This window comes from Coregonus clupeaformis, chromosome 16 (assembly GCF_020615455.1).
Source record: "Coregonus clupeaformis isolate EN_2021a chromosome 16, ASM2061545v1, whole genome shotgun sequence".
In the NCBI taxonomy this organism is placed as follows: domain Eukaryota; kingdom Metazoa; phylum Chordata; class Actinopteri; order Salmoniformes; family Salmonidae; genus Coregonus; species Coregonus clupeaformis.
In genome coordinates, this window is record NC_059207.1 from 719,948 (window position 1) to 792,036 (window position 72,089).

Genomic DNA, 72,089 nt, shown 5'->3' on the forward strand with positions numbered 1-72,089 from the left:
GATGTCTTCACTATTATTATACAATGTAAAGAATAGTAAAAAATAAAGAAAAACCCTTGAATGAGTAGGTGTGTCCAAACCTTTTACTGGTACTGTATATATACATACTTTTTTTATTGCCTGTTTTGCATGTTATTTTGGCAATAATACGTGTCACATATCAGTTTGCAAACAATGTAAAAAATAAAAAATAAATCATTGAGTTAATAAAGCCGCATACAATGTTGGTCTCTTTTTTGCTATTTTGAGTAAGGTAGCTCCAAAATGCAGGTGTTTCAGCCAAGCTCAGTGCTTTTTGTGGTGGTGGGGCAGCCAGCGGAAAATACGGAGCTTAGAGGTTGGTAATGTTCTCTACTTGCGCCGTGATTGGCTCAGTGTTCTGTCACACATGGACACACTACGTCACCGCAAAATCTAAGTGTTGGGCAAAAAAATTGCCCATCCAAGAAGGCTCAAGGTGTCACGTCTCCTCCCGTTGCTCCGCTCCGGCGCTCTGATTCGCCGGTCTACTGAGCCACCGGTCTGAGCGCACCACCTCGGCAACACCGGAATGGAAACCCAACGCACCCTAATCACCTCCAGCGCACCTGCACCTGATCATCTCATCACCACCCCTATATACGGTGGGGAGAACAAGTATTTGATACACTGCCGATTTTTCAGGTTTTCCTACTTACAAAAAATCCAGAAAATCACATTGTATGATTTTTAAGTAATTAATTTGCATTTTATTGCATGACATAAGTATTTGATACATCAGAAAAGCAGAACTTCATATTTGGTACAGAAACCTTTGTTTGCAATTACAGAGATCATACGTTTCCCGTAGGTCTTGACCAGGTTTGCACACACTGCAGCAGGGATTTTGGCCCACTCCTCCATACCTTCTCCAGATCCTTCAGGTTCCGGGGCTGTCGCTGGGCAATACAGACTTTCAGCTCCCTCCAAAGATTTTCTATTGGGTTCAGGTCTGGAGACTGGCTAGGCCACTCCAGGACCTTGAGATGCTTCTTACGGAGCCACTCCTTAGTTGCCCTGGCTGTGTGTTTCGGGTCGTTGTCATGCTGGAAGACCCAGCCACGACCCATCTTCAATGCTCTTACTGAGGGAAGGAGGTTGTTGGCCAAGATCTCGCGATACATGGCCCCATTCATCCTCCCCTCAAAACGGTGCAGTCGTCCTGTCCCCTTTGCAGAAAAGCATCCCCAAAGAATGATGTTTCCACCTCCATGCTTCACGGTTGGGATGGTGTTCTTGGGGTTGTACTCATCCTTCTTCTTCCTCCAAACACAGCGAGTGGAGTTTAGACCAAAAAGCTACATTTTTGTCTCATCAGACCACATGACCTTCTCCCATTCCTCCTCTGGATCATCCAGATGGTCATTGGCAAACTTCAGACGGGCCTGGACATGCGCTGGCTTGAGCAGGGGGACCTTGCGTGCGCTGCAGGATTTTAATCCATGATGGCGTAGTGTGTTACTAATGGTTTACTTTGAGACTGTGGTCCCAGCTCTCTTCAGGTCATTGACCAGGTCCTGCCGTGTAGTTCTGGGCTGATCCCTCACTTTCCTCATGATCATTGATGCCCCACGAGGTGAGATCTTGCATGGAGCCCCAGACCGAGGGTGATTGACCGTCATCTTGAACTTCTTCAATTTTCTAATAATTGCGCCAACAGTTGTTGCCTTCTCACCAAGCTGCTTGCCTATTGTCCTGTAGCCCATCCCAGCCTTGTGCAGGTCTACAATTTTATCCCTGATGTCCTTACACAGCTCTCTGGTCTTGGCCATTGTGGAGAGGTTGGAGTCTGTTTGATTGAGTGTGTGGACAGGTGTCTTTTATACAGGTAACGAGTTCAAACAGGTGCAGTTAATACAGGTAATGAGTGGAGAACAGGAGGGCTTCTTAAAGAAAAACTAACAGGTCTGTGAGAGCCGGAATTCTTAATGGTTGGTAGGTGATCAAATACTTATGTCATGCAATAAAATGCAAATTAATTACTTAAAAATCATACAATGTGATTTTCTGGATTTTTGTTTTAGATTCCGTCTCTCACAGTTGAAGTGTACCTATGATAAAAATTACAGACCTCTACATGCTTTGTAAGTAGGAAAACCTGCAAAATCGGCAGTGTATCAAATACTTGTTCTCCCCACTGTAGCCCTGGACTGTTCAGTGTTGTGTTGTGTGTGATTGTTAGTGTCATGTCCTCGCTCTTTGTTGTTCTCTTGCTCAGTGTCAAGTAACATTGTTGATGTCTGCGTCCTGCCTCTTTGTATCCTCAGTACTCGTCACACAAGGTCGTTGGCCACAGATAAAATTATGTCAAATCACGTTATACAGTGCCTTGGCTTTTTTCCTATTTTGTTGCCTTACAACCTGGAATTAAAATAGATTTTTGGGGGTTTGTATCATTTGATTTACACAACATGCCTACCACTTTGAAGATGCAAAATATGTTTTATTGTGAAACAAACAAGAAATAAGACAAAAACTTGAGCGTGCATAACTATTCAGCGCCATCCATCATTCCTTCAATTCTGACCAGTTTCCCAGTCCCTGCCAATGAAGAACATCCCCACAGCATGATGCTGCCACCACCATGCTTCACTGTGGGGATGGTGTTCTCGGGGTGATGAGAGGTGTTGGGTTTGCGCCAGACATAGCATTTTCCTTGATGGCCAAAAAGCTCAATTGTAGTCTCATCTGACCAGTACCTTCTTCCATATGTTTGGGGAGTCTCCCACATGTCTTTTGGCGAACACCAAACATGTTTGCTTATTTCTTTCTTAAAGAAATTGCTTTTTTTCTGGCCACTCTTCCGTAAAGCCCAGCTCTGTGGAGTGTAAGCTAGTAGTCATCATTGTGAATCAAGTCAACAATCTACTGGCAAATCCTTTTCAATCCTTGTCATATGAAGAGAAATAATGGAGGGAAATTATAGATAAAACGTATCGGTGCTCATCGGCCACTGGACATAAACATTACACAACAAGTTGGAAATCGCAAATTCAACAATGATTGGTTTGGAAGGAATCAATGGCTAACTGCAATCACTAGCCTGCTATTCAGTGGAGTGGGTGTGTGGTCCCAAGTCTGGGTTTAAGGGTCTCTTTTCCAAGCTTAAAAGGATAAACATTCAACATTGGCCATGCTGTCAATCCAGCATGACTTTTGCCGTGCTCAAAACAACTGGAAACTCTGAACTGGGAAATCTGACTTCAGTGAGTTTAAGACAACTGGGAACTCTGAATAAAACGAGCTCCAACTGGGAAAATACGTTTTGAACGGTCATCCAACTTCGCCTACTGTTCTGACTTGGTGGTGCACATGTAGCCTATAGCCTGTTTTAGAGAAATGCAATCATCGAATATTGTAAGAGCTTTCATTGTCTGCTCATATGCCCCCTTTATTTATCCTATGGTTCTGACTTGGTGTACAGGGAAAATACTGGAAGAACGGCCCATGTTCGGAATTCTGTCGCTGTACATTTCAAAACTGCTAAACAAATAGTTATTTGGACTATTCCGTCCTAGCTCGCTCATTAATGTCTTAATCGAAATTACGGATTGCCTCTTATCCGCTCGTCGTCCCCTTATGCCATAGTTTGTACATCTCAATTGTCAGTAGAAACCACATTTGTTTAAACAAATCAGCCATATCAGCTATGTTTTTTTAAAAGGCAGTAAATGAGGCTGAATGAACTGTTTCGCTGCCAGACAAGGCTCCGCTAATAGCCAGGTGTAGCAGTGGTAAGGTGTTGGGACTGCTGTTGGGACTCTGCTGTTTGGACAGCTTTATGTAGGTCCTAACAGTTTGTGGGCACCGTTTGTCACTGTTATAGTGCAATTAATGTATTGTTTAGTGTTGTGTTATGTTGTGTAGTGGCTTTGCTGGCATGCATCAAAGTTATTTTTTTGAGTTTGCCCCACCAAGATTTACATGCAAAAATCGTCACTGCATAACTTGATGTTTCAGAGATTTACTTGTTTGGGTGAGCAGCAATCAAAGCATTTTGTATTTCATCAACAGCAGGAGATCAGAATGAAAAAAGTGTAAGTGCTAGTACCAGTTTGAATTTTGGATCAGAATTTCCTTTCTATCTTCGTTTTCAGAAATGATTTCTTAATTCTAAGTTCCCTTTATTATAGGGTCAGCAACAAAATGTTCTTCTGAAGTTCAATTTTGGGATGTTTGCTCAATAACTTTCTTCTCGCTTCCTCCTTCACTTATGGTAAATCATCTGTTCCCAAAAAAAGTCAGAGAATGACACATTTCCTCTCTCTTTCTCTCTCTCTCTCTTTCTCTTTCTCCTTCTCTCTCTCTCTCTCTCTCTCTCTCTCTCTCTCTCTCTCTCTCTCTCTCTCTCTCTCTCTCTCTCTCTCTCTCTCTCTCTCTCTCTCTCTCTCTCACACTTCTCCTCCCTTTAACTTAATCAGCTGTGAGTCTACCCTGTCACTTTGTGATGTATCTGTGCGTACAAGTCAAAAATCTATCCTAGACTAAGACAAAACATTTTTTTTTAACAAAGGGTTAATATAGTGAAGTAAAATGCCAGGGAAGTGCTCTTTGGAGCAGGGTGGTCGAACCGGGACTCAGGTGATCACAGTCCTATGCTGCACTAGCGCTCACAGTGACTGTCTTCCTCTGACAATTGTGAGTAAAAATTATTACTATATATTCTGGCTTTTTTTAATTGTCTTTTGCTAGTCTATCTCTTAAAAACTATTATACAAATGTGTGTTTTTTCTTATTCAGAGAGTTGTTTTTACACTTATCTACTCATTTCTAATTTGATAGCGCTCTTCTCCTTTTTTCCTCTCTGATGTAGTTTGTCTTTATCATTAAAACAAACTATTTGTGAGTTATGTTGAGAATTTGGATTACCTATGATTAATAATCTGTTAGTTATTTTGAGGACCACAATACCAACAGCTATCAGTGTTATTGCAATTTCAATAGATGTCTATTTATGTTACATTTCCAGCCCCCAAATCATGTAACAGTTAGTCACTGTATTTGTCTTTGTTATTCTCTCTAGATCTGAAGTAGATGTCAAGCCCCTCACAATGACACTCACGGTAACCTTGCCAGGAAAACGAAGTGGGTCTACATTCTCTCAGCTGAGAGTCTTTCTTTGTTTCTTGATGTATTGCTGGGTTCTTGCTGATCCAGTATGTGGGTACTTCCTGAAAAACTGCACAATCCGGGGTAATCTCAGTGACCCCTCTAACATGAAAGTACTCTGTGAAAAGAGGAACCTAGAAGTCATACCTATAAACATTCCGCTGAAAGTAAGCGTTTTAGATGTGGCCATGAACAACATTTCCAAAATCAGAAAGTTTGATTTTAAAGGCCTATCAACCCTCAAAATTCTAAACATGTCCAGAAACCAGATCTTTCAAGTGGACGATGGCGCTCTTGGACACCTAGAGGCTCTTCAAGAGCTGAATTTGGCTCATAACAGACTCACAACCCTGTCAGACCATTTGTTTCAGTGCCTGGCCAACCTCTCCCTGCTACGTCTGGACAACAACCTCATCACAACCATCGGGTCTTCATCGTTTCAAGTTCTCTCCAGTTTGAAGACAGTGAATTTAACCAAGAACAACCTTTATAATATGAAGGAAATTCAGCCCATCATACAATTACCAAACTTACAGGAATTGTACATTGGGAGCAACAGATTCACGTCTTTCCAGTCACAAGACATATCAAACACGTCAATAGGGCTGAGGCTTTTGGATTTATCCCGGAATCCATTGGGAATCTTCAGAGTCACGTCAGATGTTCTTCCTTATCTTGAGGTGTTAGACATCGCCTACTGTGGCCAACTTGGACACATGGAATGGGATGTGCTGGACAGGTCTTTTCTGAGAAATATCAAACGTCTCAACTTGAGCGGCATTGAGATGTCTTTCGAGAGGATTGGTATGGTGCTGCAGACTGTCAACTCCTCATTAGTCCATCTGAGACTGTATGACATTAGTGAAGAGAGGGTCAAGGCTCTCACTGATATTGCCTGCCATATACCTACACTCATCGTTCTCCGACTGGAATATAACAACATAGGTAATCTCTCTGAGGAATTTCTGCAGTCATGTAAACACATGACAGAAGTGGACATATCAAATACTAATCTTATTCAGCTGTCTGAGGTTTCATTCAGACCAATAGAACAGATAAGTACTTTGAGACTGGGCCACAACAGGCTTTCTTCCGTGCCAAAGGCCACAAGAAATCTACCTACACTGAAGAGCTTGGACCTCAGCTTCAATATCATCTATAAACTAGGCTGCTCAGATTTCTCCAATCTTACAGGACTCACACAGCTCTTTCTTTTCCATAATCAAATCTCCAACCTTCCAGGATGTGTTTTCCAGGATTTGAGAGAATTAAGGATCCTTAAACTGGGATCAAACAAAATTCTGACCTTGAATGATGCCTTCATGACTGGTTTGCACAAACTTGAGACTTTGAATTTGGCAGGCAATAAACTAAGCTTTATCAGAAAAGGAGAGTTTAAAGGCTTAGCATCACTCAAGACTTTGCTTTTATTTGACAATCAGATTGCAAGTATGGAAGATGGAGCCTTTGAGGGATTGGTCAACCTTACAGAACTTAAACTGGGCTCAAATAAGATCCCTCAAATAGACATTCGAAAGACTGTGCTCTCAGGACTTCCACGCTTAAGAACTCTTGCTATATCCTGTAATTACATCACATATGTAAATGATGATAAATTAAACCCTCCACCATTCTCTCATCTGACATCTCTGGAGAACCTGCATATCCATAGTCAGCGTCACAAGGGACTGTCTCATCTTCCAATCAACTTTCTTGAAGGTCTGAAATCTTTATTGGCATTCAAGGCAGGGAGTCTTAATATTAAGGACCTGCACCCAGACACATTTATTCACACACCCCGGCTGTGGTACCTTGATATCAGTAAGAATGAGTTCACAGCCCTCACACCAAAGCTGTTTCACCCAACCCCAAGGCTCAACAGACTGTACCTGTCCAAAGCCCGACTTCAGTCCTTAGATTTCCTCATAGGAGCAAACCTCAGTAGAGTCACTTTCTTGCAGATGAGCAAGAACGACATAACAGTAGTCAATGAGACAGTGTTGCGGTATCTACCTGCCTTGACATACCTGGACATGCAAGATAATGCTTTCACCTGTGGCTGCAGCGATGCTTGGTTTGTCCAGTGGATGGAGAGCGACAACCAAACACAAGTTGTTGGCGCAGGAGAATTTACCTGCAACTATCCTGCCGAGCTAAAGGGTACCAAGCTGTTGGACATTGAGCTTCAGTTCTGTACAGTACACTTAGGACTTTACTACTACATCTCTACCACTTGTCTGGTCCTCCTAACCCTGATAGCATCCTTTGCCTACCACTTCCTGAAATGGCAGGTCATTTACGGCTATTACCTCTTCCTTGCTTTCCTCTATGACACCAAGCAAAGGAATAAGTGCATGCCTCATGGCTGTCAGTACGATGCCTTCATCTCCTACAACGCCCACGATGAACCCTGGGTCCTGAGGGAGCTGCTGCCAGAGCTGGAGGGAGAGCAGGACTGGAAGCTGTGTCTCCACCACCGGGACTTTCAGCCAGGCAAACCAATCATAGACAACATTATGGACGGCATCTACGGAAGCCGCAAGACCATCTGTGTGATCAGCCGCCGCTACCTGGAGAGTGAGTGGTGCTCCCGGGAGATCCAGGTGGCCAGCTTCCGGCTCTTTGATGAGCAGAAGGACGTCCTGATTCTGGTGTTCCTGGAGGAGATCCCTCCCCACCAGCTGTCACCCTACCACCGGATGAGGAAGCTGGTGAAGAGACGCACCTACCTGAGCTGGCCCAGAGCTGGGGAGCACACTGGGGTCTTCTGGCAGCAACTACGGCTGGCTTTAGAGACCAAGGACAGCCCTGCTGAGGAAAATCCCATCCTCTCTGGGGTGGAGGCTCTGTGATTGTGACACCCTGATTTGAAACAACCATCACACTCTGAACCTTTTCTTTACAGCTACATGAGAATATTAAATATGCACACTCAAACTTTTGTATCATTTCAGCCAGTAGTTTTGAAAGTGGTGCTCACGAGCCAAAAGTGGTCCCTGTTTTTTGTGTATTACGCCATGAAAAGTTTTTTTAACCTATTCGTATCATATGTTACGATTCTAATTCGTACTATACAGTATGTTACAATTTTGCTGTGCTTAGCATCCTGGAGTCCATCTTTAAGAAATCCTTACAGATTTGACACACCCATGCGTCTATCTACCTAACATTTAAAAAACAACATCAAAGTCAGTTTAAGCTTGAGATATCCGTTTTTTTGCATGGGCTGCTTCTCAATCCAATGCATCCGACAACCTGGTCACAGAGCCTTTCGTATTATTCTTTATGTATATCTGAGACACTAAATTTAGTATGATATGTTAAGTTTTGTATGGTATGTATTATTGTATTAATGCAAAACGTACAATATGTCACAGATTTGCAAAACATAATATATGTTATGAAATTTAGCTAGGTGGCGAGGTGGTTAATGTTAGCTAGCTTGCTAATGTTATCTAGCTCGCTAATGTTAGCTAGGCTTGGGGATAGAATTAGAGGTAAGGGTTAATGTTAGGGTTAAGTTTAGGAGTTAGGTTAAAGGGTTAAGGTAAGGGTTTGGGTTAGGGGAAGGGTTAGCTAACAAGGTAAGTAGTTACAAAGTAGCTAAAAGGTAGTAAGTAGTTGAAAAGTTGCTAAAAGGCTAAAGTTGTCCGTGATGAGATTCGATCTCGCAACCTTTGGGTTGCTAGACGTTTGCGTTATATGTCCACCCATCTGTCTTATGTAACCATGCCAAACGTAATATACCATACTAAATGGAGTGTCTCAGATTTACGTACAGAATAATACGAAATGCTCTGAGACCATGTTTGAAACCGCCTAAGTCTGCCTTCCGCATCTGTGGTGGAAGGTGGCCAAGCTACAGCTGTGTTTGTCAGACCATGAGACATCCCGAAAATCGGTGTTCTCATGAAAATGTCCGTAGCGTCCAAACAGTTTGGCCTAAAAACTATTATGACCCCTCTATGGAAAGACACAGGACTCTCTCCTAGATATTGGACAGACACTTCAAAATCTTATTCCGTATGATTTAATTTTGGACTGTCTTTTTTGCCATTTCTGAGTGTGTTATTCAATGCGTTTCTATGGGCTATGATAGTAGAGGGCAAATTCAATATTTTATTTTACCCAACCCCCCCAACAGCTTAGACTTTTAGAGGTTAGGAAATGCTTATATTTGTAATATATGCTTAAATGTGTAATAGGAAATTGAATAAGCCAATTCATGATCACATTTACTTGTAATACTTACTCTTTCCTTGTCATAGATTTTCTTGATTTTGTTACTTGATCTCATTTATCTAATAAATGAATGCATTATAATCACACTATTTCAGTTGATTTGTATATTTTTAATTAATATCTGTCATACAAAATGTTCAGCATAAAATGTGATAATAAAGTATTATTTGAACCTTTAACCTCTTAAGGATCAGACCCTTTTACATTTTCGCCTAAAATGACATACCCAAATCTAACTGCCTGTAGCTCAGGACCTGAAGCAAGGAAATGTATATTCTTGATACCATTTGAAAGGAAACACTTTGAAGTTTGTGGAAATGTGAAATTGATATAGGAGAATATAACACATTAGATCTGGTAAAAGATAATGCAAACAAAAAAACATTTGTTTTCTAGAATTTTTTTTTGTTCCATCATCTTTGAAATGCATGAGAAAGGCCACATTATATTATTGGAGTTTAGGCGCAATTTAGATTTTGGCCACTAGATGGCAGCAGTATGTGTGCAACATTTTAGATTGATCCAGTGAAGCATTGTAATACTGGACTATTTTGTAGTTGGTCAATTGATACATTTTCAAGTACATAACTATAGAGAATATACAAAATGATATGGTAATACAAAATGTAAGTTTACACACTCCCGGGAATGTCATACATGATGGATCATTAGCTTATACACTAACTTTCACACATTTAGATGGCCGGGCGGGGTGGGTGTGGAGCCAGAGACAGCAGGGGTTCAAACTGTAGAACCCAGTTCCTACATTTGAATATAAAAATGGATTTTATCAAACAAAACTATGCTACATTTTATCTCTGGGACACTTAGGATGACAAATCAGAGCAAGATTACTGAATGTAAGTACATTATTTACCTTCAGAGGTGAATGTATCAAACCGTGATACATTTTTTGTTGTTGTGCACTCTCCTCAAACAATAGCAATGGTATTTCTTCACTGTAAATTGGACAGTGCAGTTGGATTAACAAGAATATAAGCTTTCTGCCCATATAAGACATGTCTATATCCTTACAACAGTCATGCTAATCACATAAGCACACGTTAGCTCATCCGTCCCGTATACGGGACACCGATCCCGTAGAGGTAAAAAAAAAACATTGTTGGATTGACTTGTCTGTTGTGGTATTTGAGTTAACGCGTGATTATATGTTTTGACAGCAGGTTTGGCAAATTTTCTAATAAGACACCATGTTGTCCATTGAGTACAGATGTTCACAGTTGTTATTCATCGAACAGAGATCGCACACACTCTGACTCTTATTCCACACAGCCCATCATGTCTGGGGTCATTTTGTTAGGCTCTGGGCGGATCATGCTGAAAGCTAGGAGCCTGGGGGTCTCGTAGTGGTAGTAATCAGAGCCCACAAACACTTCATGTGAAGGTGAAGTTACAGAGGAGGAACTTCTGGATGCAATTAAAGACTTTAAGTCCGGGAAAACTCCAGGGTTGGATGGTGTACCAGTCGAGGTATACCAAACCTTTTTGATATACTCAGAGGACCGTTATTAGCATGTTTTTACCACTCCTATGTAAATGGTAGATTATCAGACACTCAAGAAGAAGGTCTGATTTCATTATTACTGAAACAGGATACAAGTGGGAAATATAAATATCCAGTTCATTTAAAAATTGGAGGCCCCTTTCACTTCAGTGTTGTGATGCAAAGATTCTAGCAAAATGTATAGCGCATAGAATGAAAAAGCTATTGTCGGACATTGTTCATTCTAATCAGACAGGTTTTTCCACAACATTAATCCCTCCACAGTCTCATAGAGGATCTAGATACATTTTCTAACCTCTCTGGATTACAACCAAATTATGATAAATGTACTATATTACGTATTGGATCACTAAAAAATAAAACATGTACATGACCATGTAGTTTACCAATAAAATGGTCTGATGGTGATGTGGATAAACTCGGAATACATATCCCAAATGAAATAAATGATCTCACTCCAATACATTTTAATAGAAAGTTAGCAAAAATAGATAAGATTTTGCTACCTTGGAAAGGTAAATACCTGTCTATTTGTGGAAAAATCACCGTGATTAACTCTTTAGTATTATTCCAGTTTACCTATTTGCTTATGGTCTTGCCTATGCCTAGCGAACAGATTTTGAAATTATATGTGAAAAAAAGATTCGGTTTTATTTGGAACGGCAAGCCAGACAAAATTAAACGGGCCTATTTATATAATAAATATGTCACACCCTGGCTCTGGGACTCTATATGTTGAGCCAGGGTGTGTTCATTCTGTTGTGTTTATTTCTATGTTGGCTAGAGTGACTTCCAATCAGAGGCAACGAGTGTCAGCTGTCGTTGGTTGTCTCTGATTGGGAGCCATATTTAAATTGTCTGTTTTCCCTTTGTGTTGGTGGGTTCTTGTTCCAGTTGGTTTGGTCATTGTTACCGAGGACGTTACGAGTCGTTTGTTGATTGTTGTTTCTATTATCACTAAAGATAATAAAGTTAACCATGTTCGTTCATCACGCTGCGCCTTGGTCTATTCAATACGACGATCGTGACAAAATATGAATTTGGAGGACAGAAATGATTAAATATTAAAGCATTAGACCTATCACTAAAAGCTTCAGTCATACAAAAGTTATACTTAAATCCGAACTGGTTCTCTAACAAATTAGTAAGATTGTCTCACCCCGAATTCAAAATGTATAATTTTTCAATTTAAATTGTTATACAAAATTCTTGCTACCAATAGAATGTTATTCATATGGGGGATACAATCTTCCCAGCTCTGCAGATTTAGCTGCGAAGAGACAGAATCATTAGATCATTTGTTTTGGTACTGTCCATTTTTAGCTTGTTTTTGGTCACTGGTCCAGGAATGGCTGAAGGATTGCAATATTTACCTGGAGCTAACCCTGCAGATAGCACTACTGGGTGATCTGAAAAGTCATAGTCAATCAATCAATAATATAATAATACTTTTAGCAAAAATGTTTATTTTCAATTTACAATCTGTAGAAACAATGAGAATAGAAGGGTTCAGAACTTGTGTGAAACATCTCAGTACAGTTGAAAAATATATGGCAAATAGAAATCCAATATGGATGGTGTTAAGAGATAGATGGGAGGTGTTGAATGGAGCTGAAGGATGGGACTAATAACAACAAACAACAACTAATAACAACAAGATAACTAGTGTAAAGCATACTGTGTCCATAATAAGTATACAGTGTCTTGCGAAAGTATTCACCCCCCTTGGCATTTTTCCTATTTTGTTGCCTTACAACCTGGATTTAAAATGGATTTTTGGGGGGGTTGTATCATTTGATTTACACAACATGCCTACCACTTTGAAGATGCAAAATAGTTTTTATTGTGAAACAAACAAGAAATAAGACAAAAAAACAGGAAAACTTGAGCGTGCATAACTATTCACCCACCCAAAGTCAATACTTTGTAGAGCCACCTTTTGCAGCAATTACAGCTGCAAGTCTCTTGGGGTATGTCTCTATAAGCTTTTATTTATTTCACCTTTATTTAACCAGGTAAGCCAGTTGATAACAAGTTCTCATTTACAACTGCGACCTGGCCAAGATAAAGCAAAGCAGTGCGATAAAAACAACAACAACAACACAGAGTTAAATATGGGATAAACAAACGTACAGTCAATAACACAATAGAAAATCTATATACAGTGTGTGCAAATGTAGTAAGTTATGGAGGTAAGGCAATACATAGGCCATAGTGCAAAATAATTACAATTTAGTATTAACACTGGAATGATGGATGTGCAGAAGATGATGTGCAAATAGAGATACTGGGGTGCAAATGAGCAAAATAAATAACAATATGGGGATGAGGTAGTTGGGTGGGCTAATTACAGAAGGGCTGTGTACAGGTGCAGTGATCGGTAAGCTGCTCTGACAACTGATGCTTAAAGTTAGTGAGGGAGATAAGAGTCTCCAGCTTCAGGGATTTATGCAGTTCGTTCCAGTCATTGGCAGCAGAGAACTGGAAGGAATGGCGGCCAAAGGAGGTGTTGGCTTTGGGGATGACCAGTGAGATATACCTGCTGGAGCACATACTACGGGTGGGTGTTGCTATGGTGACCAATGAGCTAAGATAAGGCAGGGATTTGCCTAGCAGTGATTTATAGATGACCTGGAGCCAGTGGGTTTGGGACGAATATGTAGTGACGGCCAGCCAACGAGAGCGTACAGGTCACAATGGTGGGTAGTATATGGGGCTTTGGTGACAAAACGGATGGCACTGTGATAGACTACATCCAATTTGCTGAGTAGAGTGTTGGAGGCTATTTTGTAAATGACATTGCCAAAGTCAAGGATCGGTAGGATAGTCAGTTTTACGAGGGCATGTTTGGCAGCATGAGTGAAGGAGGCGTTGTTGTGAAATAGGAAGCCAATTCTAGATGTAACTTTGGATTGGAGATGCTTAATGTGTGTTATGATTTACCAGTATTAGAACCCAAATGCAGACAAGTACACCAAGCCAGAGAAGGTTTAACAGGTTTATTTAAAATGTTCAATAGTCCAGGTTTCCAATAATAGGGGAAGAGCAAGTCCAGGTTACAGGGAGGGTAACAGATCCAGGTCAGGGCAGGTGTGGTACCGTAATGTCCTAGTGTCCGTGGTGAGTCCAAAAGAGAGGTCAGGTAGTGGAGAGCAGGATGGTGGTGGCAGGAGTGAAGCGGAGGCAGGAGTCAGGTTCCAAATATCTGTGGCACAGGAGAAAAAGTAAATAGAACAGGCCAAAACACAAAGAGCAAAAATAAACAGGTTGAGTCGGCAGCGAGACTAACATGGTCGTCTTGACTATGATCTGACGATGAGTGGTAAGTTTGACCGGGTCTTAAAGGCTGAGGTGATTATGGTGAATGAGCTGCAGCTGGAACCCTGACTCCCGCACACCAGACTTCACTCCTGCAATCAAGGACAGACAGAGGGGAGGGAGAGAGCAGAGAGAGAGCTACCTAGCAGCAGTAGGCCTAACAGTACCCCCCCTCTACGGACGCCACCTGGCGGCCGACGGGGTTTATCGGGATGTAACCTATGAAACTCTCGGACCAGAGCAGGATCCACAATGAAGCTCCTGGGCACCCAGGAACGTTCCTCAGGACCATAACCCTCCCAATCCACCAGGTACTGGAAACCACGACCCCGGCGGCGAACATCCAGAAGTCGCCGGACAGTGTAGACCGGACCCCCACCCACGATCCTGGGCGGAGGAGGGGGACGAGAGGGCGGGCACAGAGGGCTAACCGACACAGGCTTAATCTGGGAAACATGAAAGGTGGAATGAACCCGTAGGGAGGCAGGAAGCTGTAGCTTAACCGCGCAGGGGTTAACAATAGACAGTATCTTGAACGGTCCTATAAAACGAGGCGCCATCTTCTTAGACTCCACCTTCAATGGAAGGTCCCGTGACTTCAGCCATACCTCTTGACCAGGAGAGTAACCGGGAGCCTGGGACCGGTGACGGTTGGCTTGCCTCTGCATGTACGCCGAAGCTCGGGACAGAGCTACCCTGGCCTTCCTCCAGACCTTGAAGCAGCGGCGCATGTGGGACTGCACCGAGGGTACCGCCAGTTCCCTCTCTTGAGAAGGGAACAGGGGAGGTTGATAACCCAGAGCACACAGAAAAGGAGACAAACCAGAGGAAGCGTTAGTCAAGGTGTTATGAGCATATTCCACCCAGGGGAGCATGGAGCTCCATGACCCAGGGTTAGACCCTGTGACACAGCGAAGAGCGGTCTCCATCTCCTGGTTCGCTCTCTCGGCTTGCCCGTTGGTCTGGGGGTGATATCCAGAGGACAGGCTGGATGTAATGCCCAAAGCTTTACAGAAAGCTTTCCACACCTGGGAGACAAACTGGGGACCCCTGTCAGAGACAATATCCGTGGGTAGACCATGAGAGCGGAACACATGTTCAACCAAAATATCAGCCGTCTCTCTGGCAGTGGGCAGTTTAGGTAGGGCCAAAAAATGAGCGAACTTAGAAAAACGATCAATCACCGTAAGAATTACAGTCTTTCCAGACGAGGGGGGAAGTCCAGTGACAAAATCCATAGCGATATGCGACCAGGGCCGGCTGGGTATAGGTAGAGGTCGTAGATGACCAGCGCTGGCCTGGGTGGAGTTCTTACTTCGTGCACATACCGTACAAGCAGCAATGAAGGCTCGAGTGTCCGCCTCCATCGTGGCCCACCAGAACTTCCGTCGCACAAAGTCAAGGGTCCGCGAAACTCCAGGGTGACAGGTAAGGGGGAGACGAGTGAGCCCACTGAAGTACCTGGGAGCGAGCAGACTCAGGGACAAACATCCGGTTAGGAGGACCCCTCCCAGGGTCAGCTTGATGATGTTGAGCCTGTCTAACAATCCCCTCGATGTCACATGTGACGACCGCAATACTGCAGGTAGGAGGCAAAATGGGTTCAGGGTTACTACCAGTATCAACAGCCGAATGAACACGAGACAGGGCGTCAGGCTTGACGTTGCGTGACCCAGGACGGTAAGACAGAGAAAAATTGAATCTCCCAAAAAATAGTGCCCACCTGGCTTGACGGGGGTTGAGCTGCTTCGCTGACTGGAGGTAAGCCAGATTCTTATGATCCGTCCAAACGATGAAGGGTTGTTCCGCCCCCTCCAACCAATGTCGCCACTCCTCGAGAGCCAGCTTAACGGCGAGCAGTTCACGATTGCCAACATCATAATTCCTCTCTGCCTGAGAAAGTTTCCTTGAGAGAAAAGCACAGGGATGCAGTTTGTTATCTTCAGGAGAACGCTGTGACAACACCGCACCTACCCCAGTGTCGGATGCATCCACCTCCACGACAAACTGGCGGTCGGGGTCCGGCTGCATCAGAATGGGAGCCGAGGCGAAGCGATGTTTCAGTTCTTCGAACGCTGATTCGGCCCCCTTCATTCCAAGCGAACGGTCGTGAGATGGAGGTGAGAGCGGTGAGTGGCGCCGCAATGCGGCTGTAGTCCTTGATGAACCTCCTATAGAAGTTCGCAAACCCCAGAAATCGTTGAAGTTGTTTGCGGGTAGAGGGGGCTGGCCAGTCCGTGACAGCAGAGATCTTAGCTGGGTCCATCCGCAACTCCCCCTGAGCGATGATGTAACCCAAAAAAGAGGTCTCAGACACATGAAATTCACATTTCTCCATCTTCACAAACAGTTTGTTCTCCAACAACCTTTGCAACACCTGGCGCACATGCAGTTCATGTTCCTGGGAGGACTCTGAGAAAATCAAGATATCATCCAGATAGACAAAAACAAACCGATTCAACATGTCCCGAAGGACATCATTGACTAGTGCCTGAAAAACAGCAGGGGCATTAGACAACCCAAAAGGCATAACCAGATACTCAAAATGTCCCAAGGGTGTGTTGAAGGCAGTCTTCCATTCATCACCTTTACGAATGCGCACCAGGTGATACGCATTTCGTAGATCCAGTTTCGTAAAGATGGTAGCACCATGAAGGAGGGGAAAAGCAGAATTAATCAAAGGCAGAGAATACTTGTTCTTAATGGTGATGTTGTTAAGTCCACGGTAATCAATACAGGGTCTGAGGGTCTTATCCTTCTTAGCAACAAAAAAGAATCCCGCTCCTACAGGTGACGAGGAAGGACGCATAATACCTGCCGCCAAGGAGTCCCGAATGTAGTTCTCCATAGCCTCCGTCTCCGGCCGGGAGAGATTGTACAGGCGACTGCTGGGGAGCGGGGCTCCTGGCTGGAGGTCAATGGCACAGTCGTAAGGCCGGTGAGGAGGAAGAGAAGTAGCTCTGTGTTTGCAGAAAACGGATGCCAGGTCATGATACACGTCAGGAACATTAGAAAGATCCATGGACTCCAGTGGAGGTCGAGGCACAGTACTGGCAGGAGTCAGAGCAGAACACAAACAATTCACATGACAAAATGTGCTCCATGAAACAATTCTACCTGTCACCCAATCAATGTGTGGATTGTGTCTTATGAGCCAGGGGATACCAAGGACCAGAGGGGTCTGTGGGCAGTCGATAATATGGAATTGAATGTTCTCCTGATGATTTCCCGACACTCTAAGACAAACAGGAACAGTCTGATGGGTAATATGGGTCAACAATTGTCCATTCAGACCCTTAGCCTGCAGCGGACAGTCCATAGGAACAGTCTCCAAATCCATTTGTTGAGCCCACTCTCTATCCAAAAGCTTTCGTCTGCACCAGAGTCAATCAGCGCACTAACAGAGAGATTCTGGAACTGCCACTGGAGGGATGCCTGGAGCAGAATGCGGGGAGAAGAGGAAGAATCCGCTGCTCGGCTCACCAAAACTTCTCCCATTAATGATGAGCCGGCCCTTTTCCCGGACGAACTGGGCAGGAAGGAACGAAATGACCAGCTTCTCCACAATACAGGCAGGCCCGAGCCTGAATGCGACGTGCACGCTCCTCTGAGGACAACCGTGCACGACCCACCTCCATGGCTTCGGGTTCAGTGCTCCTCGTATCGACTCGGGAAGACACGGCTTTCTCCGTAGGGAAGATGCGGGGAGGAGTTTGTTGATGACAGACAGGTTGCTTGGAACTAACACTCCTCTCCCGGCGGCGCTCCCGAATCCGATTATCCAACCTGATGGTGAGTGAAATAAGATTATCCAGCGTAGGCGATTCATCATATGACACCAATTCATCTTTTAAAGTCTCAGACAAAGCATTGATGAACACTCCTTGTAATGCCTCGTCATTCCAACCACTCACTGCTGCTAAAGTCCGAAACTCCACTGCCATCTCCGCCACACTGCGAGCCCCCCTGCCGAAGAGAAAACAACCGTTTCGCAGCCTCCTTGCCTCGTACGGGGTGGTCAAAAACCTTCCTCATCTCAGTGGTGAAGGCAACGTAAGCGTTGCAAATGTCCGACTGACTCTCCCAGACCGCGGATCCCCAGGCACGAGCGGAACCGCTAGTAGAGTTGATAAGGTAGGCAATACGGGCTCTTTCTGAGGCGTAGGTGAGGGGCTGTTGTTCAAACACTAACGAGCATTGAGTCAAAAAATCGCCACAGGTTCCCATGTTCCCGTCATAGCGCTCTGGAGCAGGAACAAAAGGCTCTCTGATCTGGGCTGAAGGGGTAGTAAGGGCAGACACTTGATTGGTGAGTAATTGAACCTGATTAAGCAGCACCTGACTGTCCTCAGCAATCGTCTTAAACAGGGTATCATGTTGGCCAAGTAAAATGCCCTGATTGGCTATGGCAGTCCAAATTTGAGTGCACTCTGGGGTGGTATCCAAGCTACTGTCTGCTGGGTTCATCGTTTGGTCAGATCATACTGTTATGATTTACCAGTATTAGAACCCAAATGCAGACAAGTACACCAAGCCAGAGAAGGTTTAACAGGTTTATTTAAAATGTTCAATAGTCCAGGTTTCCAATAATAGGGGAAGAGCAAGTCCAGGTTACAGGGAGGGTAACAGATCCAGGTCAGGGCAGGAGTGGTACCGTAATGTCCTAGTGTCCGTGGTGAGTCCAAAAGAGAGGTCAGGTAGTGGAGAGCAGGATGGTGGTGGCAGGAGTGAAGCGGAGGCAGGAGTCAGGTTCCAAATATCTGTGGCACAGGAGAAAAAGTAAATAGAACAGGCCAAAACACAAAGAGCAAAAATAAACAGGTTGAGTCGGCAGCGAGACTAACATGGTCGTCTTGACTATGATCTGACGATGAGTGGTAAGTTTGACCGGGTCTTAAAGGCTGAGGTGATTATGGTGAATGAGCTGCAGCTGGAACCCTGACTCCCGCACACCAGACTTCACTCCTGCAATCAAGGACAGACAGAGGGGAGGGAGAGAGCAGAGAGAGAGCTACCTAGCAGCAGTAGGCCTAACAATGTGAGTCTGAAAGGAGAGTTTACGGTCTAACCAGACACCAAGGTATTTGTAGTTGTCCACATATTCTAAGTCAGACCCGCAGAGAGTAGTGATTCTAGTCGGGCGGGCGGGTGCAAGCAGCGTTCGATTGAAGAGCATGCATTTAGTTTTACTAGCGTTTAAGAGCAGTTGGAGGCTACGGAAGGAATGCTGTATGGCATTGAAGCTCGTTTGGAGGTTTGTTAACACAGTGTCCAATGAAGAGCCAGATGTATACAAAATGGTGTCGTCTGCGTAGAGCTGGATCTGAGAGTCACCAGCAGCAAGAGCGACATTATTGATATACACAGAGAATAGAGTCGGCCCGAGAATTGAACCCTGTGGCACCCCCATAGAGACTGCCAGAGGTCCAGACAACAGGCCCTCCGATTTGACACATTGAACTCTGTCTGAGAAGTAGTTGGTGAACCAGGCGAGGCAGTCATTTGAGAAACCAAGGCTATTTAGTCTGCCAATAAGAAAGCGGTGATTGACAGAGTCGAAAGCCTTGGCCGGGTCGATGAAGATGACTGCACAGTACTATCTTTTATCGATCGCGGTTGGCACATCTAGCCACTGGGATATTTGCCCATTCTTCAAGGCAAAACTGCTCCAGCTCCTTCAAGTTGGATGGGTTCCGCTGGTGTACAGCAATCTTTAAGTCATACCACAGATTCTCAATTGGATTGAGGTCTGGGCTTTGACTAGGCCATTCCAAGACATTTACTTGTTTCCCCTTAAACCACTCGAGTGTGGCTTTAGCAGTATGCTTAGGGTCATTGTCCTGCTGGAAGGTGAACCTCCGTCCCAGTCTCAAATCTCTGGAAGACTGAAACAGGTTTCCCTCAAGAATTTCCCTGCATTTAGCGCCATCCATCATTCCTTCAATTCTGACCAGTTTCCCAGTCCCTGCCGATGGAAAAACATCCCAACAGCATGATGCTGCCACCACCATGCTTCACTGTGGGGATGGTTTTCTCGGCGTGATGAGAGGTGTTGGGTTTGCGCCAGACATAGTTTTTTCCTTGATGGCCAAAAAGCTCAATTTTGGTCTCATCTGACCAGTACCTTCTTCCATATGTTTGGGGAGTCTCCCACATGGCTTTTGGCAAACACCAAATGTGTTTGCTTATTTTATTCTTTAAGCAATGGCTTTTTTTCAGGCCACTCTTCCTTAAAGCCCAGCTCTGTGGAGTGTACGGTTTAAAGTGGTCCTATGGACAGATACTCCCATCTTCCCTGTGGAGCTTTGCAGCTCCTTCAGGGTTATCTTTGGTCTCTTTGTTGCCTCTCTGATTAATGCCCTCATTGCCTGGTCCGTGAGTTTCGGTGGGCGGCCCTCTCTTGGCAGGATTGTTGTGGTGCCAAGACAAGGCGGTTGGAAACAAAATTCTCAAATTTGGACTCCAGACCAAAGGACAAATATCCACCGGTCTAATGTCCATTGCTTGTGTTTCTTGGCCCAAGCAGGTCTGTTCTTCTTATTGGTGTCCTTTAGTAGTGGTTTCTTTGCAGCAATTCGACCATGAAAGCCTGATTCACACAGTCTCCTCTGAACAGTTGAAGTTGAGATGTGTCTGTGACTTGAACTCTGTAAAGCATTTATTTAGGCTGCAATTTCTGAGGCTGGTTACTCTAATTAACTTATCCTCTGCAGCAGAGGTAACTCTGGGTCTTCCATTCCTGTGACGTTCCTCATGAGAGCCAGTGTCATCATAGCGCTTGATGGTTTTTGCGACAGCACTTGAAGAAACTTTTAAAGTTCTTGAAATTATTCGGATTGACTGACCTTCATGTCTTAAAGTAATGACGGACTGTTGTTTCTCTTTGCTTTTTTGAGTTGTTCTTGCCATAATATTGACTTGGTATTTTACCAAATAGGGCTATCTTCTGTATACCCCCTTACCTTGTCACAACACAACTGATTGGCTCAAATGCATTAAGAAGGAAAGAAATTCCACAAATTAACTTTTAACTGTTAATTGTAATGCATTCCAGGTGACTACCTCATGAAGCTGGTTGAGAGAATGCCAAGAGTGTGCAAAGCTATCATCAAGGCAAAGGGTGGCTATTTGAAGAATCTCAAATATAAAATGTATTTTGATTTGTTTAACACTTTTTTGGTTACTACATGATTCCATATGTGTTATTTCATAGTTTTGATGTCTTCACTATTATTCTACAATGTAAAAATAAAGAAAACCGTTGAATGAGTAGGTGTGTCCAAACTTTTGACTGGTGAGGTACAGTGAGGGAAAAAGTATTTGATCCCCTGCTGATTTTGGACGTTTGCCCACTGACAAAGACATGATCAGTCTATAATTTTAATGTTAGGTTTATTTTAACAGTGAGAGACAGAATAACAATAAAAAAATCCAGAAAAACGCATGTCAAAAATGTTATAAATTGATTTGCATTTTAATGAGGGAAATAAGTATTTGACCCCTCTCAATCAGAAAGATTTCTGGCTCCCAGGTGTCTTTTATACAGGTAACGAGCTGAGATTAGGAGCACACTCTTAAAGGGAGTGCTCCTAATCTCAGCTTGTTACCTGTATAAAAGACACCTGTCCACAGAAGCAATCAATCAATCAGATTCCAAACTCTCCACCATGGCCAAGACCAAAGAGCTCTCCAAGGATGTCAGGGACAAGATTGTAGACCTAAACAAGGATGGAATGGGCTACAAGACCATCGCCAAGCAGCTTGGTGAGAAGGTGACAACAGTTGGTGCGATTATTCGCAAATGGAATAAACACAAAATAACTGTCAATCTCCCTCGGCCTGGGGCTCCATGCAAGATCTCACCTCGTGGAGTTGCAATGATCATGAGAACGGTGAGGAATCAGCCCAGAACTACACGGGAGGATCTTGTCAATGATCTCAAGGCAGCTGGGACCACACTAAGCCGTGAAGGACTGAAATCCTGCAGCGCCCGCATGGTCCCCCTGCTCAAGAAAGCACATATACAGGCCCGTCTGAAGTTTGCCAATGAACATCTGAATGATTCAGAGGAGAACTGGGTGAAAGTGTTGTGGTCAGATGAGACCAAAATCGAGCTCTTTGGCATCAACTCAACTCGCCGTGTTTGGAGGAGGAATGCTGCCTATGACCCCAAGAACACCATCCCCACCGTCAAACATGGAGGTGGAAATATTATGCTTTGGGGGGGGTTTTCTGTTAAGGGGACAGGACAACTTCACCGCATCAAAGGGACGATGGACGGGGCCATGTACCGTCAAATCTTGGGTGAGAACCTCCTTCCCTCAGCCAGGGCATTGAAAATGGGTCGTGGATGGGTATTCCAGCATGACAATTACCCAAAACACTGGGCCAAGGCAACAAATTAGTGGCTCAAGAAGAAGCACATTAAGGTCCTGGAGTGGCCTAGCCAGTCTCCAGACCTTAATCCCATAGAAAATCTGTGGAGGGAGCTGAAGGTTCGAGATGCCAAACGTCAGCCTCGAAACCTTAATGACTTGGAGAAGATCTGCAAAGAGGAGTGGAACAAAATCCCTCCTGAGATGTGTGCAAACCTGGTGGCCAACTACAAGAAACGTCTGACCTCTGTGATTGCCAACAAGGGTTTTGCCACCAAGTACTAAGTCATGTTTTGCAGAGGGGTCAAATACTTATTTCCCTCATTAAAATACAAATCAATTTATAACATTTTTGACATGCGTTTTTTGTTGTTGTTGTTATTCTGTCTCTCACTGTTCAAATAAACCTACCATTAAAATTATAGACTGATCATGTCTTTGTCAGTGGGCAAACGTACAAAATCAGCAGGGGATCAAATATTTTTTTCCCTCACAGTATATATATATTTGCGGAAAAAAACCATATGGGGGATTGGAAGTGATGCAGACAATAACATTGATGGAAGTTAAAATCTATGTGCAATATTAAAGCTGATCTACCCCCTAAAAAAAATCTACAAATATTCTACAAGAAAAAATTACTTTAAAAAATGTTGATGCTATCAGGGACACACATGCCTGCCTCAATGCCGGAGATGGGCAGTGTGGCCTCTCTGGCTCCTTATCAACGGCGGCTTGTGACACCTTGATTGAGGAGGATGGGCTAATTGTAATGGCTGGAACGGCATAAATGGAATGGTACACTTTTAGAAAAATTGTTCCAAAAGGGTTCTTCAGCTGTCCCAATAGGAGAAACCTTTTTGGTTCCAGGTAGAACCATTTTTGGTTTCAGGTAGAACCATTTTGGTTCCGTGTAGAACCCTCTGTGGAAAGGCTTCTACCTGAAATCAAAAGGGTTTTATGGTTTCCATGTGTTTGATACCATTCCATTTACTCCATTCCAGCCATTATTATGAGCCGTCCTCCTCTCACCAGCCTCCTGTGGTGCTTATGTCCCTCTCTCTCCCCTTATTATAATAATAATTGGTCATTTAGCAGACGCTCTTATCCAGAGCGACTTACAGGAGCAATTAGGGTTAAGTGCCTTGCTCAAGGGCACATAGACAGATGTTTCACCTAGTGGGCTCGGGGATTAGAACTAGCGACCTTTCGGTTACTGGCACAATGCTCTTAACCACTAAGCTACCTGCCGCCCATCTTCTTTCCTCTCACCTGTGGATAAAATAAAGTCTATAAAGTATGAATGAGAAATATTACAATAAATACAAGGGGAAAGTCAGTGCACGAAGAGAAACAGTATCCATATCAGTTTAGTTACACCATAAAGACCATACAATTATTTGGAAGTCCAATCTTGGTATGTTTGCTCAATAACCTCTTCTCACTTCCTCAGTCACTTTTGTTAAATCATCCTCCTTCTTTATGTTTCTATTCCTTTATTATTTCTGACAATAACGCCTTTACTCCCACTCCCTGTATCGCTTCTTCTACACACACACACACACGCACGCACGCACACACACACACACACACACACACACACACACACACACACACACACACACACACACAGTCTTGTATAACTAACCTTGTGGGAAGACACAATTCAGTCCCATTCAAACTCCTAATTTCCCTAACCCCTGACCCTAAACCTAACCCTATCTCTAACCCTTACCCTAACAATAACCTTAACCCTAACCCTAAACCTAACCCTAGCTCCTAACCCTAAAACTAACCCTAGCGTCTAACCATAACCCTAAACCTAATTCTAACCCTAATTCTAACCTTAACCCTCCACACGTCCACACCTTGATATGAGAGAGACGTCATTCTCCCCTTCATTCCATTTTCTTTCCTCTCACCTGTGGATAAAATAAAGTCTATGAAGTATGAATGAGAAATGGAACAATAAATACAAGGGGAAAGTCAGAGCACAAAGGGAAACAGTATCTGTACAAGCAAGATAGATCTACTGTGGTATCACAATGTGGTATCAGTTCTGTCTCACAAATAAGGACTATGTCTCTCTCCTCTGCTCTTGTCCTTCTAGACCTGTCTGCTGCCTTTGATACTGTGAACCATCAGATCCTCCTCTCCACCCTCTCCGAGCTGGGCATCTCCGGCGCGGCTCACTCCTGGATTGCGTCCTACCTGACCGGTCGCTCCTACCAAGTGGCGTGGCGAGAAGCTGTCTCCGCACCACGTGCTCTCACCACTGGTGTCCCCCAGGGCTCAGTTCTAGGCCCTCTCCTTTTCTCCCTATACACCAAGTCACTTGGCTCTGTCATATCCTCACATGGCCTCTCCTATCATTGCTACGCTGACGATACACAACTAATCTTCTCCTTTCCCCCTTCTGATAACCAGGTGGCGAATCGCATCTCTGCATGTCTGGCAGACATATCAGTATGGATGACGGATCACCACCTCAAGCTGAACCCTGGCAAGACGGAGCTGCTCTTCCTCCCGGGGAAGGACTGCCCGTTCCATGATCTCGCCATCACGGTTGACAACTCCGTTGTGTCCTCCTCCCAGAGTGCGAAGAGCCTTGGCGTGACCCTGGACAACACCCTGTCGTTCTCCGCTAACATCAAGGCGGTGACCCGATCCTGCAGGTTCATGCTCTACAACATTCGGAGAGTACGACCCTGCCTTACACAGGAAGCGGCACAGGTCCTAATCCAGGCACTTGTCATCTCCCGTCTGGATTACTGCAACTCGCTGTTGGCTGGGCCATTAAACCCCTACAACTCATCCAGAATGCCGCAGCCCGTCTGGTGTTCAACCTTCCCAAGTTCTCTCACGTCACCCCCCTCCTCCGCACACTCCACTGGCTTCCAGTTGAAGCTCGCATCCGTTACAAGACCATGGTGCTTGCCTATGGAGCAGTGAGGGGAACGGCACCTCCGTACCTTCAGGCTCTGATCAGTCCCTACACCCAAACGAGGGCATTGCGTTCATCCACCTCTGGCCTGCTGGCTCCCCTTCCTCTGCGGAAGCATAGTTCCCGCTCAGCCCAGTCAAAACTGTTCGCTGCTCTGGCACCCCAATGGTGGAACAAGCTCCCTCACGACGCCAGGACAGCGGAGTCACTCACCACCTTCCGGAGACATTTGAAACCCCACCTCTTTAAGGAATACCTGGGATAGGATAAAGTAGTCCTTCTACCCCCCCCCCCCCAAAATGTTTTTAATAAAAAATAAAAAAATTGGAAAGTGGTTATCCCACTGGCTATAGGGTGAATGCACCAATTTGTAAGTCGCTCTGGATAAGAGCGTCTGCTAAATGACGTAAATGTGCCCTTGAGCAAGGCACTTAACCCTAATTGCTCCTGTAAGTCGCTCTGGATAAGAGCGTCTGCTAAATGACTAAAATGTAAATGTAAATGTAATGTCTGTGAATACTTCTCTCATACCTGCTTTGTGAAACACTGAACACTTTTCCATGAAGCGCTTGTCTTCACAGATGATCTAACCATGCATGCCATTGTTGTTATTATGTATATAATTTAGTTCTATTTCTACCCTTTTCATTATTTTATTTCACTAGTTCTGCATGTTGGAGCTCGAAGCCTAAGATTTTCACTGTACCCTGCAATCACACCTGCAATGTGACTATTAAACAATCTGATCTGAATCTGAATCTGGATAAAATAACTCTCTCCCTGACTCAATAATCTTCCATAAAAATGTCATATTTACTGTCAGTTTTATGATCTTCTGATTTCTGATTTAAGTGATGCTATGTTTTCTGTTATTTTCTTGATTTTTGAGTTTGATACAACGTATTGGAAGATTTCTTGTCCCTCTGAAAGCCTAGGTCCTTTAGTCACTGTTCGCCACTATGTTTCAGGGATTGACTTGTGTGGATGGAGCAGAAATCAACACATTTTGTATTTCACCAACAGTGGGAGATTGGAATGAACAAAGTGTCAGTGTTAGTACCAGTTAGAATCTTCTAGGTAATGTCTCAGTTCTCGGAAAGTGCCCTTATATGGACTGCATCAGTATTTTATCCGGTCAAATTGTGAGAGGGAGTAGACTAGACCAATTTTGGTATGTTTGCCCAATAACTTTCTTCTCACTTCCTCACTTTTGTTAAATCATTCCCATGGCCGTCCCCCTTTATATTTCTATTCCTTCATTTTTTCTGAGAATGAAACCTTTACTACCACTCCCTGTCTTGCCACACACACACACACACACACACACACACACACACACACACACACACACACACACACACACACACACACACACACACACACACACACACACACACACACACACACACACAAACACACACACACACACACCTTGATATGAGAGAGACATGTCATTCTTCCCTTCATTCCATTTTCTTTCCTCTCACCTGTGGATAAAATAAAGTCTATAAAGTATGATTGAGAAATAGAGCAATAAATACAAGGGGAAAGTCAGAGCACAAAGGGAAACAGTATCCATATTAGTTTAATTACACCATAAAGACCATCCAAGCAAGGTAGATCTAATATGGTTTCCATTTCTGGGACGTTTGCTCAATACCTTTAACATTTTGTTACACTGAACAAAAATATAAATGCAACATTCAACAATTTCAAAATGTTTACTGAGTTACAGTTCATATAAGGAAATCAGTCAATTGAAATGAATTCATTAGTGTCACGGTTTCGGCCGAGGCTGCTCCTCCTCCTTGTTCGGGCAGGTTTTGGCGGTCGTCGTCCCCGGAGTACTAGCTGCCACCGATCTATGTTTCATGTTCGTTTGGTTTTGTCTTGATGTTGTACACCTGTGTCTAGTTAGTCCTCATTAGTGTCCTATTTAGTTCTCGTTGTGTGTGTATGGTGTTGTGTGTGATTGTTCCTCTGTTTGGTGTTCTGAGCTACGTATTCTTCCCTCCGTTGTTTGGAGAGGTTTTCGCACATGTTAGTGCGCCTTTTGTTTGACGCCTGTGTGCGCCTTTATTTCGCCTCCGGGCTTATTGTTCTCGTGTACTACGTGAATAACTCACTAAAGTCTTTTGGACTTAGCTTCTGCGTCCTGCGCTTGATTCCTGCACCACACCCACCTTCAGCACCCCTGACAGAATCACACACCTTAATTAATGGAATCAGCAGGAGCAACAGTCACGCCTGAGTCGCTGGAGGAGCATGTCTGCGGCCAGGATGACCAGATACGACAACTGGGGACCGCTCTACAGGACGTCATCAACACCCTGCACCGATGGGAGTCCAGAGGGGTACCCACACCTCCACCTACCCTGCCACCCCCATCGGCCGGTCCACCAGTCCCAGGTCCGGAACCCAGTGGGATTCGGCTCTCGCTCCCGAGGGCGTATGACGGAACAGCTGCCGGGTGTCAGGGGTTCCTCCTGCAGGTGGAGCTCTACCTGGCCACTGTACACCCGGTGCCCTCGGGACACGAGAGCGTTTCCGCCCTCATCTCCTGTCTCACGGGCAAGGCGTTGGAATGGGCCAACGCCGAGTGGAGGAGGATGGACGCCACCACCATCTCCTACGCCGAGTTCTCCCGTCGCTTCAAGGCCGTGTTCGACCATCCACCTGAGGGCAAAGCGGCGGGGGAGCGTCTAGTCCACCTGAGACAGGGGAGGAGGAGCGCACAGGCGTTCGCGCTGGAGTTCTGGACTCTAGCGGCAGACGCAGGGTGGAATGAACGGGCCCTCATCGACCATTTTCGATGTAGCCTACGGGAGGACGTTCAACGTGAGTTGGCCTGCAGGGACACCAATTTCACCTTCGACCAGTTGGTCGATATGTCCATCCGTCTGGACACCCTGCTGGCCACCCGTGGATGTCCCGAGTGGGGTCCGTCCATTCCACCCTCCGGCACCGCCGAGCCCTATGGAGCTCGGGGGTGCTGGCGCTAGAGGAAGGAGGAGGAGGAGCCCGAGGGGGCCTGTCCCCTGCACCAAGTGCGGTCGTGGAGGGCACACTGCGGCCAGGTGCTGGGGAGGGTTCCCAGAGGGAGGAGACAACAGGCCACGCACTGGGGAGCCTTCCCAGGTGAGTAGACGCCCCACTTACCCAGAGCTCTCTGTTGCGCACTTTTGTATACCTGTTTGTTTTCCACAGGTTGCACCTCATTCCCAGCATAAGGCGCTAGTAGATTCAGGCGCAGCTGGGAATTTTGTTGATCGGAAGTTTTGTTTAGATTTAGGGATCCCTCTCCTACCTGTTGACAAGCCTTTTCCCGTTCATGCTTTAGATAGCCGCCCGTTGGGGTCGGGTTTGATTAGGGAAGTCACAGCGCCACTTAGGATGTGTGCGCAGGGGGGTCATGAGGAGACTATACAGTTGTATCTGATCGACTCTCCTGCGTACCCGGTGGTGCTGGGAAATCCCTGGTTAAGCACCCATAACCCTGCTATTTTGTGGCAACAGAGGGCTCTCGATGGGTGGTCTGCTCAGTGTGAGGGGCGATGTCTGGGTGTTTCCGTAGGGGCGACTTCGGTGGAAAGTCCAAACCAAGTGCCCGCACTGCACATTCCGCCTGAATATGGGTATTTAGCTCTCGTGTTTAGTAAAGCTAGGGCGACGCAGTTGCCTCCTCATAGACAGGGGGATTGTGCGATTGATCTCCAGGCAGGAGCAGCGCTCCCACGGAGCCACGTGTATCCTTTGTCTCAAGAGGAGAGAAAAGCTATGGAAACTTACATAGCCAAATCTTTGAGACAAGGATACATACGGCCCTCCACTTCTCCCGCCTCCTCAAGCTTCTTTTTTGTGAAGAAAAAAGATGGAGGGTTGCGCCCGTGCATCGATTACCGTGGTCTCAATCAGATTACTGTGAAATACAGTTATCCACTCCCTCTGATTGCGACCATGACGGAGTCATTGCATGGAGCGCGGTTTTTCACAAAACTGGATCTCAGGAGCGCGTATAACTTGGTGCGCATTAGGGAGGGCGATGAATGGAAAACAGCGTTTAGTACCACGTCAGGTCATTTCGAGTATCTCGTCATGCCATATGGGTTGATGAATGCTCCATCAGTCTTCCAATCCTTCGTAGATGACATTTTCCGGGATATGCAGGGGCAAGGGGTGGTCGTGTACATTGATGACATTCTAGTGTACTCGTCTACCCGAGCCGAGCATATAGCCCTGGTGCGTCGTGTATTGAGGAGGCTGTTGGAGCACGACCTATATGTCAAGGCAGAGAAATGTCTGTTTTTCCAGGAGTCGGTCTCCTTTTTGGGTTATCGGTTGTCCGCGTCAGGGGTGAGAATGGAGGTGGATCGTGTGTCAGCTGTGCGTAATTGGCAAACCCCAACCACTGTCAAAGAGGTGCAGCAGTTCTTGGGCTTTGCGAATTACTACCGGAGGTTTATCCGGGGTTTTGGACAGGTGGCAGCTCCCATCACGTCCCTTCTGAAAGGGGGTCCGGTGCGCCTGCAGTGGTCAGCTGATGCGGACAGGGCCTTTAGGAGACTGAAGGACCTGTTTACGTCGGCTCCGGTGCTGGCGCATCCGGACCCTGCATTACCCTTTCAGGTAGAGGTGGACGCGTCTGAAGCCGGTATAGGGGCCGTACTCTCTCAACGGTCCGGCACGCCACCTAAACTCCGCCCCTGTGCTTTTTACTCTAAAAAGCTCAGCCCGGCGGAGCGAAATTATGACGTCGGGGACAGGGAGCTGTTAGCTGTAGTTCAGGCCCTTAAGGTGTGGAGGCATTGGCTTGAGGGGGCTCAACACCCTTTCCTCATTTTGACTGACCATCGGAACCTGGAGTACATCCAGGCAGCGAGGAGACTGAACCCTCGCCAGGCTCGATGGAGTATGTTTCTCGCCAGGTTCGTATTTAAAATCACGTACATCCCTGGGTCCCAGAATGGTAAGGCAGATGCGCTGTCCCGGCGGTATGACACGGAGGAGAGGTCCGTTGAGCCTACTCCCATACTACCGGAGTCTTGTCTTGTGGCACCGGTGGTGTGGGAGGTCGATGCCGAAATCGAGCGAGCGTTGCGTACCGACCCCAGCCCTCCACAGTGTCCTGAGGGTCGGAAGTACGTTCCGCTTGAGATTCGGGATCGACTCATTTACTGGGCTCACACGTCACCCTCCTCTGGACATCCGGGTATTGGCCGGACAGTGCATTGTCTTAGCACTAAATACTGGTGGCCCACGTTAGCCAGGGATGTGAGGGTTTATGTCTCCTCCTGCTCGGTGTGCGCCCAGTGTAAGGCGCCCAGACACCTGCCCAGGGGTAAGTTACAACCCCTGCCCGTTCCACAACGACCATGGTCCCACCTCTCGGTGGATTTTATGACAGACCTTCCCCTCTCTCAGGGGAATACCACCATCCTGGTCGTTGTGGACCGGTTCTCTAAGGCCTGTCGTCTTCTCCCTATGTCGGGTCTTCCTACTGCCCTACAAACCACAGAGGCACTATTTACCCACGTCTTCCGGCATTACGGGGTACCCGAGGATATAGTGTCTGATCGAGGCCCCCAGTTTACCTCCCGAGTATGGAGAGCGTTCATGGAGCGTTTGGGGGTCTCGGTGAGCCTTACCTCAGGGTACCACCCGGAGAGTAACGGGCAGGTAGAACGAGTCAACCAGGATGTGGGTAGGTTTCTGAGGTCGTATTGCCAGGACCGGCCTGAGGAGTGGGCTCGGTACATTCCCTGGGCCGAGATGGCAGCAGAGCCAGATCGAGGCCCCTGCGGTGGATGATTGGATGAGGCGCTCGGAGGAGACGTGGAACGCTGCACACGTCCACCTGCAGCGGGCCATCCGTCGTCACAAGGCGAGCGCCAATCTCCACCGCAGTGAGGGGCCGGTGTACGCACCCGGAGATCGAGTCTGGCTCTCTACCAGAAACCTACCCCTCCGCCTGCCCTGCCGGAAGCTGGGTCGGCGGTTTGTGGGGCCTTTTAAAGTCCTGAGAAGATTGAACAAGGTGTGTTATAGGTTACATCTGCCTGTTGAATATAAGAATATTAACCCCTCGTTCCATGTGTCTCTTCTCAGGCCGGTGGTAGCTGGTCCACTCAAGGAAGGTGAGATAGGAGAGACTCCTCCGCCCCCACTGGACATCGAGGGGGCTCCGGCGTACACCGTTCGGTCCATCTTGGACTCAAGACGCCGGATGGGGGGTCTCCAGTATCTCGTGGAGTGGGAGGGGTACGGCCCGGAGGAGCGGTGCTGGGTGCCGCGGAGGGACATCCTAGACCCATCTCTCCTGTCGGAGTTCCACCGGGACCATCCCGCGCGCCCTGCTCCGCGCCCTCCTGGTCGTCCCCGAGGCCGGGGTCGGCGCACGGCTGTCACGGTTTCGGCCGAGGCTGCTCCTCCTCCTTGTTCGGGCAGGTTTCGGCGGTCGTCATCCCCGGAGTACTAGCTGCCACCGATCTATGTTTCATGTTCGTTTGGTTTTGTCTTGATGTTGTACACCTGTGTCTAGTTAGTCCTCATTAGTGTCCTATTTAGTTCTCGTTGTGTGTGTATGGTGTTGTGTGTGATTGCTCCTCTGTTTGGTGTTCTGAGCTACGTATTCTTCCCTCCGTTGTTTGGAGAGGTTTTCGCACATGTTAGTGCGCCTTTTGTTTGACGCCTGTGTGCGCCTTTATTTCGCCTCCGGGCTTATTGTTCTCGTGTACTACGTGAATAACTCACTAAAGTCTTTTGGACTTAGCTTCTGCGTCCTGCGCTTGATTCCTGCACCACACCCACCTTCAGCACCCCTGACAATTAGGCCCTAACCTATGTATTTCACATGACTGGGAATACAGATATGCATCTGTTGGTCACAGATACCTTTTTTTTTTAAAGCTAGGGGTGTGGATCAGAAAACCAGTCAGTATCTGGTGTGACCACCATTTGCCTCATGCAGCGCGACACATCTCCTTCGCATAGATTTGATCAAGCTGTTGATTATGGCCTGTGGAATGTTGTCCCAAACATGCTCAATGGGTGACATGTCTGGTGAGTATGCAGGCCATGGAAGAACTGGGACATTTTCAGCTTCCAGGAATTGTGTACAGATCCTTGCGACATGGGACCATGCATGATCATGCTGAAACATAAGGTGATGGCGGTGGATAAATGGCACGACAATGGGCATCAGGATCTCATCACGGTATCGCTTTGCATTAAAATTGCCATCGATAAAATGCAATTGTGTTTGTTGTCCGTAGCTTATGCCTGCCCATACCATAACCCCACCGCAACCATGGGGCACTCTGTCCACAACGTTGACATCAGCAAACTGCTCGCCCACACGATGCCTTCTTCCCAGCGCAGTTGAAAACGGGATTCATCTGTGAAGAGCACACTTCTCCAGCATGCCAGTGGCCATCGAAGGTGAGCATTTGCCCACTGAAGTCAGTTACGACGCCAAACTACATTCAGGTCAAGACCCTGGTGAGGACGATGAGCACGCAGATGAGCTTCTCTGAGACGGTTTCTGACAGTTTGTGCAGAAATTCTTTGGTTGTGCAAACCCACAGTTTCATCAGCTATCCGGGTGGCTGGTCTCAGACAATCCCGCAGGTGAAGAAGCCGGATGTGGCGGTCCTGGGCTGGTGTGGTTACACGTGGTTGGCGGTTGTGAGGCCAGTTGGACGTACTGCCAAATTCTGGAAAAAAGTGTTGTAGGTGGCTTATGGTAGAGAAATTAACATTAACTTCTCTGGCAACAGCTCTGATGGACATTCCTGCAGGGATTTACTTGTGTGGGTTGAGCAGTAATCAAAACATTTTGTATTTCACCAACAGTGGGAAATTGGAATGAAAAAAGTGTTGTTGTTAGAACCAGTTTGATGTTTGGATCAGAATCTCCTTAGTTCTAGGAAATATCTCAGTTCTCGGAAAGTTCCCTTATATGGTGAGCATCAGTCTTTTATTCAGTCCAATTTTGAGAGGGAGCAGACAAGCCCGACCCCCCCCCACTCTCTCTCTCTCACTTCTTATTTTCTGCCCCTTGTACTTAATCAATTGTGTGTCTAGTCAACCCAGATAGTTTAGTTTCGCTTTGTGTTGTAGCTGTGTGTCAGAAATCAGTCTAGACAATCCTAGACAAACAAAGGGTTAATATAGTGAAGTAAAATGCCAGGGAAATGCTCTCACAGTCCTATGCTGCACTAATGCTCACTGTGACTGTCTTCCTCTGACAATTGTGAGTAAAAATTATTACTATATATTCTGGTTTTTAATTGTCTTTTAAAAAATATTATACAAATGTGTGTTTTTTCTTATTCAGACAATGTTTTTACACTTATCTACTCATTTCTAATATGATAGCGCTCTTCTCCTTTTTTCCTCTCTGATGTAGTTTGTCTTTATCATTAAAACAAACTATTTGTGAGTTATGTTGAGAATTTGGATTACCTATGATTAATAATCTGTTAGTTATTTTGAGGACCACAATAACAACAGCTATCAGTGTTATTGCAATTTCAATAGATGTCTATTTATGTTACATTTCCAGCCCCCAAATCATGTAACAGTTCGTCACTGTATTTGTCTTTGTTATTCTCTCTAGATCTGAAGTAGATGTCAAGCCCCTCACAATGACACTCAAGGTAACCTTGCCAGGAAAACGAAGTGGGCCTACATTCTCTCAGCTGAGAGTCTTTCTTTGTTTCTTGCTGTATTGCTGGGTTCTTGCTGATCCAGTATGTGGGTACTTCCTGAAAAACTGCACAATCCGGGGTAATCTCAGTGACCCCTCTAACATGAAAGTACTCTGTGGAAAGAGGAACCTAGAAGTCATACCTATAGACATTCCGCTGAAAGTAAGCGTTTTAGATGTGGCCATGAATAACATTTCCAAAATCAGAAAGTTTGATTTTAAAGGCCTATCAACCCTCAAAATTCTAAACATGTCCAGAAACCAGATCTTTCAAGTGGACGATGGCGCTCTTGGACACCTAGAGGCTCTTCAAGAGCTGAATTTGGCTCATAACAGACTCACAACCCTGTCAGACCATTTGTTTCAGTGCCTGGCCAACCTCTCCCTGCTACGTCTGGACAACAACCTCATCACAACCATCGGGTCTTCATCGTTTCAGGTTCTCTCCAGTTTGAAGACAGTGAATTTAACCAAGAACAACCTTTATAATATGAAGGAAGTTCAGCCCATCATACAATTACCAAATTTACAGGAATTGTACATTGGGAGCAACAGATTCACCTCTTTCCAATCTCAAGAAGTATCAAATACGTCAACAGGGCTGAGGCTTTTGGATTTATCCCGTAATCCATTGGGAATCTTCAGAGTCACGTCGGATGTTCTTCCTTATCTTGAGGTGTTAGACATCGCCTACTGTGGCCAACTTGGACGCATGGAATGGGATGTGCTGGACAGGTCTTTTCTGAGAAACATCAAACGTCTCAACTTGAGAGGATTGGTATGGTGCTCCAGACTGTCAACTCTTCATTAGTCCATCTGAAACTGTATGACATTAGTGAAGAGAGGGTTAAGGCTCTCACTGATTTTGCCTGCCATATACCTACACTTAGCTTGCTCCGACTGCATCGTAACAACATAAGCGCTCTCTCTGAGGAATTTCTGCAGTCATGTAAACAGGTGACTGAAGTGGACTTAGAAAATAATAATATTATTCAGCTGTCTGAGGTATCATTCAAATCAATGGAGCAACTAAGTACTTTGAGACTGGGCCACATCATACTTTCTTCTGTACCAAATGCCACAAGAAATATACCCACACTGAAGATCCTGGATCTCAGCTTCAATATCATCCATAAACTTGGTTGCTCAGATTTTGCTAATCTTTCAAGACTCACATAACTCTTTCTTTTACACAATCAAATCTCCATCCTTCCAGGATGTGTTTTCCAGGATTTGAGAGAATTAAGGATCCTAAAACTGGAATCAAACTAAATTCTGACCTAGAATGATGCCTTCATGACTGGTTTGCACAAACTTGAGACTTTGAATTTGGCAGGCAATAAACTGAGCTCTATCAGACAAGAAGAGTTTAAAGGCGTAGCATCACTCAAGACTTTGCTTTTATTTGACAATCAGATTGCAAGTATGGAAGATGGAGCCTTTGAGGGATTGGTCAACCTTACAGAACTTAAAATGGGCTCAAATAAGATCCCTCAAATAGACATTCGAAAGACTGTGCTCTCAGGACTTACATGCTTAACAACTCTTGATATATCCTGTAATTGCATCACATATGTAAATGATGATAAATTAAACCCTCCACCCTTCTCTCATCTGACATCTCTGGAGAACCTGCATATCCATAGTCCGCGTCGCAAGGGACTGTCTCATCTACCAATCAACTTTCTTGAAGGTCTGAAATCTTTATTGGCATTCAAGGCAGGGAATCTTAACATTAAGGACCTGCACCCAGACACATTCATTCACACACCCCGGTTGTGGTTCCTTGATATCAGTAAGAATGAGTTCACAGCCCTCACACCAAAGCTGTTTCACCCAACCCCAAGGCTCAACAGAATGTACCTGTCCAAAGCCCGACTTCAGTCCTTAGATTTCCTCATAGGAGCAAACCTCAGTAGAGTCACTTTCTTGCAGGTGAGCAAGAATGACATAACAGTAGTCAATGAGACAGTGTTGCGGTATCTCCCTGCCTTGACATACCTGGACATGCAAGATAATGCTTTCACCTGTGGCTGCAGCGATGCTTGGTTTGTCCAGTGGATGGAGAGCGACAACCAAACACAAGTTGATGGTGCAGGAGAATTTACCTGCAACTATCCTGCTGAGCTAAAGGGCACCAAGCTGTTGGACGTTGAGCTTCAGTTCTGTACAGTACACTTAGGACTTTACTACTACATCTCTACCACTTCTCTCGTCCTCCTCAACCTGATAGCATCATTTGCCTACCACTTCCTGAAATGGCAGGTCATTTACGGATATTACCTCTTCCTGGCTTTCCTCTATGACACCAAGCAAAGGAATAAGCGCATGCCTCATGGCTGTCAGTACGATACGTTCATCTCCTACAACGCCCACGATGAACCCTGGGTCCTGAGGGAGCTGCTGCCAGAGCTGGAGGGAGAGCAGGGCTGGAAGCTGTGTCTCCACCACCGGGACTTCCAGCCAGGCAAACCAATCATAGAGAAAATTATGGACGGCATCTATGGAAGCCGCAAGACCATCTGTTTGATCAGCCACCGCTACCTGGAGAGTGAGTGGTGCTCCCGGGAGATCCAGGTGGCCAGCTTCCGGCTCTTTGATGAGAAGAAGGACGTCCTGATTCTGGTGTTCCTGGAGGAGATTCATACCCACCAGCTGTCACCCTACCACCGGATGAGGAAGCTGGTGAAGAGACGATCCTACCTGAGTTGGCCCAGAGCTGGTGAGCACACCGGGGTCTTCTGGCAGCAACTACGGCTGGCTTTAGAGACCAAGGACAGCCCTGCTGAGGAAAATCCCATCCTCTCTGGAGTGGAGGCTCTGTGATTGTGACACCCTGATTTGAAACAACCATCACACTCTGAACCTTTTCTTTACAGCTACATGAGAATATCATTAAGCAATGCTTATACATTTGTAATAGGACATTTGATTAACCAGTTCATGATCACATTTACATGTAAGACTTATTTTTGCTTGTAATACTGTAGATGTACTTATCTGAATGTATTACTTGATTTTTCCTCTATCTTATTTATCTCATAAATGAATGCAATATAATCACACTATTTCAGTTTCTTTGTATCTTTTTAATTCAACTCATCTCTGTCATACAAAAATGTTAAGCATAAAATGTGATAATACAGTATTTGGGTGACTTGTGAGTTGTTGTGTCAAGTTAAAGTAACTGCCCAGGGTTTCCAGACTTTTATGAAATATGACCTATAATTATTTCCAATATGAGTGAAATAGTTTTATGTTAAATTATGTTAAAGTATGTTAAATTGCAGCTTTTCAACACAACAGAATGGTTTTGCCGTATACGATCATAAAAAATTAATGCGAGTAGAAAGCAGATTAGTCAGCTCATCCTCCAAAGGAGGAAATAGCAAGCATTATTTCAACATTCTGTTTGAGATACAAATTTAAGGTGGGGTTTTTTAAGTGTTTTTTCTCAATTATGCGTTGGCCACAAAAAAGATTATAGGATGAGTCAATAAATGTTTTTGGGTATGAGTTAAGGGAATATTAACTTTCACTGGACAGTTACTTTAACATGTGATTATATGTTTTGATAGCGAGTTTGGCAAATCTTCTAATAAGACCCCATGTTGTCTATTGAGTACATATGATCACAGTTGATATTCTTCAAAAAGGGATCTCACATAAACTGACTCCTATTCCACACAGCCCATCATTTCTGGGGTGATTTTCTTAGGCTCTGGGCGGATCCTGCTGAAAGCCAGGAGCCTGGGGGTCTCGTAGTGGTAGTACTCAGAGCCCACAAACACTTTGATGCCATCAGGGCCGCACGTGCCTGCCTCGATGCCGGAGATGGGCAGTGGGGCCTCTCTGGCTACTATCCTAGGGGTGGCAGACAGGTCAATGTCCTGCATCTTCTTTCCTGCATGGAGACATAGAGACAATGACATTTGTTTTCATCGAGTGTGTTAAAGGTCCAATGCAGCTTTTTTTTTATCTCAGTATCAAATCATTTCTGACACAGGAAAATCACGTTTTTGACTGCACTGGGCCTTTAAAATTGAGAACCTTAATTGTGAATATTGATGTAAAAAGATCAACAACACTTTTTGGGATAGATTTGAATGTACTCAAGTTCAATGTCCAATTAGTTACCTTGAATAATGTGCACAATATGGTGATCTGCACAAACAAAGGCTGCGTTCACAGGCCCTTCGATGCCCAGCTCCTCTTTCAGGCTTTTAGGGTAACCCTCAATCAGAGTGGAGGGAGCTGCTGATTTGTAGATGTAAACTTGGTCACCCTGTCAACAGGAAATGGTTCCATTCAGGTGTGTTTTATGTGCCATGGGACAAACAGAGGCATGATGGGTAACAAAACAGTTGACTGAATAAACATATTTTTCTATATACTCAAATCAAATAAATGTGTATTTGTCACATGCTTCGTAAACAACAAGTATAGACTAACAGTGAAATGCTTACTTATGGGTGTTTTTCCAACAATGCAGAGTTAAAGTGACACAAGGAATAAATACACAGTGAATAACAATAAAGAGTAAAAATAACATGGTTATAAAGGGACTACCAGTACCGAGTCGATGTGCAGGGGTACGAGGTAATTGAGGTAGCCATGTACAAATGTACATATACTGTAGGTAGGGGTACTGTAGTAAGTAAAGCTTTGAACATGTTATTTATTACAAGTGAAGTCCCTGTCTTCTCCTACATCCCGCAACCTTTGACCCACCTTGATGATGTAGATCTTGTCGCTGTAGGAGAAGACTGCGTCCACCCCGTTGGTCACTTCCTTCCAGGTTCTGGCAATGGGGAAGGCGTGTTTACCATCACGATGCGTGTCTAGACGCATATAAATATGACCTGAGGAATTGGGGCGGAAGTGAAAATTGGCAATTGTCCCCATACGAACTCAAGGATTAAAACAAGGTTACGCGAGTTGTGCACACAATTGAACACAAAGGCTTAGTTCTTACCAGTGAAGGCATAGGTTTTGCCTGAGTCGTCTGAGGTAATGGCATCCAGAGTCACTTCACTGCATTTGGGGACCTTTGCCTCACCGCCATGGCCTACAATCCAACAATAACACGTCTCAACACAATCCAAAAGCTTTTTTCTCTGAAATGGTGTTGTTATTACCATCATGCTGCTATTCATCTGTTTAATCTCACAGCATGTTCACTGTGCAGAGGAGGCTGATGGGAGGAGCTATAGGAGGACGAGCTTATTGTAATGGCTGGAATGGAATAAATGGAACAGAGTCAAACATGTGGTTTCTATATGTTTGATGTGTTGATGATACTGTTCCATTTATACCATTCCAGCCAATACTGTCATGAGCCCTCTCACTCCACCGGGTTACCACCTTAATGTGTTTCCACTATCTTCCACTCTGCTCATCTCTCTCTCTCTACTCAGCCTAACGAGCTCCACCTGTCCCTGCTCTGCTCGGCTCTAATTACTCTGCCAGCTGCGCTGCATTACCCACTAACCTCTCCCAGTATTTAAAGTCCCGTCTTTCAGCTCTCCTTTGTCAGATCGTCTGCAAAGCTCACACCCGGAACCTGTGTGCTCGCGCTTCTGGCTCACCCCTGTTTTGTGACCCCGGTCCTGCCTGATTCTTGGATACTCTTCTGCCCCAGGAAAACCAGACCTGCTTTCTGCCATTACGACTCCTGACTACTCTTCGACCCCGGTAACTCTGACCAGCCTTCTGCCTTGCTACAACGTATTTGGATTTCCCTTGAACTGTACTTCTGCCTGTTTTCATCCGCCCCGCGTTGTGTCTGTGTTTCCTCCCCCCAGGACTTCTGGACCACCAACCACCGGCGTCATCGGACGGATCGCTGCCACTGGGGGGAGGCACAGACCCAGCACATCGGACGGGATAACCCCTGGAGCCTTCACTCACTCCCTACATCCCTTTCCCCTTAAGTTTAAATAAACTTTCTGGTGTGACGCAATTGTGGTCCTCTTGTCGTCTGTCTGAACCGTGACAGTACGATCTGACCATCATGGACTCAGCGCACACTTCCCCCGACATGGAAACCGAAGAACCTGAGCAACCCACCGCCATGCTACGCCTGGAACACACTGAGAGAGAGCTAGGCCGCATGAGCGGCGACATCACCTCTCTGCTTCAGGTCGGCTACCAACAGCATCAGCAGTTCCAGCAGCACCAGCAGCAGTCCCAGCAGCAGCAACAACAACTCGCCAGGATCATCCAACTCCTCACCAACCTTACCCCAGCCAGTCTGCCCACCAGCCCTGCCTCCGAGTTACCTGCCCCGGTCATTTCAGCCGCTGCCCCGGGAACCCAAGATTGGAAACCCCGAGCGGTTCAACGGCGATTCTACCCAGGTCCGGCCATTCCTGACTAGCTGCCGACTTCAGTTCTCCTTGCAGCCAAGGACCTTCGCCACGGAGGGGGCTAGGGTCGGGTATGCCATCACTCACCTGACGGGCCGAGCTCGACTCTGGGGAACAGCAGAGTTCGAACGCGCCAAACCCCCGCATGTGCAACCTTCGACCTGTTTGCTGAGGAGATGCTGAAGGTGTTTGACCTGGATTCACCAACCGCAGAGGCGTCTCGTGAACTGTTCAGTATTCGACAAGGCAGACGTACGTCGCAGACCATTCCATCGACTTCCGAACCCTGGCAAGACGAAGTTCTTGGAACACACCATCGCTGGTGGACGCTTCTTCCATAGCTTGGCTGACTATATCAAGGACGAGTTGGTCTCCCATGAACTGCCTTCCACTCTTGATGAAGCCATCGCACTGACTGTCCGGATCGACAGAAGGATACAGACCCGTCGCCGTGAGAGGGGGGCGCCAAGGTCCACCAACTACCGGCATTCGGAGAGAGATCCGACTGGGCTCCTGTCAGCTACTGCCACTCACCCAAGTCAGCTTGATCAGTCTGAGCCTATGGAGATTGGGCGAGCCTCTCTCACTCCTGCAGAGCGCCAGCGCCGCTTCACCTCAAACCTCTGCCTCTATTGTGGAGGTGATGGACATCGTGTGGTAACCTGCCCTTTAAAAGCCGAAGCTCACCGGGCATAGGGGAGTCCGGTTGAGCTCAATGACCACCCAGTCCTCCGACCGCAAACCTGCTTGCTGCAAAGTTCACCTCCGCCTCTCTGACTCTACTCACACCCTGGCTGCTCTGGTGGATTCTGGCGCCGAAGCCAACATAATGGACATCAAGCTGGCACGCCAACTGGGACTGGAGAACCTCCGTTTGACACCTCCTATTCCTGCCCGGGCACTGGCCGGACACTTACTCGGATCGGTCACTCATGTCACGGCCCCGGTCTTGATGGGTCTGTCCGGAAACCATCAGGAAACTATCCAGTTTCACCTGCTCCCCTCTCCAGGCCAACCCCTCATCCTGGGTTACCCATGGCTCCGCCGGCACAACCCTCAGCTCGACTGGGTGACCGGGGTGATCAGGGAGTGGGAAGAGGACTGCCACCGAACCTGCCTGCTTGCTGCCGCACTACCCCTCGGCCAGTACCTACTAACTCCGCCCCTGACCTCTCCCATGTCCCAGAATGCTACCATGGTCTCAGAGAAGTGTTTAACAAAGCAAGAGCCACATCTCTGCCCCCCTCACCGACCGCACGACTGTGCCATCGACCTCCTCCCTGGAACAGCCCCTCCTAGGGGGCCGTCTTTATTCGTTGTCTGCTCCTGAAAGAAGGTCCATGGAGGACTACATCAATGACTCTCTGTCCACAGGATTGATCCGTTCATCTTCATCTCCGGCTGGTGCTGGCTTCTTCTTTTGGGGGAAGAGGGACGGATCTCTTCGCCCCTGCATCGACTACAGGGGACTCACCGACATCACAGTGAAAAACCGTTACCCTCTCCCCTCTGCTCACCTCTGCTTTTGAGTTGCTCCAGGGAGCCACTGTTTTTACCAAGTTGGATCTCAGAAACGCTTACCACCTAGTGCGGATCCGGGAGGGAGATGAATGGAAGACCGCATTCAATACACCAACAGGCCACTACGAGTATCTGGTTATGCCTTTTGGCCTCACCAATGCTCCTGCTGTGTTCCAGGCTCTAGTGAATGATGTACTGCGGGACATGTTAAACAAGTTTGTCTTCGTTTACCTGGATGACATCTTAATCTACTCCAGAAACCTGTCTGAACACACCCGCCATGTCCAGCAAGTCCTTCATCGTCTTCTGGAGAATTCCCTCTACGCCAAGGCAGAGAAATGTGAGTTTCACGTCAAGACAGTGGCCTTCCTGGGGTACATAGTGGCAGAGGGAATGTATCCAAATGGATCCTGCCAAAGTATCAGCAGTCACGTCATGGCCAGTTCCGGAGAACAGAAAGAAGCTGCAACAGTTTCTGGGGTTTGCTAACTTCTATAGAAAGTTTATCCGGAACTACAGTACCGTTGCTGCCCCTCTCACTGCTCTAACCAGCACCAAGCAACCCTTCACCTGGACCCCAGCAGCCGACAAGGCCTTCAGCACCCTCAAGTAAGGTTCACCTCCGCTCCCCATCCTCCAGATGCCTGACGTGGACCGGCAATTCATTGTGGAGGTGGACGCCTCGGATGTGGGAGTTGGTGCTGTGATTTCTCAGTGGGCTGCGGAGGATAGGAAGCTCCATCCCTGTGCCTTTTTCTCACGTCGGTTGCCCCCTCTGAGTGCAATTACGACATAGGGAACCGAGAGCTGCTGGCTGTGAAGCTTGCCTTGGAAGAGTGGCGTCACTGGCTGGAGGGGTCCACCATTCCATTTCGCGTTTGGACCGATCATAAGAACTTGGAGTACATCCGCACGGCCAAACGGGTTTGAACTCCAGGCAGTCCCGCTGGGCCCTGTTCTTCACCAGGTTTAATTTCACTCTGTCATACCGGCCTGGATCACGCAACACCAAGCCAGACGCCCTCTCCCTCAATTCCAGAAGGATGACAACCCCTCCAAGGATCCTGTGTCGATTCTGCCAAGTCCCTGCATCGTAGCAGCTCTGACCTGGGCTGTTGAGGAACAGGTGCTGGAAGCTCTCCGTAACCAGCCCGGTCCCAGCACTTGCCCAGCTGACCGCCTTTTTGTCCCCGAAAACCTAAGGTCCCAGGTCGTTCAGTGGGGGACATGACTCCCGCCTAGCTTGTCACCCTGGCTCCACCCGCACTTACAACCTGCTCGCCCAGAGGTTCTGGTGGCCCGCTCTGAGAAAGGATGTACGGGAATTCGTCCAAGCCTGCCCCATCTGCAACCAACACAAGTCGTCCTGCCAGCCCCCAGCCGGATTGCTGCAGCCCCTGCCTGTGCCCAGACGTCCCTGGTCTCACATCGCCCTTGACTTTGTCACGGGGCTGCCCCCTTCAAGGGGCAAGACCGTCATTCTCACCATAGTTGACCGATTCAGCAAGATGGCACACTTCATTCCCCTCCCCAAGCTCCCAACCGCCAAGGAGACCGCCCAGGTGGTCCTGGAACACGTCTTCCGGATCCACGGACTGCCAAAGGATGTAGTTTCTGACCGTGGTCCACAATTCTCCTCCGCTTTTTGGAAGGAGTTCTGTCACCTGCTGGGAGCCACAGTCAGTCTGACTTCCGGATTCCATCCCCAATCCAATGGGCAGTCAGAGCGGGCAAATCAGGAGCTCGAGAAGGCACTGCGATGCATGACTTCACGCAACCCCCACTCCTGGTCGCAGCAATTGACATGGGTGGTGTACGCACACAATTCTCTGACCTGCTCTGCCATCGGTATGTCCCCTTTCCAATGTGTTTATGGATACCAGCCTCCTCTATTTGCCAGTCAGGAAGGGGAGGTTACTTGCCCATCTGCACTTGCGTTTGCCCGTCGATGTCGCCGCACCTGGTCACAGGCCCGAGCCACACTTCTCAGATCCGTTGCCAGCTACACTACCGGGGCCAACCGTCGGAGAATCCCTGCTCCCACCTACCATGTTGGTCAAAGGGTGTGGTTGTCGTCAAGGAACCTGCCACTCAGGGTGGAGTCGCAGAAGTTGGCACCTCGGTTCATTGGCCCATTCCCTATCATAAGAGTGATTAGCCCAACTGCTGTCCGGCTCCAACTGCCTAATTCCATGAGGGTGCACCCCACTTTCCATGTGTCTAAGATTAAGCCCATTCATGAGAGTCCGCTGGTCCCTGCTGCGCCTTGTCCTCCTCCTCCACGGCTCGTCGATGGTGGTCTGGTTTACACCGTCCGCCGCCTGCTTCGGTCCAGACGGAGGGGTAGGGGTCTCCAGTACCTCATTGACTGGGAGGGCTATGGACCTGAGGAAAGGACCTGGGTGCCAGCTAGTCGGATTGTGGATAGGACTCTCATCACCGCCTTCCACCAACGGCATCCTGATCAACCTGCAATCCGTAGGGGCCGCCCCAGAGGGATCCCTAACCGTCCTGCCCGCTCGGCTTCCTGTCCTGTGCCTGATCCTGTCTCGGGACCTGTCCCATCTCCCCGACCACGGCCCTCCGGCTTCCTCCGAGGATGAGGGCGTTCGCTCGGGACCGTTCGGAGGAGTTCTAGCCCTCCTCCGGCTCCCCTCCTCCCGCCCGGCGTGGTGTTGCTCTTGGGACTTCTGGGGGGCCGTCCCTTGGGGGTTCTGTCATGAGCCCTCTCACTCCACCGGGTTACCACCTTAATGTGTTTCCACTATCTTCCACTCTGCTCATCTCTCTCTCTCTACTCAGCCTAACGAGCTCCACCTGTCCCTGCTCTGCTCGGCTCTAATTACTCTGCCAGCTGCGCTGCATTACCCACTAACCTCTCCCAGTATTTAAAGTCCCGTCTTTCAGCTCTCCTTTGTCAGATCGTCTGCAAAGCTCACACCCGGAACCTGTGTGCTCGCGCTTCTGGCTCACCCCTGTTTTGTGACCCCGGTCCTGCCTGATTCTTGGATACTCTTCTGCCCCAGGAAAACCAGACCTGCTTTCTGCCATTACGACTCCTGACTACTCTTCGACCCCGGTAACTCTGACCAGCCTTCTGCCTTGCTACAACGTGATTTCTTGTCCCTACTGTGCACGTTTTCATCCGCCCCGTTGTGTCTGTGTTTCCTCCCCCAGGACTTCTGGACCACCAACCACCGGCGTCATCGGACGCATCGCTGCCACTGGGGGGAGGCACAGACCCAGCACATCGGACGGGATAACCCCTGGAGCCTTCACTCACTCCCTACATCCCTTTCCCCTTAAGTTTAAATAAACTTTCTGGTGTGACGCAATTGTGGTCCTCTTGTCGTCTGTCTGAACCGTGACAAATACAATGAGCCCATCGTCCTATAGCTCTTTCCACCAGCCTTCTCTGACACTATGGTAATGTAAAGGTTTACCCTTAGCAACAATAACATGCTAATGATTATATTTTAATGAACTGATTTTGATAAAGGAGGAAGGGTAACATCCTTTGCATGGTTCTCTTACCGAAATTGGGGCACCTCATGAAGTAGTGCCTGGCGTCCTTGGGGTACGCTCCGTTCACCTCCCCAGATACAGGGTGGAACCGGGTGAAGTTGTGGCCATGGAAACAGTAGTATTGCTCTAGCCAACGGAAGGCAGACGTACAGTTGGGCAGGTGGGCCCACTGTCTCTCCTTTACTGACTGTGTGGCGATGTCATAGTTGTACACCTCTTCTCCTGTGAGGGAGAAAACATACGCAAGGCAGCTCACATTAGGACTAGAAAACTTGATATCCATAACACATTTCCTGGTATGTTGTCTCTGAATAATCTATAAATGTTTATAGCAATGAACCAGAGAAATGTTCATAATGTCCTTATGGGGGGGTATCAAAGGGTTAATAGGCTTACCCTTGAAGAATAGGACAGAGTCTGATGTACACTCTCCCTTGGGGCACTCCACCGCAGCATCCAGGTGGCTGGGCACCCCTGGGAAGTCCAGCTGGATGTCCTTGGGGTAGCCCTCCTCCAGATTGTGGTTATAGTAGCTGAACACCTTGTTGTCCTGTAATGGAGGAGGGATGGAGTATACTGAGTATGCTAAGTGAATGCTGTCAGGGGTGTCATGCACCCCCAAAATCTGAGGGCGCACAAAGTACATGAGGATGGCAATTTTTCAAACACCCGAAACAGCTTTTTCCTGCAATCTAGAGCCATAATCATTATGCTTAATTCTATGTAAAGAATATGTTTATTTTTTCTGCATATCTAAGCATATATCTTGAGCTTTCTGTCTCCTGACTGATGGTAATTTTTTTAAGGAAACTAAATATGCTTCTCTGCATCTCTGCTCAAATCTGGGTAAAAGATTGAAGGAATGTGAGTCTTATTCAGTACATATAGTAATTGCTTGCTTTCCTAAAGTCTACCAATCTTGCTAGCAGGCATGCCAGATAGTTAGACAAGCTAGCTACTCTAACTTGATTGATAGCCTGAAATGGTTTCTTGTTAACTAGTTATGAGGTTGGGAGATTGGGAACCTATCTGGGCTAGCTAAACCCAACTTCATAAAATTGCTAGGTGGCTAGTAGTACTACAGAGAAACCACAACAAAACATTTAACAAAAAAATAATATATACACTACCAGTCAAAAGTTTGGACACACCTACTCATTCCAGGGTTTTTCTTATTTTTTACTATTTTCTACATTGTAGAATAATAGTGAAGACATCAACACTATGAAATAACACATATGGAATCATGTAGTAACCAAAAAAGTGTTAAACAAATCAAAATATATTTTAGATTTTAGATTTTTCAAAGTAGCCACCCTTTGCCTTGATGACAGCTTTGCACACTCTTGGCATTTTCTCAACCAGCTTCATGAGGTAGTCACCTAGAATGCATTTCAACTAACAGGTGTGCCTTGTTAAAAGTTAATTGTGGAATTTGTTTAGTTCTTAATGCGTTTGAGCCAATCATTCCAAGATGGCGTAGCAGTGCGGTCGCTTTTATTTTTCGTCCTGTGTAAATATCCCGTTTCTTGTTTTTTTGTCTATATTTCTCAATTTTTTACTTTCATTCTTTAACTAAATATACTTTCCTGCAACCCGCCTCACCCAACGTGGAAAGGATTCTATTATTTCTTTATAACTTTCATCAAGAACCGTAAGCTGAAAATGGTGGCTACCTGTTATTAGTCACCGTTAGCGTCTTCACCATTGTCCGTGGCCTACACTATCCACCAGCCAGCTCTAGCTCTAGCCTGGACAATTCGTCGGCCAGTCTGCACAGCGTGCTATCGACCCAGCGTGCTATCGACCCAGAGCTTATTGGACTTTCTGCCGGAATCACTGGACCCTAGAGCCGGATCATCACAACCAGCTAGCTAGCTGCAACCTGTTGTTGGCTGATTACCATTACCATTGCCCTATAGCAAGCACCAGTTAGCCTTGAGCTAGCCTCAGGCCCATCTCCCGGCTATCTACCTCTCTGTCAACCGGACGGGACCTCCTAGTGTTGACACTGAGCCCCGCCGATCCAACACGACTGGTTTGCCGACGAAATAGTCTGATGTGGTTTCAACAGGCTTCCCGTTGCGACGACCACGAAGATCCATCTGCCAGCCCCGGCCCGCTAGCACACGCAAACTACAACTGTGCTCCCTGCTAGCTGTGCTGAAGCACCAATTTGAACTGCTCTCGGACTCACATATTGCTGTTCACTGGACCTTATGATCACTCAGCTGCACAGCTGATGCCTGCTGGACTGTTCCTTTACACGGTACTCTGTCCTGTTTATTCTGTTTAGTCTTAGCCCAAACGTTATCGCTATTTCCAGTTGTGTCTTAGCTCTCTCTAATAACACATGTGACTGCTTTATGCCTCTCTCCCATGTCAATTATGCCTTGCCTATTGCTGTTTGGGTTAGTTCTTATTATACAATTTCAATGTAGAACCCCTAGTCCCTCTCAAACTGCCTCATATAGTTCCTTTGTTCCTCCCCCCATACACGCCGAGACCGGCTCAATCGATGCCTCCAATGACGCTATCTCTTTCATTGTTACCCAACGCTTAGGGTTACCTGAACTGTACTCATATCCTTCCATATCCTTTTCTGTACATAATGCCCTGAATCTTTTCTACAACGCCCGGAGAACTGCCCCCTTTATTCTATGTACCCAACGCACTAGAAGACCAGTTCTTAAAGCCTTTAGTCGTATCCTTATTCTAGTCCTCCTCTGTTCCTCTGGTGATGTAGAGGCTAACCCAGGCCCTGCAGCCCCCAGTATCACTCCTACTCCCCAGGAGCTATCATTTGTTGACTTCTGTAACCGTAAAAGTCTTGGTTTTCTGCACATAAATATCAGAAGCCTCCTTCCTAAGTTTGAGTTATTCACTGCGTTAGCACACTCCGCCAACCCTGATGTTCTAGCAGTGTCTGAATCCTGGCTTAGGAAGGCCACCAAAAATTCTGAAATTTCCATCCCCAACTATAACATTTTCCGTCTAGATAGAACTGCCAAAGGGGGTGGAGTTGCAATCTACTGTAGAGATAGCCTGCAGAGCTCCATCATACTATCCAGGTCTGTGCCCAAACAGTTTGAGCTTCTACTTCTAAAAATCCACCTTTCCAGAAATACATCTCTCACTGTTGCCGCTTGCTACAGACCCCCTCAGCCCCCCAGCTGTGCCCTGGACACCATATGTGAATTGATTGCCCCCATCTATCCTCAGAGTTCGTACTGCTTGGTGACCTAAATTGGGATATGCTTAACACCCCGGCCATCCTACAATCTAAACTAGATGCCCTCAATCTCACACAAATTATCAACGAACCTACCAGGTACAACCCTAAATCCGTAAACATGGGTACCCTCATAGATATCATCCTGACTAACTTACCCTCTAAATACACCTCCGCTGTCTTCAACCAGGATCTCAGCGATCACTGCCTTATTGCCTGCGTCCGTAACGGGTCCGCGGTCAAACGACCACCCCTCATCACTGTCAAACGCTCCCAAAAACACTTCAGCGAGCAGGCCTTCCTAATTGACCTGGCCCAGGTATCCTGGATGGATATAGATCTCATTCCGTCAGTAGAGGATGCCTGGTTGTTCTTTAAAAGTAATTTCCTCTCAATCTTAAATAGACATGCCCCATTCAAAAATACAGAACTAAGAACAGATATAGCCCCTGGTTCTCCTCAGACTTGACTGCCCTTGACCAGCACAAAAACATCCTGTGGCGTACTGCATTAGCATCAAATAGCCCCCGTGATATGCAACTTTTCAGGGAAGTTAGGAACCAATATACACAAGCAGTTAGGAAAGCAAAGGCTAACTTTTTCAAACAGAAATTTGCATCCTGTAGCACTAACTCCAAAAAGTTTTGGGACACTGTAAAGTCCATGGAAAATAAGAGCACTTCCTCCCAGCTGCCCACTGCACTGAGGCTAGGAAACACTATCACCACCGATAAATCTACAATAATCGAGAATTTCAACAAGCATTTTGCTACGGCTGGCCATGCTTTCCACCTGGCTACCACTACCCCGGCCACCAGCTCTGCACCCTCCGCTGCAACTTGCCCATGCCCCCCCGCTTCTCCTTCACACAAATCCAGACAGCTGATGTTCTAAAAGAGCTGCAAAATCTGGACCCCTACAAATCATCTGGGCTAGACAATCTGGACCCTTTCTTTCTAAAACTAGCCGCCGAAATTGTCGCAACCCCTATTACTAGCCTGTTCAACCTCTCTTTCGTAACGTCTGAGATCCCCAGAGATTGGAAAGCTGCCGCGGTCATACCCCTCTTCAAAGGGGGTGACACTCTAGATCCAAACTGTTACAGACCCATATCCATCCTGCCCTGCCTTTCAAAAGTTTTTGAAAGCCAAGTCAACAAACAGATCACCGACCATTTCGAATCCCACCGTACCTTCTCCGCTATGCAATCCGGTTTCCGAGCTGGTCATGGGTGCACTTCAGCCACGCTCAAGGTCCTAAATGATATTATAACCGCGATCGATAATAGACAGTACTGTGCAGCCGTTTTCATTGACCTGGCCAAGGCTTTCGACTCTGTCAACCACCGCATTCTTATTGGCAGACTAAATAGCCTTGGTTTCTCAAATGACTGCCTCGCCTGGTTCACCAACTACTTCTCAGATAGAGTTCAATGTGTCAAATCAGAGGGCCTGTTGTCTGGACCTATGGCAGTCTCTATGGGGGTGCCACAGGGTTCAATTCTTGGGCCAACTCTTTTCTCTGTGTATATCAATGACGTCGCTCTTGCTGCTGGTGACTCTCAGATCCACCTCTACGCAGACGACACCATTTTGTATACATCTGGCCCTTCATTGGACACTGTGTTAACAAACCTCCAAACGAGCTTCAATTCCATACAACACTCCTTCAGTAGCCTCCAACTGCTCTTAAACACTAGTAAAACTAAATGCATGCTCTTCAACCGAACGCTGCTTGCACCCGCCCACCCGACTAGAATCACTACTCTAGTCGGGTCTGACCTAGAGTATGTGGACAACTACAAATATCTAGGTGTCTGGTTAGACTGTAAACTCTCCTTCCAGACTCACATTAAGAATCTCCAATCCAAAGTTAAATCTAGAATCGGTTTCCTATTTCGCAACAAAGCCTCCTTCACTCATGCTGCCAAACATGCCCTCGTAAAACTGACTATCCTACCGATCCTTGACTTCGGCGATGTCATTTACAAAATAGCCTCCAACACTCTACTCAGCAAATTGGATGTTGTCTATCACAGTGCCATCCGTTTTGTCTCCAAAGCCCCATATAATACCCACCACTGTGACCTGTACGCTCTTGTTGGCTGGTCCTCACTACATATTCGTCGCCAAACCCACTGGCTCCAGGCCATCTATAAATCACTGCTAGGCAAATCCCCGCCTTATCTTAGCTCATTGGTCACCATAGCAACACCCACCCGTACTCTGCGCTCCAGCGGGTATATCTCACTGGTCATCCCCAAAGCCAACACCTCCTTTGGCCGCAATTCCTTCCAGTTCTCTGCTGCCAATGACTGGAACAAATTGCAAAAATCTCTGAAGTTGGAGACACTTATCTCCCTCACTAACTTTAAGCATCAGTTGTCAGAGCACCTTACCGATCACTGCACCTGTACACAGCCCATCTGAAATTAGCCCGCCCAACTACCTCATCCCTATATTGTTATTTATTTTGCTCATTTGTACCCCAGTATCTCTATTTGCACATCATCTCTTGCACATCATTCCAGTGTTAATACTAAATTGTAATTATTTTGCACTATAGCCTATTTTATTGCCTTACCTCCATAACTTGCTAAATTTGCACACTGTATATTATATGTATTTCTGTTGTATTTTTGACTTTGTTTTGTTTTACCCCATATGTAACTCTGTGTTGTTGTTTTTATCGCACTGCTTTGCTTTATCTTGGCCAGGTCGCAGTTGTAAATGAGAACTTGTTCTCAACTGGTTTACCTGGTTAAATAAAGGTGAAATAAAAAATAAAAAAATAAAAAATCAGTTGTGTTGTGACAAGGTACGGGGGGGTATACAGAAGATAGCCCTATTTGGTAAAATACCAAGTCCATATTATGGCAAGAACAGCTCAAATAAGCAAAGAGAAATGACAGTCCATCATTACTTTAAGACATGAAGGTCAGTCAATCCGGAACATTTCAAGAACTTTGAAAGTTTCTTCAGGTACAGTCGCAAAAACCATCAAGCGCTATGATGAAACTGGCTCTCATGAAGACCGCCACAGGAATGGAAGACCCATAGTTACCTATGCTGCAGAGGATAAGTTAATTAGAGTTACCAGCCTCAGATTGCAGCCCAAATAAATGCTTCACAGAGTTCAAGTAACATACACATCTCAACATCAACTGTTCAGAGGAGACTGCGTGAATCAAGCCTTCATGGTCGAATTGCGGCAAAGAAACCACTACTAAAGGACATCAATAATAAGAAGAGACTTGCTTGGGCCAAGAAACACGAGCAATGGACATTAGACCGGTGGAAATCTGTCCTTTGGTCTGATGAGTCCAAATTTGAAATATTTGGTTCCAACCGCCGTGTCTTTGTGAGACGCAGAGTAGGATGATCTCCGCATGTGTGGTTCCCACCGTGAAGCATGGAGGAGGAGGTGTGATGGTGTGTGGGTGCTTTGCTGGTGACACTGTCTGTGATTTATTTAGAATTCAAGGTACACTTAACCAGCATGGCTACCACAGCATTCTGCAGCGATACGCCATCCCATCTGGTTTGCGCTTAGTGGGACTATCATTTGTTTTTCAACAGGACAATGACCCAAAACACACCTCCAGGCTGTGTAAGGGCTATTTGACCAAGAAGAAGAGTAATGGAGTGCTGCATCAGATGACCTGACCTCCACAATCACCAGACCTCAACCCAATGGAGCTGGTTTGGGATGAGTTAGACCGCAGAGTGAAGGAAAAGCAGCCAACAAGTGCTCAGCATATGTGGGAACTCCTTCAAGACTGTTGGAAAAGCATTCCAGGTGAAGCTGGTTGAGAGAATGCCAAGAGTGTGCAAAGCTGTCATCAAGGCAAATAATCTAAAATCTAAAATATATTTTGAGTTCTTTAACACTTTTTTGGTTACTACATGATTCCATATGTGTTATTTCATAGTTTTGATGTCTTCACTATTATTCTACAATGTAGAAAATAGTATTAATAAAGAAAAACCCTGGAATGAGTAGGTGTGTCTAAACTTTTGACTGGTACTGTATATAAATATATATATATTTTAATGTATTTTTTACAGGACAAATGTGAGGGGGCACATTCCCCTGTGCCACCTATTGACATGATGCCTCTGAAGGGTGTTTACAATGGTAATGGTAGCACATGTTTAAAAAAAGTGTAGATGATTGCATAATTTGAGTTTGAAAAAGATTGCTCAAGCTGATGAGTCACTAGTAAAACTACGTGTTAAAGGGCCTATTCATATGGATATCGACTACATCATTGATATTGACAGTACCAGGAAAACATAGATGTGATCGTGGTCTTCATGTTTTTCTTTGTTGTGCATGCGGAAGGCAGCGTCAATGTGCCCCAGGTGATGGTAGTCATCTAGCTCCTTGAAGGAGGCATTGGAGACCTGAGCTGGACCAGTGAAGCCCTTCCACAGGTGATCCCCTAAGAGGAGCATAGTTCAGATCTGGGATCAGATATGCTCATGGATATATAAGCTTGCACTCTCCGTACACACTAATATCTAGCACAAACCCACATTTACAGGGCATGGTGGCCCATATCAAAATACCCACTAACTAATCCACTACACTCTTAGAAAAAAGGGTTCCAAAAGGGATGTTCGGCTGTCCCCACAGGAGAACCCTTTTTAGTTCCAGGTATAACTCTTTCTGGTTCCAGGTAGAACTCTCTTGGGTTCCATGTAGAACCCTCTGGGGAAAGGTTTGTACATGGAACCCAGTAGGGTTCTACCTGGAACCAAAAAGGGTTCTTCAAAGAGTTATCCTATGGGGACAGCCAAAGAACCCTTTTACGTTCTAGATAGCTCTGTTTTTTCTAAGAGTGCACCCTTAACCCTGCCCATCCTGATGGGGACAAAATGACATATCATGACAATGACAAGCCCACTGTAGGGAGAATGAGGACAAGAAATAGGACTCATAACATGGTCCTGATACCCTTGAAGAAGAAGGTGTTTCCTTTCTCGTCGGGGGTGATGGCGTCAAACTCGATGCCGTCACACCGGTCTGGGTTGGCATTGTGGTGGGCCTCATCCTTGTGGTGGTCGTGGCCGTGGTCTAATGGACCTGTCAGAGTCAAGGTGAGGTGCAGGTTGAATTACTTTTCATTATTCAAACATTTCTCCACATGAAAGGGTGCGGTGTGGTTATTTGGAAGTCATGTATGCTACTCTCATTTAAAAACATGTAGGACATGCATAAGGGGCTGAAAGGGAATTGAATGACACGTGTTCCATGGCAAGTTGCAACCGTAGTTGTTTGCCTTGCCTAGCATGCCTGGATCAGTCAATGAGTTGTGAGGTCCTGCATTTTGACAGGCTGTTAAAGGAATATGGATATTAGACTCACCTGCCATCATTACATCATGGAGCCTGGGTAGAGAAGGAAGACGTTATTCATCATAAACCATAATGTCCTCATTCTGATGAGACATGAGACAGGTCATAGAGATGGGAAATTAGATAATACACTGCACATCATAACTCCACCCTCTGGGTAGATAGACCAATAATGATCCTGTATTATACACAGCCAAATAGAGCAGCTCAAAGGGATACCTGACTGATATGAAGGTGATCTGTAGTGATGAGGTAATGGGGTGAATCAGTGACAGAAGTGCTGAGGGACACGACTGACTTTGACCACTCTTTGTGTGTTTGGGTTATTGATCCTGCCTTGACCTCTGTGATATTGGCAAACAAACTTATGGAACTAACCCAGCCAATGTGGGGCAGCATAGTATCCAATTGTGTTGCATAAGACATGTCTTAACACAGCACAGCGAAGCCCATATATGTGTTGAATAAAGTAACAGTTTAACAAAGTAAGTACAGAGGCAATTTAGAGGCAGTGTATTTTGCTGTGGCTACAGTGAACGTGGATGAGAGAATAATAAGAAGCCATTTTGGTAGCCTAGCGTTTAAGAGCGTTGGCCCAGTAACTGAAAGGCCGCTGGTTCGAATCCCCGAGCCGACTAGGTGAAAAATCTGTCGATGTGCTGTTGAGCAAAACACTTAACCCTAATTGCTCCTGTAAGTCGCTTTGGATAAGAGCATCTGCTAAATGACTAAAATGTAAATGTAAAGGCTTGGCAGTTGATCAGTAGTACTCACGTTGGAGCAGCATTGCTGAGTGCTAGTGCCAAGCACAGGCAGAGTGTTTGGGAGAGAAGCATCATGTTGAGCGGTCCTCCTTTGAGTCCAGGTACTGAAGAGAGCTGAGCTGAGAAAGGTGCCTGAGCAGGAGCTGACCAGACTGTTTATACTGGATCTGGCTGTGAGTCGGTGGATTTCCCAATATGCCTTTGTGTGTGGGAGTGTGGGTGGTTCTATGCTCTGTTTGCTTAAAGAGCAGGGGGAGTGTAGGAATCTTTGCTGTTGCAAAACTATTATTTCGCGGAAACAATGCAATCAATATGAGCACATTTAGAAATTAGTATAAATCCGACTATATGTTTATATGGCAAATTCTATTTTGATAAGATGAAAATATTGAACATGTTGGGATGTTACATCTGGTTTGACCAACATAAATGGGTCAGATGAAATATAATTTCCCGGTTCCAAGTGGCACACTTTTGGCAAGTTTTAGCCAGGACTTTGTACAAGTGGGTTCATACAGTAGGAACACAGATATCAGAGTCAGACAGACAGGGAGATAAACAACAGTCTGTGACATAAGGACCCTTGCTCTATCATTTGAAACTGTAGACACTGGATTTCTAAGAAAGAAGTCAAAATAAAGAACAAGTACATTGCAATAAAGATTAAAACCCAATCCACATTTTATTTCAATATTTCCAATGTAATTAACAATCAATACACCTCAAATGGGATTAAATCCACAGTATATTTGATTATATTTGAGGTGGCAGTCTCATGATAAATGTATTTAATTTGACTCAGTCATTATTATAGCGTAGGCTATTACACCTTACTGTATTTCACAACATAACTACTGGGGATAGACAACATTTCAAAAGCTATTAGATATCAACCGTACAAATATTTTTGCAGTCAGATTGCAGTATAACTGCAGTACACTGTAGTATAACTGTAGTTAGAGTGCAGTATAACTGCAGTATGCTGCAAATACTGTGTCCAAAATACCACTTTTTTTTACTGCAGTAATTTTGCAGTGTAACTGCAGTTACAGTGCAGTATAACTGCAGTTCAAATGCAGTACACTGCAGTTATTCTGCAATTACTGCGTCCAAAATACCACAGTCGACTGCAGTTACTGCACTTTTACTGCAGTTTCAAAACTGAAATCTTTTTTTGTAAGGGCAGAGGTTAAATTACAGAAATATCACACACCTTGTTGTTACACATTATATGAATTGGCCAATTTTGCGAACAGTTAGTTTATTTTGTGAGTAATCAACTACTCATAACAACAGCAAGCCATATCAAATGTGTCTTCAATTTCCATTGAAATACCTATAACGCTAATAACAGATACAAAGTTCCACCCTTATTTTTGGGTCAGTGTTATCAGGGATCCTTGGGATATCCCTACTCTAAACCCTAACCCTAACCCTAACCTTAACCCCTACCCTTACCCTAGCCCTAACCTTAACCATAACCCTTACCTAACTCTAACCTTAACCCTTACCTTAAACATTTAAATCTCAACTTCAATGGGGTAGAGATGTTCCAACAATCCCGGATAGCACGGACCCTTAATTTTGTGTTATATGGTGTAAATAATTCACTGCATCTCTACACTGTAGTAGCTATTAAAATACAATTATGCTTCTGCTAAATATATTTTTGCTATATACAGCTATTCTTCACCAGTTTCATATGGTTCATTATCAAACTATGATTGTCGCATTTAAGACAATGGCCAAATTAAAAACAAGCTAAAACATTTGCTGCAAAGGAAATTGTCCTCTGTGATAATAAAGATGTCATCTTCTCTACTGTCCTCCACAACTCTATACAGTCTGTCTTCTTTCATTGTAACTTATGATTCACTGTTTTTGGAAGAACTCATGAAATTCTCAACAGGATTCTCTAGGATTATGCCAAAGTAGTTGTTATTGACTGTATTCTGCATCTGTGTTCACTAGTGAATGACTACTTCTTCATCATCTTCATCTTGCCATCTTCATCTTGCCATCTTCCTCTTGACAGCTTCACCCCTCCAGTGCCTCACTTGTATTGGTAGATCTTGATACAGTGGTTCATGCTGTCTGACACCACTAGCTGGCCCTCCGGCAGCAGGGCCAGGCCTCGGGGGCTGCTCAGACCCTGGGTAACAAGGGGCCAGCCTAGGCCCTTGGCAGGGTACAGCAGGACGCGGTGCAGCCTGCCCCAGTCTGCAACCAGAACATCCCCATCACTGTCGATACTGAGGCCCCAGGGGCAGGCCAGGACGGGCCCCATGCCGGAGCACACCCCCAGGACACGGATGGTGTTCCAGCCAGGTTCCAGCACTCGGATGCAAGGCGCACGGCCAGTCTCGTTGCCCCGCTCAGACACAGCCATCAGCCCAGAGGTCAGGCAGGCAGCCACCAGGTAGGGCCTGTGGAATCCTGTGACGATGGTGCGCTCCAGCCTGGCGCCTGTCTTGGGGTCCAACATCAGGGCAGTTAGAGTTCCACGCTTGATGTCGGCCACCAGGAACTCATCCAGACGGGTGACGGTCACTCCCCTGGGTGCATCTAGCTCTTCATTGGTGGATCCTATCACGTTACCCCCGAATGTCTGCAGGAGGCGTCCATGACGGCTGAACACCAGCATGGCACGCTCTGCAGCACAGGTCAGCGCAATGAGGCCCTTGTCGTTCACAGCCGCGTCAAAGTAGTTGCAGATGCGGGCAGATCTCTCAGTTCCGGTAGGGGACACCTGCTGCACAACATTCTTCTGAAGGTCGGTCACCTGAATTCGGGCGTTCCCACAGTCCACCACAAAGAGCTGCCCTTTGACAGTGGCATGGAGCCCGCTGGGCAGGTTGAAGTCAGAGCGCCCTGAGCCCTGTTTTCCAAACTGCTTGATCAGATTTGCTGACTCAAAGGCACTTGAACCTGCTTCCTCCTCCAGGTCTCTCAGGATTGGCTCTGGTTTGTCTCTCCTTCTATTATCTGATTGTTTCTCCTTGGCTATAGGGTGGCTTTCGCCGTCAATAGCCGACATGGACAGAGATCGGCTCACATGGTTAGAACCTACACTCCTTCCCTGGGATCTTGATTCTCTTTCATCCCAGCTTGTGGGGCTTCTGCCGCCAGACTCAGATCCATTCCCTTGCTCCAGGGTTGAGGAGACAGATGATAGACAGGAGTGTTTGTCTCTCTTAAATCCCAGGTGAGCACCCTTTCCCCCATTGATCAAGGGACGGGTCTTGCTGGAGAGGTCCGCTGTCGACATGGCGCGTCGGTGTTCCTGGTTCAGGGAGCCATTGTTACTATGAGAGGGGCTGGTGATGTAGGTGTAGCAGTCCTCACTGCCAGCTGGGGATGGGGGTCTCCCTCCATTAGTGGATGTTCCACGGGGGGATTTGCTGGGTGACAGGTTTTGACGCGAGCGAGCACGTCTTGAAGAGAGGTCCAGGAGGCTGTAGCTGGGACGGGGTCCTCCACGGCTGGTCTTGGGAGAGGTCTGTGGTTGGTCACTACGTTCAGATCTGCCGCCTTCTGGAGGGCAGGAGGGTTCCTCGCTGGGGACGAGAACCAGCGTTCTTTGCTTTCTCTGACACTTGAGGATGGAGCTTTTCTTGTTTCCAGACTGTCCACAGCCTGGTTCGTCTCCCTCCGACTCCCCTTGGCTGGAGATTGGAGGGATATCCAGGAAGAGGTCCTGGCCATGTGTGTCTAGCTCCTCATCCATGGATGACTCAGATGCTCCTCGATGCCGGGGACTGAGTGGTGGCTTTGAGACTGGTGACTTTGGCTCATCCTCGTCTGTGGTGGAGAGGCGGAGCTTCCTGACTACACGCATGCTCCCACTATTTGATGTGGACGAAAGGTCCTTCCGAACTTCAAATGATCCACGGTCTCCAAACTTCATCTCCCCTGAGTGAAGAGCACATTTCTTCCCTGTTTCACCGCAGACACCAATAGGGTAGTTCAGATTTTGATCCTGGACTTCTACCTCCCCTAACCTAACCTCCTTCAGCTGTGTACCTGGCTGAAAAGTGACCCTCTTTAAGGAGAGGGAGATTTCCCAAGGCTGGGTAACTTCTGCCACTCCCCTCTGAAGCTGGTTCTTATTGGGTCTCCCACTGCTTCCACCCCATCTCTGGACCTGCTCCTTCAGTTGGCCCAGTTTGCGGAGCTGCCGGTCCACCAGGGACTGTCCAACCCGCACCGCCGCAGCGTTCTCCCTCTTCACCTGCTCCAGGCGCCGCTGGGCTTCTCGGTGGTCCTGCTCAACTTTTTCCAGCAGACGGCGCTCTTGTCTCTGAGCCTCAATGATGGCGTTGTCAAGCTCTCGGTTAATTTCCTCCACCTCACTTGTCTGTCGTTCTCTAAGGCTCTGCAGCTCTTTCTCACCCTGCTCTAGGTTGCAGAGGGCCAGCGTCACCCAGCTGGGTGGATCAGTAAGGGATAGGGGTGCAAAGATGGACCCCCTGGGGGAGTTCAGGTCTCTCTGTATGGGGGAGGTGGGTGACAGTGTGGTGGGTGACATCAGGGCTGAGAGGCCAGGGAAGGAGGATTTTCTCTCGGAGTGAGACCTCATTAACATCATGGAGGAGAAGATGGAGAATCTTCTTGTTGGTCTGGTATGTTTCAATCTTCAGCTTGCTGTTGAATCCTGGGAAAAGAGCGTGAAATAGTTGAATTTGTGTAAAATTATCAGCAAGAAACAGGTTGATGTTGGTCTCAAATTTGAGTGACAAGGAAAGACTACATTTGTACCCGTGGAGGCTGCTGAGGGGAGGACGGCTCATAATAATAGCTGGAACGGAGCAAATCGAATGGCATCAAACACATGGAAACCATTCTACCATTCCACCAATTCCGCACCAGCCATAACCACGAGCCCGACCTCCCCAATTAAGGTGCCACCAACCAACCTCCTGTGATTTGTTCCATGTCTTTATTCAAACAGTGACAGACGCTTTGGTAATCAAAGAACAACAGACTCAAAAAATATTTTTATGTTTCTGCTCTGACAATGAACAGAAAACAGATGTCTAGGACTCACCTGCTTAAGAAAGGTAAGCTTAGAAAGTTACATTATTTTATTTACATTCCTGTGGTCCTATGATAATTGAGACATGGCTGAGTCATTGTAACTGTACTCCGTTTTTCAGTATTCTAGTGTGTACTCCCATGCCATGACCATGTTCGTGGACCCTTAGGTTAGACACTATATTCTGCAGCAGTGCCAGCAGATACCTCTGAATACAACATATAGATCCTAATATCCCTCTGTACATTACTAGTAGGATGTGTCATTCTCTAGGTAGATGAGATGAGAGGTTCAGGCCCTAAATATATTTTACAATTGACACTGTCCTCTTCTCAGCCGCTGTAACTCTCAGAGCTTCACTGGTCAATCATCTCGGGACCAGCATTGTCTCTTAGTGTCACGTTCGTTGAAGGACGGGTCAGACCAAGGCGCAGCGTGATATACGTACATGTTAATTAAACTTAATAAACACAACGACAAAACAATAAACGAAACGAAACGTGAAGTCCTAAGGTAGACACAACAAACCTTAACCGGAACAAGATCCCACAACTAGACAGTGCCAATAGGCTGCTAAAGTATGGTCCCCAATCAGAGACAACGAGCGACAGCTGCCTCTGATTGGGAACCACACCGGCCAACATAGAAATACACATACTAGATAATACAACATAGAACATACACAACAAAGAATATACACACCCTGACTCAACATATAAGAGTCCCCTGAGTCAGGGCGTGACACTTAGTACCACTTATTACTAAATTACTCAAATGGTTGGTTGCAATCAGAACACAGACCACTATTGTCACTACATGTGGACAGCACTGCTTATCTGCTCAAGGCACTGAAACTGAGCTCTGTCTTTCACTACAAACATCAAGTGCCTGTAAGGTACAGCAGATCATGTCAGATGCCTAATGTGTGACGTAGGCTACCAGAATGATGTTATGTACATTATACATCACTGTCCGAGGAAACACATTTTGAAAACCTGCATGGCGTGTGGGGATATACAGCGTCGTGAAATAGTATTTGTCCCCTTTCTGATTTTCTCTATTTTTGCATATTTCTTATACAGATCTTCAACTAAAACCTAATATTAGATAAAGGGAACCTGAGTTTACAAATAACCAAAACATTGATACATATTTTATTTATTTAATTAACAAAGTTATGTAACATCCAATGACCCTTACGCTCAATAACTGTTTGTGCCACCTTTAGCTGCAATGACTGCAGCCAAATGCTTCCTGTAGTTGTTGATGAGTCTCTCACATCGCTGTGGAGGAATTTTTTTCCTCGTTTGTTAAGTCTAATGACACTGCTGGTCCTACTCACACTGCCCTACCCTATGCTTTGACTTCCTTCTCCCCTCTCTCTCCAGATAAAATCCTGCGACTTGTGACTGCAGGCCGCCCAACAACCTGCCCGCTTGACCCCATCCCCTCCTCTCTTCTCCAGACCATCTCCGGTGACCTTCTCCCCTACCTCACCTCGCTGATCAACTCATCCTTGACCGCTGGCCATGTCCCTTCCGTCTTCAAGAGAGCGAGAGTTGCTCCCCTTCTCAAGAAACCAACACTCGATCCCACTGATGTCAACAACTACAGACCAGTATCCCTTCTTTCTTTTCTTTCCAAAACTATTGAGCGTGCCGTCTTTAGCCAACTCTCTTGCTATCTCTCTCAGAATGACCTTCTTGATCCAAACCAGTCAGGTTTCAGGACTGGTCATTCAACTGAGACTGCTCTTCTCTGTGTCACGGAGGCTCTCCGCACTGCTAAAGCTAACTCTCTCTCCTCTGCTCTTGTCCTTCTAGACCTGTCTGCTGCCTTTGATACTGTGAACCATCAGATCCTCCTCTCCACCCTCTCCGAGCTGGGCATCTCCGGCGCGGCTCACTCCTGGATTGCGTCCTACCTGACCGGTCGCTCCTACCAAGTGGCGTGGCGAGAAGCTGTCTCCGCACCACGTGCTCTCACCACTGGTGTCCCCCAGGGCTCAGTCCTAGGCCCTCTCCTTTTCTCCCTATACACCAAGTCACTTGGCTCTGTCATATCCTCACATGGCCTCTCCTATCATTGCTACGCTGACGATACACAACTAATCTTCTCCTTTCCCCCTTCTGATAACCAGGTGGCGAATCGCATCTCTGCATGTCTGGCAGACATATCAGTATGGATGACGGATCACCACCTCAAGCTGAACCCTGGCAAGACGGAGCTGCTCTTCCTCCCGGGGAAGGACTGCCCGTTCCATGATCTCGCCATCACGGTTGACAACTCCGCTGTGTCCTCCTCCCAGAGTGCGAAGAGCCTAGGCGTGACCCTGGACAACACCCTGTCGTTCTCCGCCAACATCAAGGCGGTGACCCGCTCCTGCAGGTTCATGCTCTACAACATTCGGAGAGTACGACCCTGCCTTACACAGGAAGCGGCACAGGTCCTAATCCAGGCACTTGTCATCTCCCGTCTGGACTACTGCAACTCGCTGTTGGCTGGCCTCCCTGCCTGTTCCATTAAACCCCTACAACTCATCCAGAATGCCGCAGCCCGTCTGGTGTTCAACCTTCCCAAGTTCTCTCACGTCACCCCCCTCCTCCGCACACTCCACTGGCTTCCAGTTGAAGCTCGCATCCGCTACAAGACCATGGTGCTTGCCTATGGAGCAGTGAGGGGAACGGCACCTCTGTACCTTCGGGCTCTGATCAGTCCCTACACCCAAACGAGGGCATTGCGTTCATCCACCTCTGGCCTGCTGGCTCCCCTTCCTCTGCGGAAGCATAGTTCCCGCTCAGCCCAGTCAAAACTGTTCGCTGCTCTGGCACCCCAATGGTGGAACAAGCTCCCTCACGACGCCAGGACAGCGGAGTCACTCACCACCTTCCGGAGGCATTTGAAACCCCACCTCTTTAAGGAATACCTGGGATAGGATAAAGTAATCCTTCTACCCCCCCCCCCCCCCCCCCACCATGGTCTTGTAGCGGATGCGAGCTCCCCCCCAAAAAAAATTTGTAAAGTGATTATCCCACTGGCTATAGGGTGAACGCACCAATTGGTGAGTCGCTCTGGATAAGAGCGTCTGCTAAATGACGTAAATGTGCCCTTGAGCAAGGCACTTAACCCTAATTGCTCCTGTAAGTCGCTCTGGATAAGAGCGTCTGCTAAATGACTAAAATGTAAATGTAATGTAAAATTTTGGCCCACTCTTGCATGCAGAACTGCTTTAACTCAGTGACATTTGTGGGTTTTCACGCATTAACTGCTCGTTTCAAGTCCTGCTACAACATCTCAATTGGGATTAGGTCTGGACTTTGACTAGGCCATTCCAGATCTTCAAATGTGTTGCTTTTAAACCATTTTCATGTAGACTTGTGTGTTTGATTGTGTGTTTGGATCATTGTCTTGCTGCATGACCCAGCTGCGTTTCAGCTTCAGCTTACAGACGAATGGCCTGATATTCTCCAATAAATTATCTGATACAGAGCAGATTTCATGGTTCCTTCTATTAAGGCAAGTCATCCAGGTCCTGAGGCAACAAAGCATCCCCAAACCATCACACTACCAGAACCATGCTTGACAGTTGACTCAAGTTTGCCAAAAAGTGCCTGGAAGCACCTGGATGATCATCAAGACACTGTTCTATGGACAGATGGTTCAAAAGTTTAACTTTTTGGACGACATGGGTCCCATTATGCCTGGCGAAAACCAAACACTGCATTCCACAGTAAGAACCTCATACCAATGGTCAATTCTACAGGAGAATGTCAGGCCATCTGTCTGTGAGCTGAAGCTGAAGCACAGCTGGGTCATGCAGCAAGACAATAATCCTAAACACACAATCAAGTCTACATGAAAATGGCTTAAAAGCAAAACATTTGACGTTTTGGAATGGCCTAGTCAAAGTCCAGACCTAATCCCAATTGAGATGTGACAGGACTTGAAACGAGCAGTTCATGCTTGAAAACCCACAAATGTCGCTGAGTTAAAGCAGTGTGCCAAAATTCCTCCACAGCGACGTGAGAAACTGATCAACAACAACAGGAAGCATTTGGTGGCACAACCAGTTATTGAGCGTAAGGGGGCAATTACTTTTTCACACAGGGGAATTGGGTGTTGCATAACTTTGTTAATTAAATAAATAAGTATCCGTTGTTTTGGATATTTGTAAACTCAGGTTCCCTTTATCTAATATTAGGTTTTGATTGAAGATCTGATAACATTCATTATAAAAAATATGCAAAAATAGAGAAAATCAGAAAGGGGGCAAATACTTTTTCACGGCGCTGTAGGTTAAGTATGAAGCCCTAGTTAGAGAAACCTTTCAGCCCCAGAAGCAAAACAACAGGGCTTTTTCTAGGATGAAAGAGTGGGGTATCAGTTTACCTCAGTGCGCTGCACAATAAGGTCCCCCTGGAAACATGTGACCTCTGAGTGTGAATGGGTAAAAACACGGTTTCTCATGTATTGAATAGACAATCCCATGATGTATCTTCATTCTCTTTTGTATTTATCTAGGACAGATAACCCATGTAAAAACAGATAACCCGTGTAAAAATAACCTGATTGACCCATTCAGAACATGCAATTGGAATAAAATATATTTAAAATAATAAAACATCACAAGGAAACATAAACGCATTTGAAAAGAGAAACTTGCCTCCCAATTCACATTTTGCTGAATATAACCAGTGCAAAGAATAACTGACAGGTGTACAGACTCGTACTTGTGTGATGGAATGTGGGAAAATAGGCCTGTGTGTCAATGTGAAACAAATCCCTGTCCCTCTGTTGGAGTGGGGTTACCGGTCCCCTCTCACATTACCCAGTTAAATGTTGAATGAGGGACCCTGGTTGCTAAGTTACCCAGGGACCTGCATGGCACTAGCTGAGGTGTTGAGTGGAAAAATTAAACGATAACATTCATATTGAGGACACCTTCACCAGTACCAAGTGTTCAACATCCACTAATGTATAAGTATGATAATTGACAAAATAGTGTATGTCAGAAATACATTTTTAAAAGATCCTCCAAAAGATCCTTATAGGTTTACCTAAAACGCTCATCATGGAAAAGGTTAACATTACAATGCCAACAAATGACAGTTAAATTACAGTAAAATCAATTACAATTTATGGCACAAAGAAATCTATCAAAAGTTCATTGACATATCGGGCACAATACTTGTGCAAACCTATTTATGCAAAGTTATAGTACTTCCTATATTTTGTTATTCATTCTATTAGCCTTGATTAAATAGAGCAAAAAGGATCTTACCTGGGTCAGGTGCACTCCTTTTCCTCCACTGCTCTCTGTGCTGCGTCCTACAGTGTCACATCCTTCCTCTGTCCCGTCCACACCTCTCCCTCACTCCCCCTTCAGCCCCATTCCCACCCTCCCTCCCTCTTTCTTTCTCCTCATTCTTCACTCTTCAGAATAGTTCAGACTGCATATCTAAATTCCCTTACACTGTCAATTTCTCTCATGCACAAAAACCCTCTGTCAAATCCATATCAAACCCATATCTCTGTCAAATTCAAGTTCCCTAACATAATACAGCCTACTACATACACACTGACCTTATTCCTGTTGACAGATCACATGACAAGATGTAAGATAACCCCATCCAGTTTAAAATCTGTGGACTGTGGGTTTCGCTATAAAGCAAGACGCCACAATCAACCATCCCATGTCTTTGCAAGGTCATCATTTGTCAAAAGGTAAATAGGCTACATCATGATGATGCGTACTATGTTTTAAGCACTGCACAATCTTAGTAAAATAGATTTTGGAGATCACAGGTGGAACAGAATTTCACTTGCACGTTCTAACCACTAGATGTCGGCAGATAGCAAAGGCAGGATGATTTGAATGACTTGTTACTGCTGTTCTGATATTGATTATATCTGTGAGCCCATATAAATCTGTTTGGGTTTGTTTGCTTTCGCAATGTGGGTGCAATTGATCAATTTGCATAACTCCCCATGACTTGAGCAACTTAGCTACATTGTTTATATTGATTTTAAAACAACCAAGCTAAATCAAAACCTGACAGAAGCTTTTGGAGTCCCATTTCTTGACACCTGCTGTATTTTTTAATTGTGTTCCAAATTGGAATGTTTTGAGAATAATGTTTGCTAACTCCGTTACTAAGGAATGAGAGTGTGTTTTCATGTTAGCTGCTGTAGCTAGCTAGGGTAATTGTGCTACTAACTTTGGCAAACAACCGAAATTAGCCATGTTTAGTACACCAATACAGCCCTTGCATACATGCAAAGGTGAATGTGAGAAAACACCTGAAAAGAAGAACATCAACCGCAGCCGGTATGATACATTTGTTCTCCCGTGCATTGCAGAGTTTTTCAGGACAGCCCTCTTCATCTTCACCAGTTGGTTTCAGTGATCGAAAACTGAACGGATACCGGTTAGTAGACACAGAATTAAATTGTTGAAAAAATGAATTCAATTGTAATTTAATATCTATGGATTGGTAGCTACTTCTGGTATGGAGTAGGCCTACAATAGTAAAGTTGAAGAATTTGATTGACTTGTTCACTCTTGTTTGCTAACGGTCTGCATGAGTGCCGTCAACAAGTAGAGCAAGACACCCCTGTCACCTTTCTGCATCGGACTGACTGTCACTGTCAATGTCTCCCGAGTGGCGCAGTGGTCTAAGGCACTGCATCGCAGTGCTAGCTGTGCCACTAGAGATCCTGGTTCAAATCCAGGCTATGTCATAGTCGACCGGGAGACCCATGGGGCGGCGCACAATTGGTCCAGGGTAGGGGAGGGAATGGCCGGCAGGGATGTAGCTCAGTTGGTAGAGCATGGCGTTTGCAACGCCAGGGTTGTGGGTTCGATTCCCACGGGGAGCCAGTATGAAAAAAATAATAATGCATGCACTAACTGTAAGTCGCTCTGGACAAGAGCGTCTGCTAAATGACTAAAATGTAATGTAAAAATGTCAGTATTCTGGGAGGGTGAGTGTGTCACTGTCAACATCCTGAGTCTACAATGCTACATAAACAGCAGCCCACCTGCAGGATGGTTGAATGTTATTACTGTTCCACAACAAAGTGTGTACACTTTAGAGCACAGTGTATGAATTTTAGATGCTCGCTAAACTTTTTAACATCATTGTTCTTGCAATCTTATACTGAACTAAAATATAAACGCAACATGCAAAGTGTTGGTCCCATGTTTCATGAGCTGAAATAAAAGAGCCCAGCAATGTTCCATACGCACAAAGACCTTATTTCTCTCAAATTTTGTGCACGAATGTGTTTAAATAAAAGATCCCAGAAATGTTCAATTCGCACAAAAACCTTATTTCTATCAAATTGTGTGCACAAATGTGTTAAAATAAAGATCCCAGAAATTTTCCATATGCACAAAAACCTTATTTCTCTCAAATTTTGTGCCAAATGTGTTTACATCTCTGTGAGTGAGCATTTCTCCTATGCCAAGATAATCCATCCCCCTGACAGGTGTTGCATATCAAGAAGCTTATGAAACAGTATGATCATTACACAGGTGCACCTTGTGCTGGGGACATTAAAGGCCATTCTAAAATGTGCAGTTTTGGCACACAACACAATGCCACAGATGTCTCAAGTATTGAGGGAGCGTGCAATTGGCATGCTGACTGCAGTAATGTCCACCAGAGCTGTTGCCAGATAATTGAATGTTCATTTCTCTTCCATAAGCCGCCTCCAACTTTGCTTTAGAGAATTTGGCAGTACATCCAACCGGCCTCACAACCGCCAACCACGTGTAACCACGCCAGCCCAGGACCTCCACATCCGGTTTCTTCACCTGCGGGATCGTCTGAGACCAGCCACCCGGACAGCTGATGAATCTGTGGGTTTGCACAACCAAAGAATTTCTGCACAAACTGTCAGAAACTGTCTCAGGGAAGCTCATCTGCGTGCTCGTCGTCCTCATCAGGGTCTTGACCTGACTGCAGTTCGACGTCGTAACCGACTTCAGTGGGCAAATGCTCACCTTCGATGGCCACTGGCACGCTGGAGAATTGTGCTCTTCACGGATGAATACTGGTTTCAACTGTACTGGGCAGGTGGCAGCGATTTGCTGATGCCAATGTTGTGAACAGAGTGGTGGCGGTGGGGTTATGGTATGGGCAGGCATAAGCTACGAACAACGAACACAATTGTATTTTATCGACGGCAATTTGAATGCACAGAGATACTGTGACGAAATCCTGAGGCCCATTGCCGGGCCATTCATCCGCCGCCATCACATCATGTTTCAGCATAATAATGCACGGCCCCATGTTGCAAGGATCTGTACACAATTCCTGGAAGCTGAAAATGTCCCAGTTCTTCCATGGCCTGCATACTCACCAGACATGTCACCCATTGAGCATGTTTGGGGATGCTCTGGATCGACGTGTATGACAGCGTCGATCCACTGATTTCCCTCTTGGAAATTGTTGCATGTTGCGTTTATATTTTTGTTCAGTGTATGTGATTCAGTGGAGGTGTATCAGGGTGCTGCATGAATCCAGCCAGAGCCTCTGGGCTGGCTGTGGTGGCTAACTACTCTTCCTAACACTGGGCCTGCTGTGGTGGCAAACTACTGTTCCTAACACTGGGCATGCTGTGGTGGCTAACTACTCTAACACTGGGCCTGCTGTGGTGGCTAACTACTCTAACACTGGGCCGGCTGTGGTGGCTAACTACTGTTCCTAATACTGGGCCTGCTGTGGTGGCTAACTACTGGTCCTAACACTGGGCCTGCTGTGGTGGCTAACTACTGGTCCTAACACTGGGCCTGCTGTGGTGGCTAACTACTCTAACACTGAGCCTGCTGTGGTGGATAACTACTCTTCCTAACACTGTGCCTGCTATCGTGGCTAACTACTCTAACACTGGGCCTGCTGTGGTGGCAAACTACTGTTCCTAACACTGGGCCTGCTGTGGTGGCTAACTACTGTTCCTAACACTGGGCCGACTGTGGTGGCTAACTACTCTAACACTGGGCCTGCTATGGTGGCTAACTACTGGTCTTAACACTGGGCCTGCTATCGTGGCTAACTACTGGTCCTAACACTGGGCCTGCTGTGGTGGCTAACTACTGGTCCTAACACTGGGCCTGCTGTGGTGGCTAACTACTCTAACACTGGGCCTGATGTGGTGGATAACTACTCTTCCTAACACTGTGCCTGCTATCATGGCTAACTACTCTAACACTGGGCCTGCTGGGGTGGTTAACTACTCTAACACTGGGCCTGCTGTGGTGGCTAACTACTGTTCCCAACACTGGGCCGACTGTGGTGGCTAACTACTCTAACACTGGGCCTGCTATGGTGGCTAACTATTGGTCTTAACACTGGGCCTGCTACCGTGGCTAACTACTGGTCCTAACACTGGGCCTGCTGTGGTGGCCAACTACTGGTCCTAACACTGGGCCTGCTATCGTGGCTAACTACTGTTCCTAACACTGGGTCTGCTGTGATGGCGAACTACTGTTCCTAACACTGGGCCTGCTGTGGTGGCTAACTACTGGTCCTAACACTGGGCCTGCTGTGGTGGCTAACTACTGGTCCTAACACTGGGCCTGCTGTGGTGGCTAACTACTGGTCCTAACACTGGGCCTGCTGTGGTGGCTAACTACTGGTCCTAACACTGGGCCTGCTGTGGTGGCTAACTACTGGTCCTAACACTGGGCCTGCTGTGGTGGCCAACTACTGGTCCTAACACTGGGCCTGCTGTGGTGGATAACTACTGTTCCTAACACTGGGCCTGCTGTGGTGGCTAACTACTGGTCCTAACACTGGGCCTGCTATCGTGGCTAATTACTGTTCCTAATACTGGGCCTGCTGTGGTGGCTAACTACTGGTCTTAACACTGGGCCTGCTATCGTGGCTAACTACTGGTCCTATCACTGGGTCTGCTGGGTTGGGCCCATGGTCCGCTGCTGTTCTGGTTGGCCTGGTGCTGAGGTAGGTCTCCCAGTCATGCATCACAGTATCTTTCCACCTCGTCCTCTTTATTATGATCAGCGTTTAATCCTGTCTTGTGTTTGTTCTGTTGCTAGGCTCCTCCTGGGGGACCCAAGAATATGACTCATCATGAAGAAGAAACCAGCACTTTTTTGAACTGTGAAACACTGAGGTGTAGTTGATTCAACAACGCATCTGGATATAACAATATCAACTTGGATATTATATGTTTTCATAGGGACAATGCTCTCTGACATATAGGCTGTGAGGAGGATATGATACCCATGTTATATCATAAACTCAGATTAAATAGGTAGGCCTACCATCACATCTTAACACTGTGTACTGTAACTAACTATCTCTGTCCATCTGCAACAGACAGATCTAGCTGAGCGCCCACCACTCCAAACCACTGATCATTAATTCCTCTGCTTCTTCTTTAGCCTGAGAGGCTATCAGCTATTTCCTCTATGAGATCCAGCATCCTCTGTCTGACACTCCTTTACGGAGCTATGCACACGTGGTGAAACTTCTCCCTAGACACAGCTGGGTCCTCAGACATCAGTGTTTTTGAATGTCACACCGAGTCCTGGAGGCTCCCTGCCTGGACCGTCTGACTGATTATTGCTATCGTTGGTCTGTCAGCATCAATGGGAAATTATATTGGCCCACGGTCGTATCAGACCTCGCATGTTATTGATACGACTGTTAAACTCCACAATCCAGCTGCCCGCCCGCCTCCAACCATGGTGCAATTAAATCTACATGCCTCTCGCTTCTGTTTGTGTGACAGAGAGTAATGCGACCAATAGTTACAGTAACAAAAAATCATGTGATTCATCATGCAATATATTACCACCACATACGACAGCACCACATATGGGTTATTACCACATATTATATATTTAATTCTAGTCATGTCAGGTTTTCCCACAAACAGGGCGACTGAAGCGTAGCTAAATAATTAATAAAATAACATTACTCGTTGAATACCAGAGATGGACAAAAAAGTCCTATTCCACATCATATCTTATTATTTTGCATCTCTCGATATGAGTTCATAAATATGGTAATAGTATGTTCTCTCTAGTGGGACTATCGTCTTTCAAAGGTGCGGATCCGGTTCTGCCACTAGATTCGATTAATTCCTCCGATGCCACTCCTCATTTTGTGTACCCCCCTCTTTTAACACTTTCAGGGGTATGATATTAGGGGAACAATCGCAGAAACAAAACGAGCTGGAACCACCAAGAAGGGAACAGATGGCACATAATTGCCTCGTGGAGGAAGCCAGGGAGTCAATTTTTACTGGTCTCAGGGGAGTTGCAGTTGCAAAAAGTGCAGGTGCATTTGTTTTGATCAGATATGGCCTAGAGGAACCATCTGAGAAATATTCATCACACGCACATTAGAGTGAGAATTGAACAAAGCGCGTCATTGGTGAGACCAGGATGCGACCGTGTGCTTTCATTAGGCCAACGAGGTAAACACAGGGAAAGGGAGCCCATGCCTGCCTGCCTGGCACACTCAACTACAACAGATGCAGCAGGAATTAATGCCGCACCAAAGTGTTGGAACATCAAGATTAAATCCTGAAAATATAACACCGTTTATTTTTTGCTTCTTGTCAATGTAATTGTAGAACATTTATGAAACTGAAAAAGGGTACTTGTTTCCACAATAACTGCCTCATTACCAATACCTATTGGTAACATTCATCTCACAAAGCAACTATGAAATTATACAAACATTGAAACAGGCTTCTACTGAGATAGACAAGTTAGATACTTTTGCAAGGTCAGAAGGTCAGACAACATTTGCTCTATGACCAAATCTATAAAAAGGCAATTACCATGTGTTTTGTATTCATTAATACTTTATCATTTACTTGGTAAAAAAGGTTGTGAATCTACAATTTTATGATGGTCTGAGTGGAATGCTGTCAAGTGGGACCCAGCATGGACTCAGAATGAGCTTTTTGATGAGCAATAGGCCCTCTCCTTTATAATCCCAAACTCTGCTCTGCCTTGCAATATCAAACTAATAAATTACAGCCTGTCTCCCACATAACTCACTGA

The 72,089-nt window shown here is 46.2% G+C and overlaps 4 protein-coding genes across 4 annotated transcripts; 3 read left to right on the forward strand and 1 right to left on the reverse strand.

The window, feature by feature from the left end:
- Positions 1–5,098: 5,098 nt before the first annotated feature.
- Positions 5,099–8,624, forward strand: LOC121559443 (toll-like receptor 13). The gene is given in 2 exon segments (XM_045225520.1): positions 5,099–5,209; positions 5,211–8,624. Coding segments are annotated over 2 exon segments (2,802 nt in total). The 5' UTR covers positions 5,099–5,176; the 3' UTR covers positions 7,980–8,624.
- A 24,947-nt stretch (positions 8,625–33,571) lies between these two features.
- LOC123492710 (toll-like receptor 7) lies at positions 33,572–35,133 on the forward strand. Its single transcript, XM_045225523.1, has one exon. The coding sequence runs from the start codon at positions 34,177–34,179 to the stop codon at positions 35,047–35,049; it is 873 nt and encodes a 290-aa protein (XP_045081458.1). The 5' UTR covers positions 33,572–34,176; the 3' UTR covers positions 35,050–35,133.
- Positions 35,134–35,417: 284 nt separating this feature from the next.
- Positions 35,418–37,616, forward strand: LOC121559262 (toll-like receptor 13). Its single transcript, XM_045225522.1, has one exon. The coding sequence runs from the start codon at positions 35,535–35,537 to the stop codon at positions 37,062–37,064; it is 1,530 nt and encodes a 509-aa protein (XP_045081457.1). The 5' UTR covers positions 35,418–35,534; the 3' UTR covers positions 37,065–37,616.
- Positions 37,307–55,172, reverse strand: hpxb (hemopexin b). Its single transcript, XM_041872556.2, has 10 exons — positions 55,019–55,172; positions 54,255–54,277; positions 53,844–53,972; positions 53,171–53,328; positions 46,049–46,202; positions 45,662–45,874; positions 39,214–39,306; positions 38,970–39,100; positions 38,376–38,523; positions 37,307–38,142 (listed from the first exon to the last, which is right to left on the reverse strand). The coding sequence occupies exons 1-10, from the start codon at positions 55,081–55,083 to the stop codon at positions 37,916–37,918; spliced, it is 1,341 nt and encodes a 446-aa protein (XP_041728490.1). The 5' UTR covers positions 55,084–55,172; the 3' UTR covers positions 37,307–37,915.
- Positions 55,173–72,089: the final 16,917 nt, after the last annotated feature.

What these genes read in the sequence shown, in the direction of transcription:
- LOC123492710 (XM_045225523.1), top strand. Translation starts at nt 34,177, where the DNA reads ATGACACTCAAGGTAACCTTGCCAGGAAAACGAAGTGGGCCTACATTC.
- LOC121559262 (XM_045225522.1), top strand. Translation starts at nt 35,535, where the DNA reads ATGACTGGTTTGCACAAACTTGAGACTTTGAATTTGGCAGGCAATAAA.
- hpxb (XM_041872556.2), bottom strand. Translation starts at nt 55,083, where the DNA reads ATGATGCTTCTCTCCCAAACACTCTGCCTGTGCTTGGCACTAGCACTC. An exon ending in CTCAGCAATGCTGCTCCAAC is followed by an intron (nt 54,278 to 55,018) that starts GTGAGTACTACT and finishes TTCTCTACCCAG; the next exon opens with GCTCCATGATGTAATGATGG. An exon ending in TATTGTGCACATTATTCAAG is followed by an intron (nt 38,143 to 38,375) that starts GTAACTAATTGG and finishes GTCTCCATGCAG; the next exon opens with GAAAGAAGATGCAGGACATT.